Genomic DNA, 72,089 nt, shown 5'->3' on the forward strand with positions numbered 1-72,089 from the left:
GCAAGAAAAACCAATAACCCAAACCCTGATGTAAGCTGTTTTTGTCACAATCTTGAGACTCCTGCTTGAAGCAGATGCCTTATTAGCCATTTAATTCTCAGCTTCATGGCAAGGCACTGAAATGAGAGGAAATAAAAAATCAACAAGGCAGCTGCAAACTAGCTTCATGTTCTCTCTCAAATTTAATAGAGATTCATGAGGCTTTACAGTAATGTGCTGAGAGAAAAGGATTACAGGCTTCTTGCAGCTTGCTTGGGTCTAAAGGAGGCGAATATCAGCAATCAGGGCGCAGATGATAAATATGTGGCAGAAGTTATTCCAAGATCCAACTGCATTAATATCAAACAAGGCACTTCAGCTCATATGGTGCATCCAGTTTTAAAACCATGAGTGCAGAGGTAAAGGAGCAGATCCACAACAGAAGACAGTGGTATCTGCTCTCTCCAGACCATGCAGGACCCAGGCTGGTTCTCATTCCACCATGAGGCTTTCAGCCCTGTGCTGGAAGGCTGTGCCTGTCCCCTGCACATCAGCACAGGACTCAGGGCAGTGTCCCCAGGGGCATGATCAGCCTCATGTTTCTTCCCCTTCCCTTTCCCCAGCACCCAGCTGATGGCTCCAGTTGTGCTCAAAAACCACAGACACAACTGATTTAACTGTGCCAGTACCACCCACTCACAGTCACCACTCGGTTCCCTTAACTCCATCTCTTGGGTATTTCATGCAAGACCAAAAGTAGCTGAGCATTAATCCTGTGGCTGCTGGACTGTGATACTGAGCCCTCCACCTTCCATGTGTCCTCCTCTTCTGCCCCTCTCTCCAAATGTGTTTTCTGCCTGGGCAGAGCAGGAGCAGCTTGGGGTGTGCTGGGCACATTAACAGGGTCTGGCTGCTGAACTGCAGGTCAGTGAGCTGTCAGTCCCAGCAGTGACACTCACAGCAGCAGATGTCCCAGCAGTGACACTCACAGCAGCAGATGAGAGCCCCCTCATGCTACAAAACACACCTTCTCTGGGAGGTGAAACCTCTGGAACAGGGTCCCCAGGTAAGTGGTCAAAGCACCAAGCCTCAGTTCAAGAAGCATTTGGACAATGTTCTCAGGCACATGGTGGGATTTTTGGGGTGTCCTGTGTAAGTCCAGGAGTAGGACACAATGATCCTGATGGGTCCCTTCCAACTCAGATATTCTCTGTGCTTTCCAATAGGAAAATTGACAACCTTTTTACTTCAAAATGCAGTGCACTCTGACGAAAATGAATGTACCTTAAGATAGAATGCCACCTTGCATTCTATCTGTAGTCTCAGTAAGTCATAAAACTTGCTGCTATATATTTTTTTTACCAGGCAGGGAGCCTTGGCTGCCATTCTGGAATGTGACTGGGATATAATGGGCCATTCAGCCCCAAATCAACTTGGATTGTACTCACTGGTACAAAAACAGCCCTGAAAGGGCTTGACTGAGACCAGACTGTACCACAGCAGTTACAGGACAGCTACTAAGAGAGAATCGTGACCCTAAAAACCTTCATCAGGCAGCAGGCAGGAGACAGGAGTTATTTTTACTCCTGTTTATTGGTGTGGAACCTGTTTGACAAAGGATGACATCAATTGCACAAACCTTGGGCTGAGCCAAGAGAGAAGCCTGAGGAATGATGCTGATTTACTGCCATACCTGTGATGCTCCAGCTGCAGTGTGAGTAGGTCAGGGCCACTGGCCATGCTGCAGGTGGGGACACTTGTTAAACATGGGGACATCTGTTACAGGAGCACACATCCAGAGCTGCTGTAAATAAAGCAGGACATTACACAGGAGTTAATCCAACGCTGTTTTGCTGATCATGTTGAAGATAGTGACCTGTTTATGCTCTGCACATCTCTTATTGAAAATAATGGAGCAGACTTCACCTCAGTGAGGGCTGGTCTACAGAGCCAGCCTCTGTGCCCTCAGTGAAGGATAATAGCTGCTGTGCCATTGTCATTCCCACGTAGTAAGGCAGGTTGGAACCTGTTCCCTCCTGTTTGTTCTCAACATGGATCATTGCTCCTTCCAGTGCTGCAGGAGCCAGACCAAAAGAAAAGTCAGTGGTTTCCCAGCACAAGTGTTTCGTAAATTTACCACTCTACCGTGAGGAGATGCAGGCACAAACTGGTGTGGAAGGTTCTCAAGGGCTCCAGGGCTTCCCATTGTTGGTGCAGAACAGATCCCCAGCAGGAAGACATCACCACAATTAGCAATAGGCAAGCACAGAACATTGAGCATGCTCAGCGCTAGCCAGGGCTGAGGGCACAATAAAAGCTTCTCTTCACTTCTCTGATTTATTAGAGAAAGAAGGGCTGCATTGTTGGTTTTGTACATCTGAGGTACTGTCAGCCTTAAGCCAACAAGATAAAATGCAAGAATTATTTTGAGCAATTCAAGGTTAGTTTTTGTTGCTTTTTTCTTTAACTTTCCAGCAACAATCCATTTTCATTTTGCACATGGATACATTCAATAGCGCAGGCACTGAGTGCTCTTAGGCAGAGCACAGGCAAGATTTCAGATAAAGCAAAAAAATAAATTAAAAAATCTGGGTTTTTGTCCAGTCCTTCAATTAGCTTTGTTGGCAATCTGTAACAAAGAATTCATAAAAATCTTGAGGCACTTTTTACAAGCAAGATGGAAAGTGGTTCATTTTTTTCCCATCTTGCAAGAAATTTCCTTTTCTTTCTCTGAAGCAAAAGAAATTACATCAATAAAGAATGAATTTCCCAAAACTTTCTTTGACTCACAGGCAACCTGAAATTATACAGCTTAATTCACTTCAAGCAGTCCTGGCTCAGCTGTGCAAGTGTGTCACTCCCAGAGGTAAGTGTTACTGGGGAGCCCAGCAGGGACTGCAGCCACACCATCACCAGCTTCCACTCTCCAAGCATTTCAGCCTCATGAAAACCTGCCAGCAATTTCAGTGAATCCTTGGAGTTCTGGAGGGGATTTTGTTACTGAGAAGGAGTCAGATGTCATCTCCTTTACAAGACAAGGAAGTGTCATAAAAAGGCACTTGAGCTGCTCAGGTTGCCTCCAGCAGCCCGGAATGTGACAGGTCACAGCAAGCAGCGAGAGGGGCACTGGTTTTCTCCTTGGCTTTGCTCAGACAGAAGCATTTGGAGAATGCTTAAACCACTGAATCAGGCTCCTGTCCTGGCACACTGCTCTCAATTCATCAGCCTATGTGCATTTACCAGCAGCTACAGAAGTGTTTGTACAGGGGAGTGGGTGCATTTCTCCATTGAATCACTCATCTGTTCTCTCTCCCATAAAAATAGTGTGTATTGCTTGAATTCTAGAGAGACACATTGAAAGAAGATGTGAGGGTCACCAGATCTGTTGTGAATATCACACACGTGTGGAGAGGAAGGTGGCAGCTGTTTGTCACTCACTGAAGGCTGTCAGGAGTGTGACAGAACAATGGGGTCCTGAGAACATCAGATGCTGAACACTGGCACCTACTGATAGCTTTTTCTGAAGGAGGAGTGGGAAAAACAAAGCTTTGCTTTGCACCTGATAAATGGATGTCCCTGAAGTGTTCCAATAAGATCTTCAAGAGCAAAATAAGCACAGACTCCTGGACTTACATGAATTATGTATATAAAGAGCTTTGTCAGAAAACAGTTAACTTCCAGAAGAGTAGGAATAGGCAGACAGTAAGCTTCTGAAGGTTGTAACAATGGTATAAAGTGCTATGGGGATAGTCATAGTTGCCTTTATTTTCCCATTTATACATATCCACTCTTGCATCCATGAAAATTTATACAGGCTTCCCCCTAGCAATGCTTTTTTTCTCCTTGGGCTTTTCAGGTTTCCCTATTCCTGATCCCACTGTCACTGTAACTTTTCCTCATCATTGCATCCCTGTCTGTGTTCCCTGTTACAAATTCTTCCCTCCTTTTGATCTCTTTCCCTGTCTACTCTGGGCTATCTTGGCAAGTGTAGGATTTTTCCTTCAAGAAGATTGTAGAATTGGTACCTTCTTAGTGCTACTTGATCAACAAAATTCAAACTGAGTAGCCAAGAACAGATCTGGGACACTCAAATTCATTGCTCGAAAGGTGTCTCAAGCACAGCACCACCTCTTTCTATCACTGCTTAGGGCCAGCACCACCCAGTATCAGCTTTCTGGATGTTAACAGGCTTATTTTGACTTAAGAGTCTGCAAAAACAGAGCACTGTTGCTCATGCTGACTTTCCTGCTGGCCCTGCAGCTTGGGGTACAAGCAGAGATATAGCGCTGATGTTCATAATAATGGCTAAACACTGAGCCATATTCCAACAACTCCACCACCAGCACTAACCAGTTTACTACCAAGGAAATAGAGATTCCATTTCCACACCATCCATATGCAGCTGTGTGTCTCCAGAGAAAGCCCAGGAAAAAGCTGTTGTGTTCCTCAGTGAGTAGCTCAGAATAAAAAGAAAACTGCATGTTTAAAACCCAGCACGATGATTATCAAATTCATTGCTGGTTTGAGAGAACATAAGTTGAACAGAATTAATGAGTTGTGCCAGCTGCAAAACTTCTTGCAGATGGAGTAGAAAAACAGCAGCCCAGGATGCTGGGAAGGATCTTTATCTCTTTTGGGGGAGATGTTTCTATAATAAATATATTTAGGTGACGAAAAAAAACTCTTGTGCAAAGACGATCTTGCTTTGTCTTCCATCTTTCTTTGAAGTAATTATTTCAAACACAGCAGCTCTTCAGAAGATCAAGAAGTAGGATTATAAAAATATCCCAGCATGAACCAATTGCTGCCAAATAAAGAATGATTACCAGGTTCAGCTTTCCCTTTTTTTTTTTTTTTGTATTGACATTATTTACAGCCCAGAAAACTCCATGTTTCAAGATCTGAGATGTCATTTTTAGCTATGCATTCATCTTTTTGGTTCACATCAACCACCATCATCTATTAAGCTGATAGTTATCTTCCCTACCTATCTCCGAGATGTCCTGAATGAACCCATCAGTCGAGGAAGCCTTCAGCACTCATGGTGTTGGGAAGAAAAGGCACAAAGAGATCAGAAGAAATCAGGCAGGAAAAGTTTCTTCATCCATTATCACTGAGCTTGTTTTGTTAAACAAAGTATAAACTTATTTCTTTATCTACGTGAAGGCATTTAAGTTGCAGAGCCAAAGAAAATTGCGGTGCCATATTATCTGCATTTACTGTTCAGATTTCAACAGCCAAGAATTGAATCTATTTAAAAATAAGTCCAAGGGCAATTTTAGTGGTAGGATACATCTGAAAATTGGGTAAGATGAGCTCTAGAAAAGGTGAGAGAAGTCTTATACAGAATCTCTGGCACTGGGAAACCTCAGTCCACATCTGCACTACAGGAAGTGCATTTCTTATCAAATGTTGTGTATACAGAATGTTGTGATCACACAACAGGGGTGCAGACACCTCAGTGTAGGATTGTACCTGCATTCCAGTGCACTCTACGGTTTTTAAACTCATTGCACATTAAATCAAATATATGGTCTCAGAGTTGAGAGTAGCAATCTGCAACCATACATTACACCCCAGCATCACACTCTACTATCTCTCTTGGTCTCAGTATAAGCTTTTCTTTCTTGTCACCTCTGAGCTATGCTCAAAGGTCTCAGAAACAACACATTGCCCTTAAGCCCTTGGTTCTGCACTGCTGAACAAAACAAAGAAATGAAATTACCTTGATTTTTTTCTTACACAGAACCAAAGTGATCCATACATCACATAAGAGATGAGATCTGAAGATGCTCTCACCCAGAGCCAGCCCAGTGCTCTGGCTATGCCATGGTTCTGCTTCACTTCTAGAGTTCCAAAATCTTCAGATTCATTTTTCCCTCTTTCAGTTGTCCTGTTTGGCAGGTTAATAGATTTATATAAGGAATAACACTTGCGGTGAGGAGACCTCCTGGTGAGGAAACATGCAGTCTGATAGGACAGTGACAGATGACAAGCACATTTTCTGAATGGTTGCTAATTATCACAGCCTTTTAGTAATATTTATCCAAGTAAACTAACAGGTAGAAAGTTCAGTGCAATTAGCAGAAGTGCCCAAGGCCTGATGCTGTACACTTGGACAGAGTTTAATCAGTGAAACAGCAACATTTTTGTACAAATCTTGACAAGGCCAGGAGTTAATAACATTTACAATGCTAGGCTAAACTGTGCCCAGATAAAAATTGTAATGAATATAAATTAAAACTTAAGCTATAACACAGATTTCCAAAGGCACTTGCAAATCTCTGACCAGCAGCATTTGGGGACAGCAGAGCTGTGTACTGACAGAGTTCAGGTTATATTTTGGTTATGGGAGGATTGCTTTGTTATTTTTCTTTTTGCTTTAACTCAAAAAAGCTGAAATACTTCTAAATTTTGCAGCAGCCAACACAGGAACAACAGTACACCAGTACACAACCCTTCTTCATGCTTTTACTTGTAATTTCTGCACTCCTGTTTTTGCCTGTGGCCTTACAAGAATCCTTCCAGCCAGGAGCAGCACATCCACAAGAACACACGGACTGCATGTCCTCCTTCATCCACGGAGAATGTAGGCTGAAGGGCACAGCTGAACTGCTCTCCCTGCAAGCCAGCAAGGCCAACATCCTGCAGGAAGGGGAGGAAGCACTCACGGGACTCTTCAGTCCTCGATGGCAGCAACTCCCTTGAACCTGCAGGTGGGAACTTGTGTCCCCCCTCCAATCAAGCTTTTGTTATGAACATGGTTCAATAAAGATAACAGTACATTCTGAAAACTGGAGCTCGTCAGCTGCACAAAATTTTGTTACTAAAACTCCAAACAACATAATTTAAAATATTCCATAGAAAAGGCAAATCCCTCTACGTTTTCTGCAGCAGCAGAGAGCTTTTGCCTTCCCTTTGATGAAGGTAAGCATTTCTGCAGAACATCTTTCAGTGCTGCTCCAAGGGAATGAGATTACTATTATTTTTGCTGACAGCACCAGCCCCTCTCCCTGTTTCTCACTCCATGCAGCATGTAATGAGCTTCACATGTAAAAATAAAAAAGAACATTTTACAGTGAGAAATTAGCCTGTTATGGTTTCTGTTGGTAGGGAGAATCGAAAGGGCAGACTGGCATCATGCTACAAATTAGCTGCTTAATATATTAGTTTTCTCCCTTTTGAGTTTTCGTGAGCACTTCTAGACACTGCAGAGACTCATCCTTCAGACAGCCCAATTAAAAAGAAAGTTAGTTTCAGTGATTCAGTGTTTCAATACAGCACTGTTTACAGCATTTTTCCTTGTTATTTCAGGACATCAGTAGTTGATAGAATAAAACTCAATCAATTTGATTTGCTGGTCATGGGGCTCACTTTCTCTCCATTTGCAGGCTGCTTTTTTGAGACAAAAATTTTATATCGCAGTATGTTTCATTTTCTTCATAAAACCAGGGTTCCAGGTAGCTGTGGTTACAGTCACACTTGAACCAGGCCTACACAGTTTAAGGTTTAACCCATAGCTGTCCCTCCTCTCTTAGAAGAATTGAAGTCTCCTGAATTCTTCAGTTGTCATCGCTGCTTTCTGAAATTATTTGTCCCATGAGTCAGTAAGAGCTCAGCGCCAGAGTGAAGAGCAGATGTGCCAGAGCAGTGCAGCAAACAGAGGCAAGATCTTGTACAATTTATTTTTACAGTGGGACAGCACCACGTCCTCTCCTCCTCAGCCCTGTGAATGGGGCAGGCAGTGAATGGCTTCATCCCCAGCGGGCACTACTCAACCTTTATTTTCATACTGCTTTGACTGTTAAATAAGGAACACTTCCCTCTTTTCCTACCATTGTCTAAAGCCATGACTAACAAACTCACATACAGAACTCAAATTACAGTTGCCTTCCAACAAGCAGCCACCTCTACACAGTATCATTTGACACTTCGAGTGATCATCCGGAATGCTTTCCAAAGAGTTCAGCTAAGTGCTGAACACAGAAATACTCCTCTAAGAAGGTGGAGAAAAGGAAGTGTGATTCACATGTCATTATTATTTATTAGCAGATCATTCACAGTCCTGGGCTCTGGGAAATGGACAGGAGGATATGAAGGCTTTTTTGGAAGAGCCCATTCTGCAAAGATCAGGCATTTTCAATGAGCTTCTGCACAACCTCCTCACTGTTAATTTCTGTCAAGGCAATAGGCAGTGTACGGAGAGATTTTTATAACAGAGTGAACAAGATTTTGGCTGAACTCAAACTATGTGATATGGGTAGAAAAAGTAGCTATGTAGGAACAAGTAATGGGAAGCTGTTTCTTAAGGTAACAGGTCATTTATAGAAGACTGTTGAGGAGATGCTTTTGTGCTGCTGACAATGCCCAAATGAAATCAGAGACTCTTCCGTGACTTTACAGAAACTGCAGACAGAACCTACTTTGCTGAAGCTTTTGTTAGGGTGTAAATCTCATTACTAGCAAAGGGCAAAAAGCTATAAAACTTTTGTCTTGAAAGTTCTAGTGTTCAGATGATGGAAGACCTTGAAGAACTGCATTTCGAATGAGCTGTCGAGGCTTGGGGTTAGAACTGAGCTTTGAGGTACTCATTAGAAACACAGAAATTCAGGATAGGGTACTACTTTAAATGGATCAAGCTGGACCAGTCATAAGTGAGTCAGTAGCCAAGGAGAATGCACATACCACAAATAAAAAAATATTTAGAAGCTTCTGGGGACTTGCTGCTTTCATCCAGCAGAGCTGCACTCACAAACAAAACAAAAAATGAGAGACTGTATGGAGATAACTCAGCCAGCAGCGTGTTAAAGGACCAAGATTGTATTTCCTTCAGCATCAAATCAATTGGTGGCTGCCGAAACTTGTTGCCTTTTCCAGACTTGGCAGGATGTTTTTGAGAATCTTCAGCGAGGTGAAATGTGAAGGGACAACTTCAAAGCATGAAAAGCAGCAGCCAAGTGAATTACCTTGAGGCACAGACACAGAACACTGGCAAACAGGACCCCTGCAGACAGGCCACTTATGGAGGAAATTTTCCACAACATAAATCTTATTTATGGATAAATAGTAGTATTTACTGTATGCATATTCTTAAACCATAAAGGCAAAGGATATTCTGACTTTATAAAAGAGTTAATATCTTGTGTTTGCTTGTGGCTTGAGTAAGACCACCACATTAGTGCTCTTCTGTACTGTCACAAGGGAATTAGCAAGGTTAGCAAGATGTGAAGCCTAAATCTCAGTTCACTGGAGGCAGTTAAGAGAGTGAGTTGAACCTGTACAGCTGGGGAATCTAAGTATTGCCCTGTCACCTGGTGAGCAGCCAGCCCAGAGAGCAGAGGTCTTTCACCGATGCACATCCTCAACAGCTGTTTCTATTTCTGTCTGTGAGGTCACCACTTAACCATAGCAAGACTAAACTGCTTCTCCCTTCAAATAGAGACACAGACAATTAAACCAACCCCCTGCCTACTAAATAGCATTCAAATGATTTGCCCTTGCCGAAAAAGGATCTACCTAACTCAGAGAAAGCATATTCCTAGCTTTCCTGAATCAGAACCTCTGTCTTAGGCTAGGAGGATTGTCCAAAAGAGGAAGCAAGTGCAATGAGTCTGAAGGACAATGGTTCTATCATTTCTGTAAAGAAAGTCTGATTGCGAAGTGCCTGTTATCCACAGCTCCATGTAAAATAGTCAATATCCTGGGATGAAAACACAGAATTGCTTCTGCCTCTGAAGATATGACTTCATTTGTTGGCAAAGTTTCACTGGCCTTAAAATCCAGCAAATTTTCACTGTCACAGTATGAGAACAGCATTTCAGCACCCCTTATTGTGCCCAAGCTCAAAAAACTATCACGGTGTCATCAAAACCATTAGGTTGTCAGACATGAGTGAATGACTTTTTGCCAGTGAAGAAACACTGGACAATCACTATCACATCTGCCAGCACAGCCTACTCATTTTTACTGTATTCTCTTAAATTCAACACATAGTATCACTCTTTGTTCACTTTGTCTCCTATCCACAATGCTTTAAAGCAGAAATAGCTTTAGGAAAGGATGAAAGATGTGTTTAATCTTTGCCAAATGTGATACCACTAAAGTCATTAGCCAATATTAGTTCCAACGGGAGATTATGAACAGCTGGAATTTAAAGTGCTCTTTCTGCAGCATTAATAGATACGTGTCTCAGTGTTTCTGTACACAGTGACAGCTTGAGGCTGTCAATTTATACCATTTCCTGATTAAAAAACATCAGGCAACTTTACACCTATTTCAGAAGTACAAATAGAAGATGCAACTGAAGACAAATTGTTACGTGATGTACAAAGGTTTAAAGCAAAAGAAATTTTTGGCAAAGGGATGCAGGGATTCAGGGAGTGTTTTAATTGGATCACAAAGATGCAGAAGTTCAGCTAAGAGATTTCCCAGATTACATTGGATATTATTTTTAAAGATAACTTTATGAAGGATGATGAGTTCACTGAAAGCTGCTTAAGTTTACTGGTTTTTGTCCAGAAAATTTCTATTGCCTACTGTGGTGAAGGCACAGGGCACTCAGCCTGGGACTTTACATATCCCCACAAAGCTAGTCCAAAGACATGCGGACAGCTTCACCGAGGATACGCAAGTGGAGGCAAACAGACTCTCTGTGGAAAATGACAGCAGCCAGTGAATTAGACTCCAGCAACAAGGGTCACGGAGCATGAGATCCCTGGAGGAGGGAGCTGGGAGCTCAGCACAGCAATGGAGGTGGCAGGGCAGGGACCTCTCCAGCCTGAACACAACCCTGTGAACCCAGGAATGGCACCTGGGATCAGTGGGTGAAGGTCCCACAGAGCCTGCTCAGGACCATTAAGGTCTGTTCCTGCATCCAGGGCCCTGGCAGAGAGAACACAGATGAGCTGGAAATATCTCCCCACTGATAAACAGCAGCACAACTCTCAGGGCCAGTGTGAATCCAAAGAGAAGGCAGCCACACAAGATCCTCTATTGCTTGCAATGGCAATTCCAAGGAAGCCATTAACTTACAAACTCACAGGCTTTCACAAGTCATGATTACACTGAGCAAAACTGGTGGCTTCTTATTATGCAAATTAAGTGTTCTGTTCTGGGAATACAAAACAATACACAGGGGCATCTAAAGGACCTTTATTCCTCTGTCCTTATCACACCATTACACTTATATCCTGCACATTATACCGTAAGAATCCAAGGGAATAATAGGTTTACAGCTAGAACTGTATCTCTGGAGTAGCTGTCTTTTCACTCTGTGTTGAGTATCCACAGTGAGAAGGTTCCAGGTGAGGTTAAGGTGATAAATCTCTCTAATTTCTCTTGAAGCACTGGAATCTTACTGAAAAAGGACTGCAACAATACCATTGTAACACAGGCTTCACCAAGCCCACCATTTTTTTAAAGCAACGCCTTATTATCTTGAAAAAAATCTTTTAATCATCGCACTTGGTGATTTATAATCTTCACCGTGCATAGGCTAAAAAACTCAGACCTGCAGACAGCGTACTTTAGATGGCTTCAACAGCTTAAGGCTGAAATATCACTTCTCACTTGACACAAGGTAGAAAAATGCTCATCTTTACATCAGTCCTTAGAATATATTTTTTTCTTCCCATTTTATATTGGAAAATGAATTAGAGTTTCAGAAAGGAGGAGCTAAGGTTACAGATTTTGTTTCCTTTCTTGTTATAGCAAACCCTCTGACATATTTCTTGATCAGTTAAGGGTAGGTTTTTTCTAAGCTTTAGCATTTTTGCAGGAGTAAAACTGCTATAACAAGCCAGAGTAGTAATTTAACTGGAAGTGCCACAATCACCCCAGGTGCCATATCCTAATAAATAATGTTGCAGATACACATCTTTGGATTGCATTTTAATGAGAAACCCCAAATCCTCCTACGTTTCAATAGAGGAGATATGAACATATATGGAACTTCTCCCTGGAAAAATACATCCTTAAAATTTATTTTACATGAAACAGGAAAAGAAACATCTGAGATAACACCAGTTTCCCTGCAGTGAGGCATCATATCTGTCACTGCGCAGTCTGGGGAAATCAACACCTGCCCTCCTCCAGCCCTGTGTACTGGGATTGCTTTCACCCAAGCAGGCAGCCATATCTGTAACACTGTCAAGTATCAACAAGAATTCATCTTACTTCCAATGCAGAGATCATCAGTTTAACACTCAATGTAAAGAGAAAAATGAGTTTGTCAGCAGGCAACCACTGCATGTGGAGCCATATTGTCCTTATCAGAGAAAAGTCCTAGCACGCCTCCCAAGGAAAGTGTGGCAGTGAGCCAGAGACAGCAGATTATCACCATCACTTTTAAAATGGTCTGGCAGAGCTTTGTATAATGTTTGTCATGCTGCATGTTCAGGATTAATTGTTGCCAAGAGATTATCATCTTCATCCAAATTAAAGATATTAAATTAACACCAGGGAAGTTTTAAGTACCCTGAAATGTAAAAGTGGATGTTATAAATGCTCACATCATGCTTTAAGATTTCAAAAAATGCAGTAGGGTGAATACGGCTCCTGTGTAACCCAGAGCAGGGAAAATTTAGGCAAAAAGCAAAGACATGCTTTGCATCAAGATTTATTAGGAATCCTTTGAAAGTTCAAACAAAGTAATGACAGCTGCTACCAGAAAGACCAAAAGCTCATCAGCGTGCAGGCAGACTTCAGTTTCCAACCAAATGCTCCAATAAAGCCTTTCCTTTTACAAGTAATACTTCACTGAACTACACTTCTGTGCTGAAAGGATCTCTCTAAAAGCAAAACAAGATACTCAGAACATATTTGTATTAAATTCACAAATGGAAAAATGAAGTAACACTGAACTTCTAAGATCTGCAATTATTAGAATTTCAAACAAACTTTCATGTTAGAGCCAAGTTATTTTCATCTTGTAAATTAACAATGTTAAATTAGTGCAATGCTGTATTTCATGCTTTCAGATTGTAATGGTAAAAGGAAAACTAGCAATGAAGATGCCTTAGTAGTTTACTAACCTTTTATTTCTTTGCCTAATATAATTAATTTCTGGGTAGGGGTGGGAGAAGAGAAATAGATGATAAATGCAACTTAATTAAGTAGCAATTTAATTAAAGAGAATTTCCTAATCAAATGTCTTCACGAAAGATAAGTCATTGCCTTAAATCCAAGAAAACCTTAATTCTAAATATCATCATTTGTTGCCCCACTGAAAAATGAAGAATATAATTTTGATGTTTCTAATGTGTGAAGTTTACAAATGAGAACATACATACTCCAAAATAATTGATGTCAAACACCAAAAATGTTGTGATACAAAGAATTAAAAATGTCAATAGATAGGAAATCATGAATAATACCAATACACCTCAATGACTGTCAGCTGCTTGACAGAGCCAAACTGCTGAAAGCTGAACCATTAACAAGTGGAAGCTAGGTCTCCTGACCTATAGAAAAACAAAAAGTATATCCTGAGATTCCCAAATGAAGTTAACTGTTTTACTACTAACAGGTCACCCACCAGACTGAAGAGACAGGTAGAAGGTTGTTGAGCACTTCTAATTAGTTCAAATTACAGCAACTTTAATAAAAATTGTTCTGAATTCACCTCTTGAGCTATCAAGACTGGAGCAGGGTGTGCAGATTAGGCAAAGCTGTGGAAGCCTGTACTGAGAAATCTGCTCTGAAGGAAACTGTTAACAGGGATTGGTGGACAGATGTATGCAAACACCTAAGCCTCACCTATTTCACAGCTTTTTCACAAAGAAAGGTGAAGAACCTAAGGCTACACACAACCTTTGCTTCAGCAATGCCTTTGTGTCATTATTTTTGTGACTTAAAGCTATCATCCATCCCTGAAAATGTCTGTAACATCTACAAATACGTCTGCAAATAACTTACTGATTCAAACAAATTTCAAGGACTTTTGATATCTTAGTTGAATGTGAATCTCCAGAGAAAAAAAACTGGTACCCCTTGGCAGCTCCTTCTGTCTGTCAGTGTTATTTCTTTGTTTTAAGAGGCTACTCTGCATCAATACAGAGCAAAAAGCTCTGTTACACAACCTGACAATTTTTTTAAGTTGTGCTTTTTTTTTAACCTTCAAGACTATGACCCTTCTAAGAGAAAGAGAAAAAACAGGCTAGCACATTACAGACAAAAGGGCCTTCCAAAGTTCTTTGGAAATCCAATATTAACATTCCAAATCCTACTTTGTCACACTCATGCAGAGGAAATAAAGTACCCACAGCTCAAGAGTTGCCTGAATTAATGCACTGCACCGCATTTAAAGCAAATCAACCCCACAATATGTAGATTTCACACAACTGAGAAATTTGGAAAACCAAACTAGCTGCTGACAACTCAAGAGCTGCCACAGTGCTTTCCTCATGGCTACTCAGAGCCTGCTTTCCTCTAACTGATGTGCTGATTTTTTAAATCCCTGTTCCAGCAATCATGTATTTCTCACCAGAACAAAAAGATTCTGGCAATACAGCCAGGTGATTCAGGGCCTTTTAAAGCCAGTTGACACATGGAAACATGGCAAGAAATTGAATACAGCCAGTTTTGTGGATGGGAAGTGGGCTGTGAGGTGCCATCTGATCCAGAATCGGACCCATGGTCCCAGATGGTTAGACTGTGCTGCAAATTTATACCTGGAAAACAAACATCTGAAAACTTCCCAATTCAAAGTTTTTAAGACCCTTTCCTGACACTGGTCACACATTCTCCTGATATACCAGACACCTGAAATTGCCCTCACTGTATCACAAGCTCCATGCTGTATTTACAAGTAGTTACAACACAGCTGGTGCCTGTAAAGAGACCAAAAAAAAGCAGCACTGATTTCCAAATGTGCAATTATTCTGGTAAAGCAGGTCAAGGCCTGCTAAAAATGTCCATTCTGGCTGGAAAGAGAAAAAAAATAGCATAATGAAAACACTACTACTTTTTAGAGAATACAGCTCCCCATGAGAGAGTGATAATTGCAAACAAACCCCAGTTAAAAAATAAAGACTGTCTAAAAATGCAGTTTAATCTCAATTTTTCTGAAGCTAAACACCCCATCTCCCTACATATCACAGAAAGGAGTAAGGAAAAGAAAAAAGAGACGACTGGAAGACTTGCTCATAGGAAGAGAAAGTATTTTAAGAAGTCATTAAAGCAACTTTCCCAATGAGAATACATCTGCAAAGCAACCGCCAAACAAGCTGCCCAGCCTATTTTATCAAAGAGCTGGGGTTTCTTCCTATTACTTGACAACAACTGGCATCCAAGCTGCCAATTATTTAACCATGTTGGGACATTTAACTCCATTTACGGGAAAAACAATATAGCTGCTGTAAATTCCAATGCTGCACAACAATCTACAACAGCTGTTTTGAAATCTACCTTGTGTCCTTTTTTTTCTGTCTCTACTAGTACTATGTCACCACTGGTGCAGAGGAAATGGTGCCTCTGATGCTGGTCGAAAGCTTTTAGTCCTAGCCAAAACACTGCAAATAACTTTGAAATAATTAGGTAAGTGGTGCAGAACATCATTCTACATGACCATTTAAATGGCTCTGTTTCATCAGAGGTTATGTGCACAATGAAATTTCTTTGCTTCAGACCCAGTGTTTTATATTGTTTGTATTAGCGTGAATTCTGCTAATTATTAACCAAAAACTGAAAAGAAACCTGATCAGTTGCCACTTCCAATGGCTGAAATACTGTGCTTGCATTCCAAAGGAGCAAGTGGCATGCCAGGGACCATTTTGACTATCATGTTACTTGAAGTTTAAATTATATCAAGTATGTTTCTGCTCCCCTTGCTTTGAACTAGAAGATTTTTGCATTGGGGTTGTTTGTGTGTGTCATTCTATGGAAATAATTTACCAACTGGTCTATGAGGAAGTGTGAACTTTAATTTCTCTAATCCATTTCCAACCTCCACCTACTTTTATTAAAAACTGAGACAATCAGGACTATGAGTCACTAGACCACAATCTTTCTGACTATGGATCACAGACTTTCTCAGGGATCAGTAAAAGCCATGATCCATTCTTTATGGAATTAGGTAACTGCCAATAAGGGCACCTTTTGAATACAACCAAGCATTATAACATCATCTAATTGTTAAAGCAGGTTTTTGTACTCACTTTAAGAGCATTTAAAGTAAAACATTAAAATAGTCTCACTGTGGAACAAAGAATGCATAATAAACAAATGTGCAATTTTGCAAAGGCCACAAACCTTCTGAAAAAAGTTAATAGCCTATGTCATGAAAACACAAATTAGTAAATATCTTTTACAACTGTATGAAAGATGTTAAATCATACAATTGCTAAATTTCTATACAGGATGCCTGATGAAATGTCCAAAAATATCCTCTTTTCTGTACCTAAGTAGAGAGAACAAGGTACACTAAGATAATGGGGCTACTGACCATTAGTTATTGACTTCAAAGGGTCAACTCCTCACACAGAGGCTCTGACATCTTTCTAACTCATGAACAGAAAACCACATCCCTTGTTCAAAAACTGTCCACTACTGACATCCAAGTAAACAAGCATTCTTCTGAGATCATCCTGTGCATGAAGGAAGATAAACAGAATTTCTCAGCTTAAGGTGGTCAGCAGGCAAGACAGCTGTCAAATTAAAAAGCAGAAAATAATAAACCAAAAAAAACATTAATTTGTAACAAAACCAAACCACAAACAATTAAGGACTCCACAAAAACTCTAGCTAATGAAAGATGTTTCCTTCTTTATTATTGTGTAATACTTTTCACAGAAACATAGTATTTACATATATACACAAACAGACTGCTGATCATAAAATGTTATTGAAGAATTAGTCAAAAAAATCAATTTACAAAACCCAAAATCTTTCAAAGATATTCTGGCTGAAAAAATTTAATGAAATTTCAAGGAGATGCTTCTGTACAGAAAGATAGGTCTTAGCTTTTTGAGTTCTGGTAAATTAGTTGAGTTGTGAACCAAGTGAGCCAAGCTCAGCCATATATTTGAGATGAGGCAGCTCCTTCTGAATTGTTCTTTTCACACAATTTCTTGATGGCCAGTTCCAACAGGTCTCAGGAGGCACTGGTTTGGATGTTTTTGGAAGCTGCAAGCATTGCTCTCACTTTGGCCATAAGATCCTGTAGAAAATAAAAGGAAAATGATGAGACATGTCTGAGCTTTGAATAGAGTTAAAACACACGACTGCAAAAACCTGCATGAAAGGGTTAGTGTGTATTCCAGTCACATGGGATACTTGAGTCATGACCATCAAATGTTGAATTCCTAGGCTAAATGAGTCAAATAATTTGGAGAAAGTTCCTGTAAGCAGAAGTCTGGTTTTACCAAAATGCAAAAAGGTGCTCTGCATAAATATTTCAAACTGTTTCTATACAACAAAGCACAGAAATCACATCAATTGAAATGGAAAAACTATGCCCTTATCTTCAAAGAAACCCTGTAATGAACACACAATTACTAACCACTGGAGGTTAAAAATAGGAAAAAGGAAAGAGAAAAAAATGAGAAGAGAAAGAATGTAACAATTACTCTAAAACAGAAAGGGGTTTTTTCTTGCTTTGTAAATCTGAACCAAACATTTACACAGCAGAGGCATTTTCTCATATGACAGAGTGACTGTGAAACCAGACTTTCAGTCTTGTCTGATCATCCAGTTGGAAAAGCATTACAAAAAGAAATGAAATTTCATGTAAACAGAATTGAATAACTGGGTTGCAAAAAATGATGACAAAAAGTATCAGTAATGTATCAAAAGTGTATCAGTAATGAGTCAGAGTTACTTAAACATTTGTTCGCATATGCAATAGAAATAAATTCTATAATACTTTTAAAGCAATTTGTATCTGAAGTTCTCAAAACACCCCAGAGGGGAATTTAGCATCATTATGCTTTCTGGTTTACAGATGGAAGGATCTGAATGTGAAAAAATACTGACTTGGTTAGGGTCAGCACACTAATCTAATAATTAGTTAAATTCCATTTTTTTGAGCCCTTAATGATAAAGAGATGCTAATCTCATCTTGAAGATTCACATAAGTTTAATTCCTATTTTTTTTTTACTTTTTCCAAACAGCAACCAAGAATTGTATTTTGACACAGTAATCATTCTTCCTCTTACAGCTGCACCTCAAACAAACAGTCTAAGATTAAACTAGGAAATCCTACACCATAAGCAACATTTAACCCAAAAATGCATAAAGCAATGACCTTTGAAGGGTATATGTGTATTTAAAGTGTGGGATGTTTACTCTCTGTTGAAGACCATGCTGTAGTTTGTATCTCATTTCCCATACTGGGAATTCCCATGCACTTGTTTGGCAGCCCAAGAAGTGCTGTGACATTAACACTCCTTTTTCTCTCTGCTGCCTATATTTGCTATTTTTCCTGAATAATCTTGTTTAGGGTTTCTCTTAAGAAATTTTGTATGTAAGGTATTAGACCACTAGACTACTAGTGGTAGTCCCAACTACCACTATTGCCATAGCAGAAATAAATTTTTGAACAATATTTATTTCTTTAAAGAAAAACTTATCCACTGAAAAAACATCAGAATATAAAAAGCAGCTCTGATTTTCTACTGTAAATTTTTCAAAGCATAATTAAGACAATTTTTCCTTTAAAGTTGGCATATCCAATTGAAAAAAAGTTAAAATATTTCTTTCTTCCATGAAACTTATTGAGAGCTGTACATGGTCAGATGCGCTGTTGATAAAGGGAGTATTGCAGCATAATACAGACTTTAACATTCTTACAGTGGATACAACTGCAGCCTAGTGGATTTATTTTGGTCTTCAGAGGCTTGATTAAAATTGAAAAGACAGTACCTAGAGAAACAACAAAATTGTTGCTCCCATAAGCAAACAGATTAAGAAAGACAATGAACATGTCTCTACATCATATGTGAAGTTCAGAATTGCCCAAGGTGGTAAGAGAAAACAATACACTGGACATAATTAGGCAACATACTCTGAATTTGCCTGTTTGTACCTGAGTGATTTTACTCTGCACTGACGACACAATTGCTGAAGAGATTTGGCCATCTTTTTCCTGAGAAACTCCCCTAAAAAACAAAATCAGAAATTTGTAGCAAAAGTTTTGAAAATGCATTTCATTCACCATCTTGATTTCGGTTTTACTGTACATGTCTCTCACATGTCAGTCAGTTCTCTCAACTGGAGGATGCAAGTCAGGGTCAGAAAAATCACTTGTACAACTGTTCAGACAAATCTGAACACCAGCCTGAGAATTTTTAACAGGACTGTTTCATATTCTAGAAATAATTTAATCATTAATCTTGACACACATTACAATTCAAACCACTCTATTAAAGTTCTACTTCAAAGAGTTATCCCATTTAATGAAAGCTTCCAATTTCCAACTGAGAAATAGGCTGCAGAATTTTCTGAACCAGTTTTCCTGTAGGAGTAGGTCAAGATATTTACTCCAGAAAGCAACAGAGATCCAACACGTTCATCAGACTAATGCAGATAGTGCTGTGCTCTATCCAGTGAATTTTGATAAGCCCACACACAGTTCCTCACCCTACGACAGTCAAGAGACAGCAGCACTGCAGTATGACAGTAAGAGAGCACAGTACCTGGAGCGTTCCTGGCTGGATTCCCTGCTCTCCACAGGAGAGACACTAGCTGAATGTACAGAATTTTTGTGTGTGGATGGTTTGCCTGGTGACGTGGATGGTGAGGGAGACCTAGCTCTGGATTTGGTTTGTGATCTAGACCGCCTCTTCTTCTTCTTTTCATGGGGACTTCTGTGAGAAGAAAATATTTTATTGAAGAATATTTAAAGCAATATCACACTAGCTAAGCTAGTGCAGTTACTTTTCACACCTCTGAAAGCTCATGTACCCTCTTCCACAGGATGTTTCTCTTGCATTTAGCAAGCATTAGTCTTACCCAATATCGCACATTTATGGTTGCATGAAATATCAGAAGCTCTCTTTAAAATGTTACATTAAGCAACTACTGCCTTCTGAGGTTCTCACTGGGAATGCTGCTTCATGGGTGCACAGCAATTCCTGGCCAGTGTTTGACCTTTGCAGGACAACAACAAAAAGCCTTTTATTTGAGATTTGCAGAATAACTTTGGTGGAGGAAATTCCTTCCCAAACATCAGACACTTAGAATGTAGTAAGAAATGCAAGAATTTATACCCCTTACAATTTTCCTAGCTCATAAAATTAAACAAAAACAACAACATGGAATTATGGCTATGTGAAATATCTACAAGGCAAATAAAATTTGTTTGGTTTTAAAAAGAAAATAACCCTTTCATTGTGATCCAACTTGCAATGCAACAAACCACAGGATGAAAATTTTAAATGAGCTGCTGTATTGCACTCAGACTAATCCAGCAGTATGCCTAAGTGCAAACAGTTTGTGACCTGGAAATTAGATCCACAAATGTTTGTAAGTATGAAAGCTGAAACAAAGGACTCCTGGGTACCTGGTGTGTTTATTGTGCCAGAAGGGAACAGAGATAGTCACCTCATAGGCAATATTAACCTCAAAGAGAATTTAATTAGTAATATATTAAAAATGAAACTATCACATTTTTTTACTTGGTTATGAACTTATGTCTGTATGATTTACATACTAGTATTGATATTACTATAATTAGAAGAACTAGAGTGATGCCCTAATTAGAGGTTGGCAATACCTTACTGTAGGCATCTCTCTCTATTATTCCCTATTAGATGTCTATTCAGAAGAATGTTGTTGAAGCTTCTGGAACATCTTAAAACACTAAAACTTTTAGACACCTTTTAAATATCGCATTATTCATTCCTTTACTTTGATTTTTTGTGGGAATTTTCTACTTTGAAAGGTGCTATGCTATAACACATTGAACCTCCATACAAATACGTTACAACTCCAATGTTTCGACTTTACCCCACAATTTTTTCTACAGAATTTAACATTCAAGACATGAAATTGCAAAACCTCCTTACACTTTTCTTGCATAAATGATTAAGTGGCAGACAAAAAACCTCACAACCTCTAGCGTTTTCATGACTACACAAAACCATCAGCTACAAAGTCAGTTATTCCTTGATTACCTATGTATTTTAGTTGCTTAGTTTCTTAAAATATTATCATGCAATCAAGCTGTGAACAGATTTCATATTTAAATATTGAAAATCTTGGCAAACGTTTGTCATGCAAGAAACATTTTGCTATAAGCTTTTTTGGTGTTTTTCATCTCAGATTATGATGAACAAATAGAACAGCTGAATGATGAAGAAACTGTTCCATAAGTGAACACAGAAACTGGCCCATCACATTTTTACCTGAAAACTTAACATGCCAGGGTTGAAACAGCTTTTGATTTAATTTCTGTGTTTAACTACAAGACTCCTTCAGTCTACATCTTCTGTACTTACTGCCATATTTTATGGTGTCACTTTCTGGTTTCCTGTTCAAGGCCTAACAAAAGTTTAAAATTTTGACCTATATAAGCAATAGAATTCACAGAGGAATGTAGTTCGTTTCAAAATTGTCATTGTAGCTTACAACTTGGAGCACACAATTCTAAAAATACTTTATAGTTTAAAATGCTGAATGATCAAGCAGCAGACACACCAACAGAGCATTGCAAACAGCATGGGGATGTGAAAAACTATTCTTTTGTGCATTTACAGGAAAACAAACATTTTAAGCTTCCATATCTGTTCCACTTAACCAAATCTGCATGAATTCCACAGGAGTCTCTATTATCTTCATTTGATGAATGTTAAAAACTAAATCAGTTGAAGTATGCTTAGGAAGTTCTCAATTATACCTACCACACATCAATTAATTACAAGCTATCAAGAGATGTTGACTTAAGAAACAATATAATTTTTTAAATGAAGATGAAAGTGATCTCCTTCCTATTCCACAAGACATATGGAAAAAGAAGTTGAAGACTAAATGCCATTTTGATTAGAACAGTTTAAGAGAGACTATATGCATGGTGCTCTCAAAATGACACCTTGATTCATACTTCACATTCCACACTGCCAGTAAAACAACTGCAAACTGTTTGCTACATCAGTTACCCTTATTTATGCAGATATGATGTGATGTCAAGAAAGCTGACATCATAGTTGTGCGATGACCTGCGCAGAGGTCACACAACTTGCACAACCAGAGCATGAGAAAATGACCCAACAAGAGGGAAATATGAAATGCCCAGTAAAAGCTGAACTCTCATGGCCAGCAGACAGCAGCATATTCACATCCACTAATTTGACTGGACAGCTGCTGTTCAAACATATGCAAGAACAGGGAAGAACAACAAGTGCATCTGTTATTACTGTTTTTCTGTGAAAAAGTATTTTTCTATCAAAATAAATCTCCAGAACATACAAATGTTAAGTTCCAGCTAAGGAGCCTACAAGGCATCAGGCATTAAGTCTGTCTGGATGCCAGGACCAGGAGCCCTTACTTGGAGCGGGGCCGTTTCCTGCTGTTCCCAGGACTATTGCTGATGCGATAAGCTGTGGGAACGCTCCTCTCATCTCTCCGCCGTTCTGGGCTGTGAGCCCTTCTCCGGGGTGACCTTGATCGTGACCTGAGCAGAGAAAAAAAACATTCCAAAGTTTGCTTTTTCTTACTTATTTCAAACTTTTACTTCAGGGGAATTGTGCTTCACCAAATGCAAATACACCACCATCTTTCAAACACCTATGTTATACCAACATGGCACATTTAGGCTCCAAGTCTTGTCAGCTACATAAAAATCTCTTGCCTATCCAAGACATTTGAGATGAAGTTATCCATTGCTTTTCACTCCCAACAGATGGCTAAAAAAAGGAAATATTTTTTGGTCTTGTCTGCTATGACACTTCTGTATTATTTGGTGGAAAATTTTTCTTTTAGTCCAGCCACCTTTTGTGGCAACATAGTTCACTAAAATTGGTACGCAGAAATCCAATCTGCATGAAGGCTGGGATTGGCAAGCCTGGCCTTGTCTTCCCAAATTAGTGGTGCGTTTTTAGAACTGCTGTCTCACAGAGATAAATACTTGTTCTTGATGTAGTGCTTATCTAACACCGACAAGTCCAGGACATGTCCTGGATGCTGCAGAATAATCCTAGCACAGCCAATTTTTTCACCAGTGTAAGTGACCAACAACCCATTATCAGCGGTGTTTGGAGCTAGCACCTTGACTTGAAATATTTTTCCTAGAAAAGTGAGGAGTAGATCAAGAAGGGAAAATAGAGAGCATGCCTAGTTAAGAACAGCGATCTTCAAGTTCACACAATACTGGTAATATATACACACCTACAAAGCCCTGAGCCATTTCTATTACACTTACAATGAAAAAGCAAAACTGAAAAGAAACTATCACAATGGCAGATAACTGCTGCAAATTAACTTCTTTGACACTTAAAAATCTGATCTTTACTAAGCCATTCAGAAGGATTTAAAAACAAGGAAAAAAATCAACAGATCATAAAACTTAGGTTTAGTCAGACACCTTGACATTTTACCACGATATCCCTCAAAAGAGCTCCAGCAGACAAATCTTTTCATTGCCCAAGTTGCCTGATAATTTTTCCACTCTGTTGCTGCTCCTACTGATGAGCTGCTCAGCCTCAGCTCCATACTCAGTGTCGCTGTGGATGCTGAGAGTCTGTGATATGGAGGCACACACTTCACATTCAGACTAAAATGTCCTAGTTTTGGTATTAACTAGAATCCTGAAAAGGCTTAGTCCCTTAACCAAAAGCTGAACCTTAGTGAAACACGCCTGTATGGATCAGCCAAAAAAAAGTCCAATCAGAAAGAAAAAGACATTAGCCTCATTTTTATGACTAACATTTGTGGTTCTACAGCATTCTTCCAATCACCAAATATTAAGAACTCTGACCATTTGCTTCAAACAGTAAAAAACCAGCTAATCAGTTATACTACAATATATAAATTATATCTTTCATTAGACTGCAATTCCAGAAGGCACTTTATTCCTTTATGACTTATGCTTAGAAGGGTCCCAAAAGTTCAAAGGGTTATGAAGCTTGGCATGTCTCATTACAAAACTGGAATTAAAATTACGTGACTAGACACTGCCTCAGCAACAAGAAAATCACTTTGGGAGGAGAAAAGAAACCCACCCCCAATCTATCTTTTTTAGCAAAGAACAGCTACTTCCAAGTCTACTAAATTCCTAATAATGAGGCAAGAACTCTCACACAAACTCCCACACAGGTGCACCCTATCCAAACTTACTCCAAAGTAACCTGTTAATAAAGTAGACCACTAATTACTGCCAATAATTAATTAATTAACTGGATATATAACGCGCCTTAGTACAACTCTATTACTAAACAGTATCAAGTAAAGCAGCAATACTGAAAAGATGCTTAAATTTTCCATCCCTAGTTCAAAATGAATATCCCAATTTCACCCAATGAAATCACTAAATCATTTGGTACATAACAAGGGCTTCTGCTTCCCTTCGTCTCCTCTCACACTCCCAAACCAGTGGATTTATCTACAGGTAGGAAATAAAAGACTGAGGTGAACATCACTGTTCTTTCCAGTTACACACATGAGCTGGAAGAGCCCACTGCACAAGCCAGGTCTGACACCCAACACCACTGCCAGGAACAGCTCAGACCCAATTCTTTAGTAGTGCTTTGAAGTCCATGAGAACTATAAACTGATTCAGCATTTACTACATTTACTACTAAGAAACCAAAAACTTTGACAGGACAGATTTAATAAATTTGCCCCATCTTTGATATCAAGTACTTACTTGTAATAACTAATTATCTCTCTGGGACTTACAGGTCTGTTCTGCAGTACCTTGCAGAACTTTGGGACACTGTTTACTGTGTATGTGGCTTGTTTAATCTGTCGTGTAGGTCTAGAATTAAAATTGTATGATACCAGGAGCTTTATAGGACTAATTTCGCTCCAAAAAATAACATGCATTTATACAGAGAATTGCTGTTAGCACACTACATGCCATGATTAAGCCAAAATTATCTGGCTTCTCTACATAGCTATGATTTTTTTAAACTTCTTTCTCTAAAATAGGTTTGGTTGATAATCAGAGAAATTAATATGCAGAACATGCTCTGAATCAACTTCATGTTACTGGAACAGAATTTTTCAACTTTATTACTGCTGAAGATGCAGAAGAAAATATAAAAAATGCAACAGTATCAAAATTGCATCTTATCACCATAGACTTATTCTTAAACGTGGCAGAACCTCTAAACCTCTAATAATGCAAAAATAAATGATAAGCAAGTGATGTAAAATGGTATACAGAGAAGTATACTGCAAAGTTCACTTGGGGGATTTCTAAACACAGTATGCATTTTGGAAAAAAAGAATAATATGACAAAAAAGGAAGAGCTTGCAAAGTATCCTGAACATTCCTTGAATAAAGAGCAAAGAATGTTACCACAAATTTCCATGTTTAACTACACTTCCCACATTTCATTCCCCATTAATTTGTCACAATAACTTATATGGTAAAGGTGATTTTTAATCTACATTTTGAACAGATTAAAATTAGGCAACAATACACCATTAGACTGGGGCATTCAAACAGCAGACAGCTACTCAAAATAGTGCTATTCCAAAGTAACTTAGCATCACTGTCCACACAGTAATGAGTGCCTCTAAGTGCCATCCACTTAATACAAGATGAACACATTAACATCCAGGAACAGTTTACACTTTATTCCAAGAGGGTATGGCTCTTTAAGTAACTAATTCATTCAGGTGGAAGCTCTAATATCCAGTGCTTTGGGAAGCTAGGAAAAAACACTGTTCTAGGTGAAGCTCAAGAATACTGTTCTAGGGAAAACTGAGGAGCAAAGAGATGTGAAACATGCCAAGCTTTGAATGAAGCAACACAATGCACTGAAATGATTTTATCTGAAACAACACTAAAATAAAAATAAATAACAATAATAATTTTTAAAAAAGACAAAACCCAATAATATCTTCTAGCTAGGCAACAACGCTTGTCTTTTTTTGGCTATTACTAAGACAAGGTACTACTTTGACCTAAACATTTGAGAATCAAACTGCATCAGTATCTGACAGTGTTATGAATCAGCCTCTTGATTATTCTACAGTTTTTCTGTTTCAGGAGCAAGAGCCCTACCTTTGGAAACACAGTATGTTAAGGCACAACAACTTCAAAGAAGCACACCTTCAAATCATCACCATTTCTTGTACAAGGCCTTTCCTGTTCATCTCTAACTTTTGTGAATATAAAACATCCAAAATGTTTTCAGTGCAAAATCTGGTGCTATTTTTCTGCGTAATTTTAAAATGCAGCCAGCCAGCATCAAGCTCATTGGACTTCTGAGGTTTTAGAATTTAACAGCTCAACAAAGAAATATCTAACCAGATTTAATCAGATGTTGTGGCCAGTCAGGATTTTCATGCTGTTATGTGCTTGTCATTTGATTTGTGCCAGGAGGCAAACTCAAGACAGCAAATACAGATTAGCTCCTGTAATTACCTATTCTTGATGACTTCTGATCATGACACAGCATGTCATGACAACTTATTGTTAAAGGTCATCAAATAAACAGCGTGTCAGACTGATCATTTCAGTCCAAGCTGTGCTTATTTAATTCCTGGTATCTCTGAATAGCAGAGATTTCTGCAGCAAAGTATTGTTCTTAAACTCAAAAATCAAATATAAACCAGTAAGTTGTAACATGCTAACACTCCTGTCAGTGCAGTTGAGACACTTCATTAAACAAAAAAGCATAAGAAAACTAAAAGTAGTTTTGGCACATTGTCATCAGGGGCTAGAAGCTTTTTTCAGGCATGAATGAGCTGTAGGCAGAGACACAAAGAGGAAGCAGTGTATGGTTTCACACACATCACACACTTATACAGCTGTGGCAGTATTTATATGCACAATTTGTCTGAACTACAAGCTACTTAAGTAGCTACACTGTTCCACAGCCGATCCACAGAATGAAGATATCCAAGCCCTTCCTACTGACCACAGGAAGTCCACTGCAGCAGTGCATACAGATACAACAAACTTTACAGACAGTAAACTTTGAAGGTGCCTAGACCCAAATACCTTTGACTGAATTAACAGTATCAGTAAAACACAATATACATCATCTTGTAGCTGGATAATTGGCATAGTGTATTTAATCTTATTAATGATTAAGTACAGAGTTAACAGCACTGGGCTACATTCTTCTGTGGTCTCTCACTTTCAGCTGTTTTCACTCTTCTTGGATTGATGTCATTATCACTCCTGCAATTCATCCATCCTATTTTTTCACTTGTCATTCAACTGCATTGTTTTCTTCTAAGCTTTGCTGCTCAACCACCTAGTTCTCTACCTCTATTTCTTATCTGAATATTGTCAGTAACAGCCACAGATTCATTAGCAAGTTCTCTTCCTGCTATCATCACATTCCTACATATTATCACCAGGTATTTCAAAGAACATCAGGAAAAAGCATTTACTGGTAAAAGTTCTGCACTGTGTAATTAGAAATTAATAATGCATTATTTCACTGAAATCATTTTCAAGAGACCTGCCCCACTGGATCTGTATGTGCCACATATTGCCTTCAAGGTGACTGTAACCCTTGCAATGGGTATAAAAACACCTATGTAATGGAGAAAGGGCAAAGATGTTTTATGTGTTAACCCACACAGAATGCTAAAGAACATCTTTGGTTTCCAAACCCACCTTGAATGCCTGACAGTCCTATAGGCAGTGGGAAGTGAGTGTTTTGCTTTTGAATGTGATCTAGACCTGGACTTAGATGATGAATGATATTTGAATGGTGATCGAGATCTTGACCGAGATCTTTTCTTGTGTTTTTTCCTCTTCTTTTCCTTCTCTTCATCCCTAGGAGGATCTCTGCTTCTGCTTGAAGGTCTTTCTGCTTGTTTAACTTCTAAGGTGGGTAAAGCTCTGACTGCAGGCACAGGACATGGTATACTACCGACACTCTGAAATCAAAGACAAACAATAGTGTTCAGTTTCCAAAGTCAGTCAAAGTTAGTTAGTGCTGCACTGGGAATATGTAAAGCACAGAGAAGTAAGGCTGACATCTTCAAGCACATGCATGCAGCAAACTTTAATGGAGGCCTGTACAGTTCCCCAAAGACAGCATGCATATACCAACTTGCATGTGTAAGACAACTTAAGCAGGACATAGTTCTCAAGTTTTCATCTTCAGTTTTCAGAAGAAATGTGTTCTAAAAAAATGGGCTCTATCAGGCATCTTTTAGTCTATTTATATATTTTACTTTAAACAGGATATACCTGGAAATACATAAAGTTTTAGTGTCGCTTTTATTCAGAAACTGTGCTGTTTGGATGACAACTTCAAGAAAAACAGCAAAATGAACTGATGCTGAAATTATATTTGACCTTTGCAAAATAAACATTTTAAATGTAAAGGATTGGGAAGATTGCGAAATTTATTAATCTCAAAGACACAACAGGTCCATGCACAGTTAATGTTCAGTGAATAATTCTGGCTGAAGAGTACGCAAAATCATACCACAATATTTTCAAACTATCAGCTTGAACCCCAGAGAATTCTGCTCAATGCCTTCTTTAGAACAACTCCAGACAGGCACTATAGATACGCTCCTCATTTCAAAGCCTGTCATTCTCCCAGCTGCCATTTCAAGGCAACTGAAGAAATTAGTTTCCCTGTCATAATTTCTGCTCCACCTCATTTGACACTTTCACTGTTTGATACAAGGACACTTACCACAACTGGAATAAAAACTAATACATTAAAACCTGAAATAACCAGATTAGAAACAGGTGATCTCTTCCTTTCTTTTTACCCTTCTCCCACCATGAATACATAAAGACAGCAGCTGATTACATCTGAATAATCAAAAAGGCAGCTTTGCCTCAAGTTAGAGACATGACACTTTTTCATGCTTTAACTGGAAACTGCTATCACAATATTTACAAAACCAGCAACAAAGCAGCACTAATGTAGCTTGTTTCAATTATAAACATTTTACAGCATGATCATTTAAGTGACTGGTTTACCAGGGACCTATTTGCAATTTCACCAACTCCATGTGTAACTGCAGACACCTCACAGATACCTCATCTCCAGTTTCCCAAGAGGCCACCAGAGCTGACTTTCATTCCTTTGACAACATTATTCATCTCTTTATACACTTTGAACACTACTGAATATGGAATAGCCCAGTCTGCCTTGAAGTAGACACTTCTTATAGCCTGAAACAAAAAAGCTGTAGGCAAAATAGTGTTAAAAAGAAAACAAGAGAGAGGAGAAAAACCCAATGGTTTTCACTGCTGAGGTTCATTTGGCCACATAAAACACAAGCTCTCCTATCACTGCCAAGAAGGAAGTTAATAAATGAATGACACATTTACTTTCAGCTCACATGCAGAGATTCTCTCAGCCACCTGAACAAAGAACCACACAATGCTAAGCCAAATTATGTTTCTACCAAAAGCACCCACTGCTGGCACTGGGCTCTCCTTGACTTTCAGGAGTGACACTAAGGAGTGACAGCCCAGCTCTCTCTGGGAAGCACAGATGCAGGCTGGCTGCCTGCTGGATTGAAACACCACTGCTTCAGGCTACTGACGAATCACATCTCGAGAGCCACACAGAAGTAACTTTAGCTCCCACAGATGCAATACGCAGGTTCTTCAGTGAAATACAACAGGTAACACACAGGGAGAAGTCACCCACCCGTCCACCACTGTGCCCAGGTGCTCTGGTGACAGATGTCATGTCCTTATGACAATCACCCAAAACAAATGGACCACTTCCCTTGGTGGCAACTCCAGTTGCCCTTAAGAAAAACTGAACTAGCAAAATGACTTGATTCACCACCAGAGCAGAACACAAGAGCTCAGCGAAAACAGTCAGCAAATTGCTAGGCCACAAATAAAATTTCTAGGTGTATAAATATTTGGAACCAAATAAACTATCTTGGAAAATAAGGTAATGGGAACTGAAACTGGAGGCATGAATGCAGAAAATAATAAAAACAATTATAAAAATTTTTATAAAAATTATTATAAAAATAATAAATACAATTAAAAAAATCACAGTAATCACAGAACTGGGAGATTACAAAGCTGTCTGCTTCAACTGATCAGGCTCTGCCAATATGCAGGCCTGTAGAACAGTTTCAGAAAGCATGGAAACAAACCTGTCACCTGACAAATTTTATTATGCATCTCAAGGGATGAGAGATTTAAATTGTCTGAGAGCTCTTCTAAGAAGTTAAACTGCAAACATTCAGATAACATTCACTGAATCTCACTTCTTTGTTTTGGGTAACAGCACATTTTTTGGCCTTTGCTAAATGCTAAACTATCAGACAAATTCTATGGCAGAGCTGTTCTTCAGCATTTCATTTGCATGACTAAAGCAAATCTGACAAAAGTAGTGCCAAAACATGATTCAACAACTCTTGTTTAGCAGGAGTGGATAAGGGAAGAGCTCTGTAAATAGGGAGAATTTATAGCCATATGAGAACAGAAATGAGTACTTCAGCTCATTTGCATATTTGCAGTATTCATAAGCCTGGAATACACATTAGTTATTCTGGGGTTACACTACTTAATCAATACACAAAGTCAAAATTAGAAATGAACCAGAATGTGCTTATTGCAACAGAACAAAACAGTAGCACTGTGTCTGGCACAAACAAAATCAACTGGCAAAGGACATTATCAATAATATTACAAACAACTTATACTTCCTTCACAGCAATTGGAATCCTATGTTAGATAAAAATTGCAAACAGTGAAGAACATCAGAAATGTAAAGAGTTAATCAACAATTCTTTCACTTCACTAAAATCCAAAAAATACTCCAGATTCTTTTCTACCACTGCATCACTTTTATTCCAGGCTCCCCAAAGCTTATGGTGAAGTATTCCCTGACTGAGAATAAGCAATAAGAATAAGCACTGTCTACCAGCAATAGAAGTGCATTATTTGTGTGTTCATCGCTCTGTGGAACAAAGCAAGCAGTTACTTCTATTTAAAAATCTGTCAGTCCTAGTACTCAGAAACTAGCCTAAAATATTAATTTGAAGTGATAAAGGTATTTCCTGTAGATCAAGTTCCTACAGGATGTGTCCTATAGGAACTCAAAGATTCAACAATTTCATCAGGGTTACTCTGCTGCACTAAAAAGTAGCTGCAGTACACTGACCATGGTAAAGTCTTCAAAAACAGACAAAATTTTGACAGAGCCAACTGCAAAGAAACTAGTGGCTGTGAATCTGTTTGCTGTGTGGATCAATATGCCTTTTTATTTTGAGCACCTTGAAGACTACAAATCAAGCATAAACATTCTTACCTCTTCACCTATCTCAATTAACATGGCAGTTCCTGGTATTTGCCTTTTTTTCCCTCTAATATATAATGACTGAAATATTTATCCTATAAGGAATTACAACTCTCATGTAGTTTTTGATAGTAGGGTTATTGCAATAAAAAAAAAGTTCCAAATGCCAGCAAGTTATCCACCCCCTAAATGCCACATTAGTATGTGACATTTATGTTTTTCCTTTATCTTGCTTTTTCAAAAGGACAGATAAATTTACATGCAAACCCAACCCCCCACCCCATGCTAACCAGAAGATGTAGACACCTATAGTCTGGGGGGGGGGGGGGGGGGGGGGAAGTCAATGGTTCCAAAATATTCTAAAGAATGTTTTTCTTTAAATACTTATGGGATGGTTTTTATTAGACAATTACATTTTGCTCAAAAATTAACAAAGAAAATGCACAAACATAAAATTATATTATACATTATTATTCTTCCAAGAGGCATGCAGAAATATCTACAGTCCATTGCTAAAAATGTAGGATAAACTACAGCAGTGTGAAAGACATACACTATCTACAGCTGTTGATAACTTTGTTACGCTTGACAAAACTAGAAGAGCTTCTCATTTTTAAAACACAGCACACTTCTATTTCACTTGTAAATAAGACTACTTTTTGACAAGAAAAAAATATTTATTACATTCAGGACAAAAGTAAGGACAATACATCTAAAGAAACAAACGCTAAAACAGGGCTTCAAAACCTGGGAAGATAAAAGAGCCAAAAGAAGCAAAGTTTTGCTTTGTGCCTCAGAATCTTTAAATTCAGAGGCATAACAGCAGATGACATTTGGGACAAGCATCACTTTCAAATCATGTGCTTGTCTGGTTTTGCAACATAATGACTCTGGATTTCTCTTCTGCTTAAATCAGATACTAAGGTTCATACAGGTAACAGTTTGGGTATAACCTTGGTTTGGCTTTTACGTGCCTATCAAAGCAGTGTCATCACTAAACCTTTCCTGACGTAGAGTAAAATATGACATTTGCAGAATAATCCATGCCAAGTCCCACTACCAAGGAAATATAATGTTATTTTTAAAATTTTGAATTAATTTTCATAATTTTGGAATGAGATTTGCATTTCAGATCATGAAACACCTTACTTTATTTGTTCTAAAGTAAAAAAGGCAGTTCAGTGAAGTATTCCACATAGCCTGGCGTATTCCAGCCCAGAATGGAAGAACTGCAGTTGTTAAAACTACAAGCTGTTTGCTGTTTCAGGACAAGGAATCCACATTCACTGCAGAATGAAGGCAAGTTCTCTGTGACACTGAAAGATATGCCAAGGAGTCTATATAAAGTCTATAGGTACCAAGAGTCTATATGAACTCTACATGTTAACACAAGAAGGGAAACGTCATCAAGTTACGGTCTGTTCACGTCCTGAACAAGGGCATACACGTCACTGGCCCAGCATTGCTGGAAGCTCATCGGTTTTGAAAACTCAGATAAGCTCCATATTTTCCAAGTGCTGGTTTGAGGAAATATGCATAACCGTACTCTTCTAATACATGCAAGAATGGTAAGGAGCCATTTGTGAAAAGCTGCGCTGCTTCACTGCTAAAGCTTTTTCAGCCTTTTGTTTCTCTTCCTTGATTTCACTTTAAAGAAAAACATGAAGCCATATAAAAGAAATAATCCAGCTATGGAAAAGACAGAACTGACTATTTTTAAGATCCAGCTGAAGCCAAAACAGCTTAGAAATGCTCTGTTCTGTGGTACTGACTGTCCTTTACCTGCAGTTAGCAGAATCTATTTCATTCAAAGATGTAATGTACACTCAGTACCAGTGATCTTTTCAAGAAATACAAGGTATCAGGAAAATCTGACAAGAGGTCACAAAAGCTTTGTGCTTTTAATGTATTTCTGCACATTGTGATAAACAGGTTTTCAGCACAAATGTATGCTGTATGTACACAAACAGCATTACTGTCTTTTATACACTTATTAGGCTGGGGCAATGTAACGGAGATGATGCATCTCCCATAGATATTCTTAACTCGTCTTCATGCTTTACTATACAACTCAGTCATTACTCCATTTTTGAGACAAATTTTAAGCTACAAAAATCATGCCACTACATTTAACTCTGACCAGCATATACGAGCTTTGGTTTCCTGGACTCCTCATTGGATGCTCCTACCCTCAAAACAAGAAATTAAATACATTTAGTGACATTTTTGGTGGACACAAATATTTCCTTTGTTTTCTGATTTAATGGCCCCAATTAGTTCCATTGACCAAACCACAAAATTAGCATTATGTATCTTTCTCTCTAAACTTTTTAACATTCTTTTTATTACTAGCCACTGTAGTTATCGCCTTTACTTCTGCAATCAGTATTTTTAAATGATGCATCTTTAGTCTGAAACATGACTGGAAGTCTGAAACACTACTGAAGAAGCTTAAAAAAAGAAAACCCAGTGTTACATCTCCATTTACAAGCTTATTCTGACATCATAATGCAGCATACTGGTTCTCAGGGTATACAGAACAGAGGTTAACAAATCTGCAATATGATTTCACTCATCTTTCTCCAATACAATGTCTTGACTCAAATGGGCTGTTACAAATAGGCAAAACAGGCAAGGAGAGTAAAAGGCAGACTATTTAGAATGAATGGAAATTGATGCTTTTTTGAATATGGCAAATGGAACACAGCTTGAAAAACATTAGTGTTTCAAAATAAGCTTTTATCTGCAAAAGTCTATATGCATGTATCTATATAAGTGTGTCACTAAGCACACCACTCGTAGCAGGAATATTACATCCAAGGATATTATGGCACTTTTGACTGTTCCTCAAAACAGTACAAGCACTCCCAGTACAATAACCAATTTTATTTTTAAAAAGTCAGGTCACATCAGAAAACATTTAAATATACATTTGAAATCCTAAATAAACCCTTTAATAATGAAAGCACCTCCAAACTATTTCTATTGGTATGAAACAGTGAAAATGGTTACTTTAAAGTTCTCAAATACACTGGAACTCTCTGTGTAAGAAAAAAAAAATTGATGCCTTGTCTCAAACTATACTTCTGTGGAAGAAGAAAAAGAAGTTTCTAGAAAATCAGTTTACTGAGAAGTAGGGTAGGGTGTGGTTTTTTTGTTGAGAAGTTCACTAGCAAGTTCAGCTTAGAACTTTAGTAAGTTCAGATGTGAGCAAGAACATTCATCTGCTCTTCTGAAAAAGAGTCAGCTGTCACTGGTTATTTCAGGCATTCTCTTAAAGAAAAATATCAAAGGAACCTTAGCTTAGAAATATCTGTGTCCTTGACAAATTCCCTTGAGAAAAAGAGCAGAACTGCAAATGTGGGGAGTCTGGCATTATCACTGTCTCTTTGCATTCACTCTTCAATATATAACTGTAGAGAAAACTACTGAACACTTGTGTCAGGGGAAATTTGTTAGCAGTAGCAATGAAAAACCCAAACAGGATCTCTTTTGGGACATGACCACATTTATCTTACATACCTGCTACTCTCTGCTGACATGGATCACCTACACTGCAGGAAAGTTTCTTTCAACTGTTTTCTTCAAAGTGTTTTAGGGGTAATCCATGATTTACTTGGGAAAAATCTAGAACTGGGCAATGAACTACTTGCTAGGTACTGGAATTCTTTCTGAGGGAAAGGAAACAATGGAAAGCCAGGCCATTCTTTCTTGTAGCCAGTCTGTCACAATCGGCATCTTAAATTTTTCACCAGTAGTCAGAGATTACATTTCGCTTGACTAGTGTGAACAAGAGTGATTTTACTGGCTTTTCTGAAAGCAATGCAATTGCAAACCTAGGAAACAGATTCTACCTCCCAATACAATTTGTATTTGTAATGTACAGCAAAACCATCAACATATACATCAAATAAGAAAGTCTCACAGCTTCAGTAAGCCAACCCAATGCTCTTGCAAGGTGAGTGTTCCAGCACGTGGATCACTAGTACAGAGTTAAAACATGGAAGCTCATTTTTCTTTCTGTACCTGTCTAACTGACCTAGGAATTGTGCAGCCTACTTCTCAACTAGTTCTTTAACGACAGATGAGAGAGAATATGCAAGATAATGGAAAAAGATTAACAGTGTTTAAAATTCAAATTTCTCCCCATTTAGAAAAGCTTCTCTCTCTTCAGTCAAGTTCATAAACTGTCAGATTCACATTCTAGAGGTAAGTTTTCTGCCAGCTTTATGGGAAAGAAATTTATTTCTTGCTTACCTCACTACTGAAGGAATTTTCTTCAATTTTCTCGGTTTCTGCCTCTGCCAGAGGGTTTTTCAGGGTCTGCAAGAACAAGGCAGCCTTCCTTTTGCGTTCTGCTTGTAGCTGCTTCTCCTTTGATTCTTTGGAGGCCTGTGCAAGCTTCTCCCTTGCTGCAGCTGCTAATCTATCCTCTAATTTCTGCTTTGCTAAGGAAGACAATTAAGCGTTAAGTTTAGGGTCAGTCATGCTTGGTGAACTCAGGCTTCCTTAAAAACAAACACCCCTCCTCATCACAAACAAGCAAACAGCCCCACCCAGCCATTCTCAAGCCTTTCCAAAATACCCATTCAATGACACGATAAGGACATCAGTATGAAATGAAGAAATTCCAAGCATCCTAATTCATAGATACATCATTTGCTTAATGTAAAGCAGTGCAGGTGAAGTAAAAACTTCTAACTTAAAATGACAAGAAAATCCAATCCTTATTACTCAGGATACTTGTCCTTTTCTATTTATAAAAGCTACCTAAAGAAAGTAGCTGTGTAAATTCAGAAGCTTTTTCTTTTAAGTCTTAAAGTGATGCAAACTCTCCAGTTTGCCCTTTCCACTGATCTGATCTTCACAGTTTTCAGCCCTATTTAAACATATGTTAATATCAAGAGATGCTCCAGAAATTTTCAGAAACTGTTTCATTGTTACAACCAGCAGATTTTGTTGTGTGTGATTACATGTTGTAAGTGATTACATAAAGAGAATAAGCCAATTGATTTAACTATGCACCTAACAGCTACTTTGTATAATGTTTTTCAGCTTACACTTTTATTTTTGTGTTCTGCATATGTATAAACCAACCGGATTTTTTTGTTCAGTTCCACAGGTTTTTCAACACACAGCTTTTTCTAAGTGTGTTTTACACTTCATTTTTATTATTACACAAAATACTTCATATTTGTTTTAGATATGTAACACCATCGCATACTTTGTGCTACTGCAGTTCACAAAGCAACTGCTACTTAGAAGCAAAAGCCACCATTCTGAAAATGAAAAACTAAATTCCTGTGGCATACCCATAGTTGTGAGAAATACTGAGTTTTAAGCTGGTAAATACTGACAGAACATCCACTTCAATAAGCACATTCTGCTTCAAAACAGCCTTGGGGAGGAATGGGTGAAACTGAATTCTTCTAAAACATAATTTCATTCAAGTTCACTCAGCATGCCCTTCTGCCCTTATGCTCACTGACAGAGCAAAGTGAAAACACCATACAAAGATTTAATGGCATTGCATTATAAGAGCAACAAAACATCAACAAGGCAATATGAGTCTATATGGGAGTGTGATTTAAATGAAAAACAGCTTGAAGCAATTCACTGTTCAATAAAGAAAATGACAAACAGGTATGTCTTTGCTAGGCTTTGTTAATGCAATCTGGAAACTAGAAAGTCAGTGCTTTACTAGAAGGTTGTAATGGAAAACCAAAATAAAATCCAGAAAGTTCAGGCGTTAGGACAAAGCATTCAGCCACATCAGTGTGTTACAAGTTTGATTTTGTCTGAGCAACAGTGAAGAGTTCATTCTTAAAAATAAGGAAGAAACTGTGGGAAAAGAATTCTGATTCTTGTTAACATGACACAGAAAATATCCAAAACACCTAAAATGGCATGCATGAAGGTTTTGCAGTTTGGGAGAAGGACTCAATCTTTCATTTTGTTTACAGTGCCAGATGGAATACCTTGTTTAGCTTCCAACTCCTCCTGTGTAAGTTGAGGCTTTTTCTCTTCAGGAGCAGTACAAGGAGTGATAATTGCTGGAGTATGGTTTGATGCACTGTTAGCACTCTCTTGGCCTTCCTTTCCCTCCTCTTCCTCCTCATCACTGTCATCATCTAATTTAACACGGTTTTTCTCCAAAGGAAGAAGGTCATTTTCTTTGGCCTTGATTGCAAAGCTTATTGGAGCAAAGGATGCTGTGAATGAATGGGTAAGATTTCACACATCATTAGACCACAGAAGGCAGGTTCAATTTCTTGACTTCACCCATTACTCCTGTAGACCACACCACAAAAAAGGGAACTTGTATCCTCCTACTATGCCAATTATTTTGGTGAAAAGATCAACATAATCCTTTTCTTCTCTCTTTCTGTGTTTTTTAATAAATATTGGAAACTTCAAAGATCGGGAAAAAAAACTGAACACAAAAAAACAAAAACAAAACAAAACAAAAGAAAAAAAAAACAAACCAACCAAACAAAAAAAACCCCCAGCATTCATCTCCAACCCATTTATCCAAAATGACACTTCTAATAAAAAAGAATGAAGGAACGGAATTTCCCACTACCTAGTACCATATGGTCTGCTGTGATACTTACCTTCTTCAGGATGCCTTTTGCATATATGTCTATGAGATTGCAATTAAGGAAACTTAAATACAGTAATTAAATTACATACAAAGGTTTATAGAAGATAAGATTTGATTCTGTTAATCCTGGGGTAACAATACATGCTCAGAAACAAAGAACTCCAGAATTCCAAGATAAGAGATAACAGTGATTTCCAACTTTTTCATGGGATAGAACAAATCCTAAAATGGGATTTTATTCCCTCAGAGGTAGAAGAAAAATCTAGTATGGATGCTGTGAGTGTCTTGGAGACAAGTACTGTATTTAGGTTATGATAAAGTGGGATTTGTACTATATGAAAGGAAATGAAAATAAATTTATAGAGATCAGATTGATGTGAAATGACTAATTGGTTATATTCCATTATGTAAATTGAGCAGATTACTACTATTAAAGTACAGGCTCCAGTTTGCCACTTAATAATAGCAGAACAGAAACAATGTATATTTCTTGGTGTATATTGCATCTGTTAATAAGGCATCTTTGAAGGCAGGGAAGATTGTTCCTTCCCCAGGGAAGCTACTCAGGCTGCCAAGTGAAGAAACTGCAGAGCCTGGAGTCAGCCACAGCAAAGAGCCCAGTGTTTGCTGGGCATGGAGGAAACGGGATCGCAGTGAGAAGCAGAAAGAGAGAATTCAAGGAACCACAGGGATTAGATAAACTTATTAGTAATTAAGCCACTAAGGTGGTAGGAAGGAAGTTTCCATCCATGGAAGCCCAGCTAAAGAGTACTTTTTATGTTTTGGTTTTTTTGAGTGGCTTTCAGTTCTAGTTAACAGATGCACATCTTTATGTTTTACTGAAAATAAGAATTTGTGATATATCTTTTCCTGACAGTAATTTTTAATAAATCAGCTCCCAGATGTAAACAATCATTTCTCCAACTCAGGACACTAATACTGTGCTAGCTGGCTTTGAGTGGCTTCCAGAGAGATCCTCCCATTCTGTCTCTCTGCTGCTATGAGTGCAAGAGTAAAAACATTTCATTTAGACATGAAAGGGGTCATTTCTTCTAGCATGTCTAATGTCCAACACAGGAACAATGAGCAACAAGCCTAGAGTACTTCCTCCACATGTATCCTTTCAAATAAGGTCACTGCTTTTCTTCAGAATTAAAAACTTCTCTCTTGCACAAAGCTTGTAACTGTCAAGTCGAAAATGACAAAAATAAGATTTTACTGGCATCACTGATGAAAGCCTTCAACTTTGCACAAAACTGAAGTAAAACAATTTATTTTGTGTCAGACCATCAATACCTGATAGTCTGATAAGAAACACGAAAGCAATTAAATTACTTATTGCAGCTATTTTTTGATGCTTCAGTGAAAATATATTTCCGCATGATTAAATTATTTTCTCTACTTTCCGCTGCTTTTTCTTTATGCATATGTTACCAAATATTTTCATGCCAAATAAATCATGTTACCATACCTTTCACCAGTTTACCATCACTGACAGCTTTAGGAGGAGGAACATCCTTTTTAGCTCCCAGAACTCCCTTAGCACTTGGCTCAGATGCATCGTCAGGTGCATGTTCATCTGCAAATTGAGCCTCACTCAGTGTATCATTGGCGGTGTCTGCTGGAACATCTTCAGAGGAAGATACTCCCTTTTCAAAAGAAATGAGCAGAATTACTAACGGGATACTTATGAAATCATTAAAGCAATGTCTGTAGAGCTGCAATTTTGTCAGCCATTTGAAAAATCACATTATTGGCTAATCACACAACAGCTAATTTTTATATCACTCAGCACTAATAGCTGTAATTCTGCCTCATGTAAACCCACAGACCTACATTAAGAACATGCTGCTATTTTACAGCGAAGAAAATGTTCTTCAGCTGACACGCTTTTGCCAAAAACTGCTTTAAAATTATATTTTTTAAATTAAAAGCATGTAGTTTATTTGTATATATTTTGGGTCTTGATTTCAAGGGTCCCAAACTATATCCATAAAGGTAATTCCTAGGGGGAGGTTGAAAGCTTATGACACCTTTTCCTCATGTACAACTGCATGTAAATTCTTCGAAGAATCACATTTCACAGGAATCAACACAGGTTAATGTTTGATTTGTTTCAACATTCTGCCAAAGAACACAGGGCCTAGCAATGTTTTTTGATACAACAGATGTGCTGAGATTTTCAAGGAAGTAAAGAATTACTGTTTCTACCATGACATGACTAAACCATTCAGCATGATCTCTGAACTCACAGCAAAAAAATTCAAGAAGGATATTACAGAACCTTCAAAGCATTTACATGGTGAGTTGTATGATAACATTAAGTGATTTAACATAGTCAACTAAGGGTTTGGTTGCTCTGGCTGCTGCTAAGCATATGTGACGTTGAAACTGAGGCATTGAGAATATCTTCCCAGCAGCCATTCCCTGACCAACAGAACTAATTTCTGAAAGTCCTCAAAGGGGAAAAGCACAGTGAAATCACTTCATCCTGTATTTACTTAAGTCAGTAGTACAGTTTCTTATTAATTTTAATAGCCAAAAGGAAAAGCATCAGTTCCATTAGTTGCCTATACATATATTCCTAGAGCATAAAGATAATGTCAAAATCAGTATTTTAAAAACTGAAGAGAATGGCATTATCTACAAAGCCGTGCAGTACAAAAATATGCATTGCTATACTTGATCTCAAGGGACTTAAACCAGTTTCAGTTCCTTTTTAGCTGTACTCATTTGAACATTTAAAATGAATCCTTTATTATTATGCTCCAGTTAGTGTATGATTTCCCCCCAACTACATGTTAACAAGTCCTTATTAATTATGTAAGTATTATGAATACAGCCCACTGGTTTGCAAATAACGCATTCTAGAACAAGTCAGCATTGTGGCACAGGACAATTTTGTTTGTAATTTATCAGCTGAATAAGATCATATTTACCACAGCTTATCTTTAAAAATAGTGTTTTCAAAACATTTTTTCACTATTAAAACAAAACATCAGACACAAGTGTTCCAAACAGCAACCATTATTGAATTTCTTCATTTTCCATAAAGCAATTCCGAGGAGTTTACCCATAGGCCTACCTTCTTCAGTTTAAGGCTCCCCAATCTAAGCCTTGAGATGACAAATGACATAGGGCCTAAAAAAAAAATAGCTCTTTCCCATGAAAAGTTAACATCAGATAATGTAGCTCTGATATTATTTGCAATTTTCTTTTCAGTAAGAGAACAATCTAATTAGCTAACTATTAACTATGAGAATAGTTAAAAACATGGACGCCAAGTCTGGCTACCACCTCCTAATAATACGGACTAAAAGAAGCAAAGCAAGTAGGAAACTGCTGTGAGATTCTGAAGCTCCAGTATTGTTGCAGTCATGAGTGGACTCTAACAAAACCTCCCTCTGAAAAAAGCCACATCAGAAAGCTCCTCCAGCCTCTGTGCTACTGCTGTACAAAGAAAGACGAGGCATACGGGAAGGTATGGGTGTTAAAAGCCATAGCTAACCTTTCTGACAGCAGAACACTAATCACAATCCTACAATGCTCTAAACCTACACAAAAGCATAGACTCCCTCATAAAGAAAGCCAGAAGATTTTCAGACTGTCATTTTATACTACAGCCACAGTGGAGTGGCTTATAGTAGAAAGCAAAAACTAAATACCACACCATCTCACAGATCCTTAGCTTAATGCTGTACAAAACTAAAAAACAACAAAAAAAGCATTCACACCCTTTGCTGATCAATTTCTCCCTAATTCAGTGTTCCATTTTTAAAATGTCTCATGGTAATACAACAAACTTTTTATCACATTTACTGCATTTTTAATAGAAGTATATACAGACATACATGTACCTGGGAGTTGTCACTGCTCTCTTTTTGCAGGAAGAACTGTTTTTTAAATTCATAATAAGCATTATACTGGTGCCATGGTTGCAGAAATTCAAACCTGTTAAAAGAAAACTGAATATATGAAGATGCACATGAACACAGCTAATACTAACAATGCCGTATCATCTAGGCCTCTCTAGCAAATGGAATGCTATTTGATGTTTGGAAGCACTCTTACTGAAGAATACACACTCAGAGCATGCTTACTAGAGACATTTTTGACAGGTTGGTTGTTTTGAAAATTTGAGCCATAATGCTTTCCCACTGCCATTAAGTAAGCCCCTAAATTTCAATTAAACAAACAAACAATAGTACTTCTCTTCTCAAAACCTGCATGTCCTGTAACTTAATATCTTAAAAAATTAAATCCTTAACTTTTGAAATAGCAGTTTAAATAATGTTTTCTCTCACCTGAGATCATTCTTGGCACGAACACTAGTTTCAAATTTAACCCCATTCCTAGCAACATACTCAGCTAGCTTGTCAATGACAGGTTGGATATCTGGAGGTGGTGGTATAATGGCAACCACTGGAGCAATTGTGCTGAAAACATCAAGAGTAAATGGTTTATGAAACAGAACATAAAAATATTTCCGACTATTGCTTTGACAAAAAAACCCAAAAAAACAACAAAAAAAAAAAACCCAAAAACAAAACAAAAAAAACCCAAAAAACCCAAAAATCAAACAAACAAATAAAAAACCAAAAAACCCAAACAAACAAAAAAAACCACAAAAAACCAAAAAAACAAACAAAGAAAACAAACAAACAAAAACCCAAACCAAAACCCCAAAAACAAGTAGATAAACAAAAAATACAGTCAGGTTTGTCCTCTGTGCTCACCAGGCAGTTAAAACAGCTTGATTAAATAACAGAAACCTTACTAAACACTCCCTATAGAAGTGCAGGAACAAGACTCCCCCAGTCAACAAGCAAATCTGTCTGAGGTACCTTGTAGATGTTGTGGTGGAAGTCAACCCAGTGGTGCTGTCAGTTGTGTCCGGGGGAGGTGGGGGTGTAGTCCCAGGAGGCGGCGGGAGCGCTGCTCCACCCGCAGTGCTGGACACAGTCACCCCAGCGGGCAGGGCGCTGTAGTAGGCAGCGACGTCGATTCCCGGCGGGGGAGGCGCCAGGCAGTAGGTCCCGTCAGGGAGCATGTAGTAGCTGTAATACATGGCTGCCACAGTTGCTGCAAAAGACACGTATAAGAACAAACAAACTTCTAATTAGAAGAAAACCATCCAATGCAATACAATATTGTATCAATAGAAACACATTGAGAATCCAGATTCATATAACACACTAGGAAATGGCATCTCATTTCTCGTGTTAAAAAAAACCAACAAACCAAAAGCAATAGAGAAAAGGATCGTATTAACAGATTCAGGATGAATAAGAAATATGTAGATTAAGGGAAAGAATACAATCGTACTGAAGGTTGTAGGTGTGAATAAAGAAGCGAACTAGAGCAGACATATTTAAAAAGGAGCTAGTATAAACCACACTTCCTCATTCAATTCACCTCGGGCAATTTAACTCCGTTAAAACTATGTTTTCATTATGAAAGAAATGTGCATATATTCAAAATTAGCATTAACAAACCACTAGAATCACTACATACATATTAAACCCCTGTATTACTATATACAGACACACCTACTTACTTAAACCTCAGAAGGTAGACAGGTTTTGCAAATTAACAGCAACATAATGAACCATGCATTTGAACATGTTTTCCACACTAAAGGCTTCTCTGAGTCTAAATATTTCTTGAGAGTGTGCCAAGGCCTATTATGTCTTTCTAGCTTTCTTTAAGGACAGTATTTTATAATGTTCCAATTAGCTTAATAAATTTACAAGAAGTATCCACCACATAAATATAAGTGTTTTCTGCAGAAAGACTATGTACGAACAGAAAATATGAATGTAAAATATTTCAAATTAAGAGTTTGCTGTAAGAGTTTGCATTTCTGGAAGCAAGGTTTAATCAATGCATTAAATTACAATGAATTATTCTCTTAAAAGTTTCATAAACATTCCCATGTGGCAATATTTACTTTCTTCAAAGAATAAGTTGTCTGTAACAAGAACAGAACAAGTTAAGTTTTAAAAGCTGCCAGAAGAGTTGCAAACTGACCTTGTTTTGGCACTAAATTATAATCTCCCAGCTCCTATCACATACATTCAGGTTCAAACCTGACACAAAAGCAATCAAAAAACTTACTACCTCAATTTTATGGAGATACTCATTCTGATTTTAGTCTTTCTTGAAACAACCAGTAGTTTTCAACTGCTTCACAGAAATTTTGTATCGGTTTTATCAAGATTCCCTTATGGTACAGTTTTAAACACAAGTTACTTCCATGCATATTTCTGCCCACATATTACACTGACAACACCTGTAATCCTCTGGGGATTCTGAACCTATAATGCATAAAAATCAACTCAGATTATTATGGTGATAACTGATCTAGAGCAACATTACTGAAAAAAGCAAGAACTCAATCAGCACCACCTGGAAGTGACATTACTCATTACTTACAAATGTATAACATGAAACCATACTGTAGCGAAGGCTTCACTACAAATTTTCTTGTATCTCGGTAATATTACATGGTCAGTTCCATAAATGAAAGGGTAAATTGCATTTCTATATCTAAGGAATCAAGGACTTTCAGAATACTAAAAGCTGAAAAGAATTAAGTGGCACATAAACTCATTTAAGCTTGACTTTTTGAGTTGACCTTTTAGAGTATCAGAATTTACAAAATAATAGAAGAATTGGGGTATTGTGCTTAATTTACTCCCAGAGTGGAGACTTGGCCTCCTGCCCATCCACCCCCTCCACCCCATTCCTGGCTTTCCTAAGCAGCAATTCAACAGATATGCAGAAAGGACCTTCAAAGACTCCGGAGATTACACAAGAATAAACACACAGGATGAAGCATGAAGTCAACACATTCTCTACCCACCAGCATGCACACATAATTCATCAAAACACACCACCAGCTGCCTCCTCACAAAGCACTTACAATCAGAGGAATATTCTGCCTGTGATGTCTGCACAGCTGCCCCATCTGTTGACTGTGGTGTAGACGAATTATTATCTGATTGTGCTTTGCGCACCAGGGCTGCAAGGGGGTGATCAGGGTCTACAACCTTCAAGGGCTGAAAATATTTTGAAAATAGAAAAAAATAAATTAAAATTGGAAGAACATGTTTAAAGAACAGTTGCATCAACATACTTGGGAAAGCAAATTTATCTATGTTAATAGACATCAGTAATTCTGTGCAAACACTGAAGTTACTGTTTTTGTAGCTTTCACATCAGAATCTACGTATCTGAAAATAAGTGAAAAACAAGAAAAAAACACTTTCATGTAAATAGAAATGAATGACAAAAAAAAGTGGTTATTACTGTTAGCCAATTGACTGCCATGGCTGGGATAAGGCACAGAACCTGCCTTGTCTAAATATCAGACAGCACCACAGCCGTTCCTCTGAAAGCCTCAAATAAGTACAAATGTCTGTCTCTCCCATTATTCCATCACTGCCCAGTCTAAGAAAATAAAACAACTAACACATCTAGCAAAATTTACACTTAATGAGTAGCAAATTCTGGTGAAATATTATTTGCTGGAACTGTTATTTCATGTCAACATTTCACCTCCTAAAATTCAAGAACAAAAAAATTTCTCAGCTTATATAAAGAAGGCATTAAATACCTTAATCTCTTTGCTTCAACATAGGTTCTGTAAGATAAATCCTTGAATGCTGCCCTCAGTACCAGAAGGCATAAGAAATAGAAATATAATTCCTTGAAAATGAAAAAATGACAACTTGTGTACTACAGAAAAGGTAACTCAAAAGTTTACCAAAACACACTTAAATTACAGTCTGAACAAAATCCCAGACCAGTCAATAAAAGACCTGAGCACCTGCAGATTAGAATTTTTGTGCCCATTAATCAGGCGTTTTACAAGATAAAAAGGCAACGTTAATAGTATCAAGTACCTTCATGAGCTCTTCAAGCCTACTGCATTTTTTAGATGCAAAAAGACTTGGATGAAGATAATTCCCGTCATCGTCATCATCATCATCTTCTTCTTCCTCAGATTTGACTCTTGAGTCTAAATAAAAGCAATGTCTGAATTTTATCTGGGTTTGCTATGATTTTGATTTGGGAGAGAATGATGATACAGAACAAGCATGAATTCTTAGAAAAGCATCATTCATATAAATCAGCTTAATCACAAAAGCATAAACGCAAGATATTGCTCAATACCAATAAAACTTTGTGTGGACTTCGTAAACCCTGAATGGACAGGCCAACCTTCTGTTGGACTTGAGCTATATTGACTGTTTCTAAAACTTCCACATCATAGCAGCTCCTGTTCCATTTCCACTTTCATAGCTGCAGAAAGTTTCCACGAACAATTAAAAAAGAAACATCTCAAATTAAGTAAAATTTTGCATCATCGCATCAATCTCAGCCACAGCAGAATCCCAGAAAAATGTGGCTATTTTAACACTAAGACCAGCATCTGTTTGATTCCCATCCTGAAGCCACCATTTGCCAAGGAACCACTCACGTTTTTTCTCGTCAGCTTTACTTTCCGAGGGAGCCGCATAGCGTCCTTCTTTCATGGCCTTCTGGATGAACTTGTAGTAGGGATTGAGGTAGTGATCAAACCGCAAGAAGTCAAACTGGGAGTTGCGTGCTTGCTTGGCTTTCAGCATGATCTCAAACTGGGCTCCCTGCTTGCACACAAAGTTTGCAGTTCGCTCAATGATCGCATGCATTTTTGCCGTCGGTGGCTGTGAGAGTAAAATAACAGGTATTTGTATTTTCATAAGCAGCTTGTACAGCATGCTAGAACTCCAAAGCGAATCAGAAAAAACAGGAGCTCCCTGTCCTTCTTGGCTTTCTTTAGCAACTTAAGTTTCATAATCACTTAAAATTACTGGAAGCACATCAGCCCTAAAAAATAACCACAACAGTCCCAATCTTCCTCGGCTGCTTATTCAGTTCCTTTTGCAAGATCCTCTTCTACCAGAACAGGTATTTCTGCATTGAACACCAAAATGAAAAGCGCAACAGATCCTGGATGACCTTGGAGTTACAATATCTCAAGGTGCTCTGAAGACTCAACATGTATGGTTTCCTTCCCAAAAGCTGTCCTTAATTTGTTATCTCTGAATGCACAAATATTGTTCCCTAACTAGAAATTTCTTCCTTTGTATTTGCTTGAGAATAACACATTGCGTCTCAAGACCAATATACAAACTACAATTCCCATGTCCATTTCCTTGAAGAGTCACTGAACACTTCAGCCACAAAGCAAAAGATAAAATTAATGAAGTTCAACAGCATCTATGCATTTTCACTCCAGAAATCCCTAGGGAGCAATACAATATCAAACCCAAGACATGAAGAGAACAAGAATACAGTTAAAGAGTGAATTGACTTCATTATTCACTGCTTTTAATTTCATACTCAGCTGTTTTGTCTTGTGCTCAGTACACTATAAAAACGTATGATCTGTGTGTCTATAAAGACCAAAGTGTCACATTAATGATTTGGTTTAGCTTTGCATTTTTACTGCATAGATACACAGCTATATTGCAAACCTCAAAAACATGTTTCTCAAAAATTTGGAAGCACTTGAGACAGTGGTGCTCCACATAGGGAAAAAGTCTGAATATTATCAAACAGCCCAATTTTAAAAGCTGTTTTCTGCCGATTGGATCCTTTACCAGGACATGTTGGCTATGGAAAATAACTAGTTGTTTCAAGTTTTATTTGTCCTTCTAAAACCCCTGCGAAGATTATTTTAATGAGAGACAATGAGGTTCTTAACAAACTGATAACATTTTGTGCATTATCAGTTTCACATCATGTATCAAAATTTTCTATCTATCCTCACAAGTTATTAAGAGAAAATTTCCTCTAACAGCCACAGACTTCTTAAAGAGCCCTGGTGAAGAGCAATCATCTTTGCCCATAATCAGTTTTAAGCAGTGGAAGATCTTTGGCCTGCTTGTCACAGTACTTCTATCCTAAGTTCCCGAAAGATTACTGTTGCAACTGGAGCTGCCATACACTGAACTCTCCATAGTTCTGGATGTTGGTGGGTTTTTTTTCTGCTGCCTGACTTGTCTTCATCGAATATTTCCACTTTGCACTGATCTGTATTACAGGAAATATAAAATGTCTTTATTGAACTGCGCCTTGCAGACTAGGAGTAAAGTCTCCATGTTAGCAAGCTGATTCTCAAATTTCTTAAATTAAAACAGAGTAAATATCTTCCATAAAGTAATAAAGTAAAGCTGAATGACTTTTAATAAAACAGCAACAACAAACCGTGGTTTACATAAAAACCTCTCACAGTTCCCAATCCAAGGTTAAGTATCCATTGGTTTCAAATACACCTACATTTGGTTTCTGTTCATGTGAATATACTGGAATTCAACAGCTGACTGGTAAATTACTTCAGTAAGCCCCACACTGCACTATGCAACATACATACGGAATATAGCCTAAATTTCAGAACAAAACTCAAGCCAAGCAGCTATCTTAAACCAAGGCTCTTTCACCAGCAGTAACCTTTGGCAACAGTATCAAAACACAAAATAACAAGCTTTTTTCTAAAAACTCAAGGTCCTTGAAAAAAAAGCTAATGAAGAAGAAAAACAGTTACACAAATACTCTGTGCTCACTTATTTATTTACTTATTAATTACTTATTTTAGCCCAGTGTTCTGAATCTTCAAGGTTATCAAGTTGAGAATATCAAGTTGAGCCCACATATAAATTAACACTTTCATGACCACAGTTATAGAAGAAAGAATATAATCTGATTTTCCAGCATCTTTTATGGAACTTGAAATACATTGAAAATCCTTATAGTCAGACCTGTAGTCAAGGTAGTGTCTATTCAGCTCCCTTGAAGTCAAATTAAACCTACAGAACACTTAGCAAATACTAGCAACATCACACAAGGAGCTTCTATGTACTAATACTTTCAAGGTATTTCAGACTTTGTTAGAAATAAATTATTGTTTTTCTCCTTGAACATGCTAGTTTTATATACAGCATTAACACCTGATCAGTTCCTATCCCCTTCAGATTGAGACTCAATTAAAAAAATTCTAGAAAAGAATTCTTGAACAGAAGCAAACTTTTGGTTTAATGGTCCTTTATGTTTGGAATGTTGAACCTAACATCTCAGCATGTATCCATTACAAGAAAAACTGCCTTTTCCTTGCGTTAGCTAAAATAATATCACGAGTGATACCAAAAGCACTTAGCATACACACTGAAATAATTTCAGTGTGAAAAAGAAGATTTAAGGGTGTTCATAGAACTCAAGAGTTCAAGGCAGAACATTTGAAATTAAGTTACTATTTTAGAATAATTTAAAATGTACCAGACTAAAGTTAATGGAAAAAAACCTAACCCAATCACCAAACAGAATACTTTCAACTGCTCAAAAGCTGAGAGAAGCGTAGGCTGCATTACATGCATACGCACCAGTTCCACATCAGAAGGTACATTCAGTCCTGGAGGGGCAACAAAAGGTTCTTCATTTTCCTCTGTATTTTCTGTCTGAGCTGTTTCTACAAGAAATGACAGATTGAAGTATTTAGGAAAAAAATAAAGTACACAAATGTTAAAAAAAAATTAAAGTATTTGTAAAAGGATGTGTAATCAAGGAGTTTATCAAATGCAGCTATATAAACAGCATTTCTACTGAAGACATTTAAATATGGCTAAAAAGAATAATTTGTATTACATTCCATTATTTGCTATAGCAGAAATAAATGTTCCTCTGAAAATACTTTGCTTTACAGATTTTTATAATAACTGAAGTAAAAAATTTACTTTTTAAAGTAACTTACAGCATTATCTATTCTACTAGCCTTAAGAGAAATTGTGTTCCCTTTTCCCCAGACAGATTAGATGGCACCAAGTGCAGGAACACCTGACCATGGGAGCTGTGGAAACAGCAGAACAACCTCACTACGAATGAGATGTTTCAGTGATTACTGAGGACAAACCATGCAACAAAGGAAATTCACTTGTTTGGTTACTTTCTGGTGGGTTGGTTTTTGCTGGTTTTGGGGTTTTTTTTAATGAACTCAAATAGTTTAACTCCACGAAGATACAGAGAAATTTTAGCAGCAAAGAAAGAAGGAAAGAGCAGCAGATGAAGAATACACTGTTTCTTTTGGCAGCAGCTCCAGCTAACAGTATTTGGTTATAGAGTCTTAAACTAATGAATTAAACCCCAGAATAGACAATCAATTCCTTACACAATCTCTCAGATGCAGCAAAAAACACTAGGTAAATTTTAGCACCTAGTTTTAGCACCTAAAATGATCTTGCATTCCAACACAACAACTTTGGGGAAAAAAAAGCACATTTCATACCACAGTAACCCACCAAGATGTAGTTAGGCAACCCAAAGGTTAATTGAATGATCCTCACTTTACTAAGACACAGTTCAACAAACATTTGAAACCTTATTTAAGAATGTATGATAAAAATACACAAGTTATTGGAACTATAGATGAGAGCATGATAACAGAACTCCGTATTTTTTAGGTCACGGGGCAGGGCTCACTATGCTGAAGAAAGACTCTTTTATAACAATTAAGATAACAAAATCTAAACTTAAAAATGCACATTTTTATTAATTACTATTTTATTTTTACAATTATATTTTCCATCTTGACTGAGAAACACAGTGTTAACAGACAGCCAATGTAAGGAATTACTATTTTTTTCTGAATAAGAGCCTGCATGACAGCAGAATTAAATTCCCTGACTACTGCAGTACTGACTGTGCCATAGCAAGAAAACATTTTTAAGCTCATCAAGAACAATGTCCGCAAAAACTCAGTGACAAGAGTCCCATAAAGACTCTGATTAAATGCTTTTTTAACTGCATTTTAATAGCACATATATTTTAAATGCTCAACTGCAAGACAGAGAAATGCTATGTCCTCCCTCTCAATTAACCCTTGTTATTTTTACCCCTTACCTCTTTGTTTTGCAGGTTGATGCTCCTCCTCTTCAGTGGGTTCTGAAGGGTCATAATAATCACTACCATAATGGAATCCCACTGCATTATAGGTACCATCCTCTGCCAAAGCTTCACTGAGTCTTTTATATTCCTCCTCTTGAACAAAAAATGCAATTACCAGCATTAGAACGTATTCAGAAGCTAATTTCTTTAAAAAGAAGAATATTTCTTACTTTAGTTTTTAAATAAGTAGTTTTCTCCTGATCATTTTAGTTTTCATTAAAAACTGAACAGAAAATCCCAGCATGTACACACTGACCATTTATTTCTTCTTGAAGAGATACAAGCTGTGGATTAAGATACTCTAATGCACTTATGTGTTTAAAAGCACAAAATTTCCTTTAAACAACACTAGAAATGAAGCAGAATGTGTTTATTTTGGGGGGTCTGAAATCCCAGTCTGCCCCCAGAATCTGGGCAATTTCTGTGTGGATCTACAGTTAAACTATCCTGAGGTCCTCTCACATACGCAAGGACTCCCGCTTTTCGAATCCACTGGGTACTGTCAAGATAACATCAGAAAAAGAGAGTATAAAATTAGGAGTAAATTTAGTTTCACAATAATTTATTTAAACGTGCTTTTTAAATAACCATGTTATTCCTTGAGTAATACCTTGCCTTGCCTCCTCCTCAAGCAAGTCCGTATGCAAGGCTAAATACCTCTCTTCATCACAGAGGGCTTCTATTCTAGCCTCCTCTTCAGACAGTTGATAATCTCTGTTCCAGGTGGAATATTCAGCATCATACTCAGAAAGGTCATGCAGGTGACCACGCCCATCATACCTGCAGGATGAAACAGCTGGTCAATGCAAAGAACTTAGGGCTTGGGTTTATGTGACTAGTTAAATACTTACCCAATAAAAATGAAAAAAAATACTTATATGTTAATGCATACTCCCTTTTAGAAGTTACAATTAATTTTGCTAATCATTTGTCACCAACTATCGAAAATTTGTTTAATAGACTAAATTCCTCTCAAAGAAACTAATAAATTATTACAATTAAAGGCAAAGGTATCCTTTAATAGTTTAAGTGGGATCCATTTCCTTAACAGCTCTTACCGTACGTGCTTCAACCAACCAATCAATGTCACTTGCAAAATACGTTTTTCTGGAAAGTCAAATAGCTTACATTCACACAAACCCGAGTACATAAATACCTATCCGTAAGAACCAAACGGTCGAAATTTCCTCGCTTCTTTCTGCTAGTCCCGAACTCTCAGGAGAAATCTTCACCATAGAAACTTGCGTCCATTGGAGGTAAAATCATGGCTAGGCTCGGCCCCTAGCCATTTGGCTGAGGAAATAAGTTCTGGGTTATGTGATAGAGAGACACACATACATAGGAACAGTAACATAAACATGCAATTTAAGGAGGTTCACCGCAAAATCGGCAAAGATCAATGATGTGCAGTGCCTTTCTACTAAGAAATCACTTTATTTGCAGGAAAAGCACTGCATTGGGACAATGTTTATGCATCAGTAAGAGAAACCGATTGGAAAGTAAAGTGACAGTAAACTCGACTCCGCTGAGGTGTCTTCCCACACACAACTCTTGACTTGTGCCAACTTGCTAGACCAAAAACAAAGAAATTAAATATTCTCATAGCAAAAAGCAAATGAAACATAGGTCTGGTTAATCAAGCTCTGTCCACAGGCAAACTTGAACCCAAGTCTTCTCATAGCAATGTGCTTTTCTCAAAATGGTGAAAATGAAGACTTCCTGCTGCTGGAGATAAAAGGAATCTATGCTTTCAAAGGAGTTCATAAGATTAGCAATTGCAAGCTGCCTTAACTCACAAATGTACATTATTTTGTATTTCAGTATGTGTGTACAAACATACACATACTTAGTGTTTGCTCCCTACAATTTCTGTAACACCTGTGAATGGGGTTCTGCTGCACAGTACCCCAAAAACAGCCTCTACCTACAAATGAGATCAGTCATAGAAATTATTTGAAGTGTGCAACACAGCACTTCCACTGTTGTGTAATTAAGAAATTAAACACAGCTACAAATATTTATGGTTGGTCTGTCCTGACTTCATGTCTATTTCAATTTAACAAATTTATTTCAATGATAACCATCATTAATAGCGTAAGTACCAAAAGAGGGCAAGGGCATTTCTTTTTCCTCCAGTCCTATGGAAGAAAATCAAAAGACCTTCCCTTACTGAAACTTTTCCAAGACAAATACAGCTTTTAAGTCAAAATAAGAAAATCCTGTCCAGCACCAAAGCAGTGATGAAACTGAGGGAACAAGTATCTATACTATGTTATGTGACCCTTTTCAAACCAAAATCCTTCCATCTTTCCCACAGAGGTTTTCAGGGTCAGCCAGAACTCTTAAGTTATTCTTTCAGTGCTCCACTCAAACATAACCAACCTGATGTCTCATCTTCCCTCTGTCCAACAAAATACTCAGGCAACCCTTTCTGAAATAATTTATTTCCAAATCCCACCCTGCAGTGCCGAAACAACTCAAGAGACCAGAAGGAACATCAAAGCAGAATCTGTTACTCTCTGGCCACACACCTGGACCTATGGCACAACAACCAAACGAAGTCAACCCTGACATAAAATTTCAAGAGCAAGCACCCAAAATCAACCCCATTCTGTCTAATAATGCAAATGGCACCCGGAAAAGTAAAGAGGCCAAGAACAAACAAGTAAAGGCCCAAGAATTTTGGGGTGTCCCATCAACAGCCTGCAGGCAGATTATGTAGGAGAAATAGGAAATCCCCCTTTCTTTCTAGGTGGATAAACACCTTTGCACTCCCCACACTGCCCCCTTCTCACCTACAGAACATACAATATGCCTAATAAGTACTCCCACACAATCAGGCTCCCTTGGATACCAAGCAAAAAAAGCGAATGTTTGTGGTTTGCACTGAAAAGATTCCCACTCTCCAGCCTGCCGACCCTGCCTTGACAAGTGGAGCAGAAAGACCCATCACACTCACTGCCAGGAGGAGAGGAACCTCCCGGCGCTGCCAGAGCGGGAAACCCCAAGTTCCCGCAGACGGGGGGAGGCCCTGCAGCGTTACCAGAGCAGCCTCGGAGCGCTGTGCCGGGACGAGCTGCCTCCAGCCCCGCCACGGAAAGTCCCGACGCGCCTGCCAGAGCGAGCCCTCTGCTCAACCCCCGCCCTCACTGCCCACAGCACAAGGGGGGGGAAAACAGAAAGAGGCTATCACAGGAGATCTCGCAGCACAGTCTGGGGGTTGTGTTACACCGACCTATCGATCATGATCTTGGGGTCTCCCATCCAAGGAATAAGGTGTCGCCCCTGCTCCTGGTACTGAGCCTTCTCATCATCCCGAAACAGCTTGCAGGCATAGCCGAACACCAGCAGCTCCACACGGCTACTCCCGCCTCCACCTCCACCTCCTCCGGGTGGCCCAGGCACCGTTCCCCCGCCTGACAACAACATTAGGGGCGGCGGGCCTGCTTCTTCTGCAGTCCGTCGAGACCCTCCGAGCCCTCCGTACATCACCGGGGGGCGCAGCGAGGCGGAGGCAGCTCGCAGGAGCACCGACTGTCCGAGCAGCGAGTCCCCGCACGGCCAGGCCCGCGCTAAAGCCCCCGGCCCCAGAGCACCACAGCCGCCATCACCCGAAACAAAATGGCGACGCTTCCGGTTCCGCTGGCGGCGCAGGTGCCGGGACGGGCTGTCTTTTGGCGACCGCAGATTCGAGTCCGGTTCCGGCAGCTCCAGGGTTAACTCCGAGCATAACGCGACTCCGCGGTACCGGCGAGGACACAGCGCATTCGGTGACAACGGCTGAGGCCCAGCGGGGCGGTGGAGCCACGGGCGCGGCCGTGACGAAAGTGCGGTAGAGGGGCGGGTGGAGCGGTGTCGCTGGGCGCTCTGAGGGGCCTGAGGTGGAGCGGGGAGCAGCCTGAGCCCGAGAGCCTTGAAAACAAAACCGACACGTGGAGCCGCGTATCCCGGTGTGCGCCACGCTGTCTTGGAGCCCCCAGGGCAGGGGGAGGCTGAGGGGCTCGAGGCAGTGCAGGGAGGGGCGGCACAAAGCCGGGATCAACCTCAGGCTGCACCCGCGAAGCTACAGGACAAGGCCTGGAAGCCAGGGTGGGAATCACCGAATCAGTTCGGTTGGGAAAAAGAAAAAACCTCTGAGACCATCGAGTCCAATCTATGACCCAACACCACCTCATCAACCAGACCAGGCCACCGACTGCAACGCCCAGTCTTTCCTTGCATTGGGAAGGGGGGGACTTGGGGCACTGAGGAAGAATTCTTGAACAATGTTTATAAACAAGATAATTTTTTGCTTAAATTGTGTTATCTGGGCTGAGATTTTCAATGTTGCGTACTTTGGGGATATTGGGTTATCCTTCCAACAGGATCCATTCTGTGATTCTGTGATGAAGGCATTCACACATGGAGCTGGTGCTCATGCCTTGGGACCTGACCTCATGCAAATGCTGCTGAAAGTGGCCCTGTCTATCCAGTGGTCTACAGTAATCTACCCCCTTCTCTCTATGGGAACCTGCAGGACAAAATATTGCTCTTAAAAGTACTTTTAATGTTCTCTTACTCACCCTGGGTGTTTGTTACTGCAAAAGTGGAATAATCAGTAGTTATATTGCAACTACTCTGTCTCTGGATAGCTTTGAATATATGAAATTGAAATTTTCCTTGAAATTTCCAGCAGTGTTTTCCTCTGCCAGAGGGGTAAGTGCTGCCAAGCAGCACCATCCCTGTCATGATCTGTAGAGATCCAGGCAGGACCTGGTCAGTCAGACACTCCCCACTTAGTGCTCTTTAATCTCCAATCACAAGATTACCTGCTGAAGGGTTTCTGTGAGTGCTGCCAGACATCAGTTGGAAACTTGTTGTTTGAGGGAATTAAAGCAGAACAAAACATACTTGCATAATCCCAGTTTGGATCAGAAGTATAGTTTGGAAATGTGCACAGCCAGGATTGTAAGCATAGCAAGAAATGGGCTGAGTTTTTTGATTTTTAGTGTATGTACTTATTAAAAATATTGAAAGAAGTTTCGATTGCAATGAAGCAGTGTTTTCATGGAAAAAGAAGCATTGTGTCCTAAACAGTATCTTTGTAAGGATCAGCAGATGGAAACTGAAGCAAGACATATGGCAGTTTAGAAAGACTGAATATACATAACAACTGTTGCAATAAATCTGTATTTCTATGGTCTGAAATGCCTTTGAGTTAAGCTTAAGTATCTTTTTGGAAGATTAACTTTGGCAAAGTATGTGTTAAGCTCTGGTCAAATGTAAATAATTGCGCTAAGTCGAAGAGTGATACTTGTCCATTAAGCCATTTGATTAGCCCTGCTGGGTAGCTGGCTCAGGAAGGAGCACGTATGCCTTCAGGAGGGCTGGAGGGGTGTCATGCAGCTGCACGATTCTGACAGGAAAGCATGTTTGGTGTTACATTTGAGTAAAGTGTGAGTGGAAAGTGTGATGGGCCCCAAGACAATATTGTGTGTACGGAAGAAGCTAATCAATGAGCATTTTGGGGAGGCTGAGCAATGTACATATTGCATGCCATGCAGAAATAGGGTGAGCACAGCTACCAGGCTAATAACCTGCTGTGAAAACATCTTGAAGATGATGGGAACATTGCAGCTTCACACTTCTGTAAGCTAATGCAGTCTCCAAAGCAGGATGCTTCATCATCAGCCGTTAATGGCGAAGAGGAACAGTACTGTTCCAGAGACTCCTTTCCCCTTTAAGAGTGGCACTAATTGAATAACAATTTTTCATTTGTTTTATTTGTTCATCTCTTAACTTCTGCTGGCATTGTTTTCAGGCTGACTCAGAGTATACAGACAACTCACCTTTGAAGTAAGGTGTAGCTCTGCTACCTGCTCAGAACCTTTGACTTGGCTTTAATGCCCATGGATCCAAACACATCAAATATATCACTGAATGCCATTCACTGATTATTTATTTGGCTGCATTCTCAAAGCTGTACTCAAGAAGCCAACAGCTTAAATATAACAGATCTTCAGCTGTCCACTGGGGCAATCCACATGCTTCCATCCTCACACAGAGCAGATAAGGTGCTGTGCCAACACCAACACAAATGGTTTCATTTTTATAAAAATGTATTTTTCTGCTCTGAGCTACACTTTATTGTCTTCAGTGGTGATAGCACAGGAAAAGAATGGCACATTTCCTATAAATTGGTACATGGTGCTGGCTTTCTGTTAAGAGATATATTGTTTATTAGAGGAATAGTTGGCCACACTTACTGGGAACTTTTCACGTCTATTTAAGTGATAGACAGAAGCAGCCTTACTGCATGTACAGATGCATCTGTGGTTGCGTGCTGTTTTGTTCTTCATGTAGGAATAATGTATCATTTGAGTCACTTACAAATGTGCTGTGGCCATCTACAAACCCCAGATTTCCCAATAGCTGAAGCATATAGTTCTTTTTATGTTTGTTTTGTTGATACTGCACAACTTGTGGAAATTAGGCCCTTCTAAAAATGTACTGATGACTTCTACAGAGAAGACTGATTGTACCATGAAAATACAAGGCAAATGTATTATTTTGGATAACTCCTACCTTCTTTGTAGGAGAAGATAAAGGGCAGGGTGTAACAAGAATAAGGGGGAATTTTGTTGCCTTCCTTGGTCAGATGATTATGTTCAGTAATGCATGAAGTGTGTAGTAAAACCACAGAGGAGTTACAGATTTTAAGCCCTAGTCTAGTCTTTTGAGCCCAGGCACAAATTTCTAAGCTATTTAAAGCTAGCTGTCCCTTTGTAAACTCCACATAAAGGTTTTACCTTAGGAAAAAATTGGAACTACACTGGAGATACGTTGATTACTACTAAGTTTACAAATATGTCAAACACATTCTTCAGAATTTTCTGAAGAAAGACCACAAAGTATTAATGTAACTGTGAGCTGAAGCTGAGTGATAAAACTTGGCTCCTGGTCAAGGTTAAATTATACAAAAATACTCCGTGATCATTTTATCTTGATCCTTTTTGCAGTGAAAATCTAATGTCACATGAAAAGGGGAGTTTTCTTGACACCTAGAATTTAATTTGCGTGTCAGCACTGACGTATCAAATTATCTCCTATTTACTGTACTGCTTCAGCTAAAACACAAACACAAAACCTGCTCTTGACTGCAGCAGTGTAGTGTCATAAGAAAAAAAAAGCACAGAAATTTGCATCAAACCAGAATAAAATTTTGCTAAAATGAGATTTAGAAAAAAGGAGGAAGTTTATTATTCTTTCACCCAGCAGCTGCTGTGATTGTTAATTAGGGAAAGAAATTAAAAGGTGTCAGTTCATTTTGGCAGTTTGTTTCTAATGCACCAGCAAAGGAGCAGACACACCAGAGCTTGTGAGAGATTTTTCATTTGAACTTCAAAGAGCAGGGGAGTTCTCAACTGAACAAGGTAATGATGTTTCTAATAACAGGTGTGAACCATACAAATCTATTGAGAACCTGCTAATTTCTTAATTATCTAGTTTTAGGATAACAAAACAAATAAATCTAAAAGCTAATCTACTCAGTCTAGGCTCCTTCATTCTTGCAACACATGCTTGTGAGCATGAGGCATGCCTGGCATTATTGTGAGCTTACTTGAAATGAAGCACACATCAGTGGTTTGTGGGACTGTGTTTACAAGGCTCTTCTGATGAACAGAGCAATAACGTCTGTAGCCAGAAATACAAGCACAGACACCCACTCCCATTAGTCTGTACTGCTATGGAGCTCTATAGATGCTTGCATGGTCAATAAAAGGATAGCCTGACCTGTGACTAAATCACAGGGCTGGAGGTCAGAATCTAGTGCCATCACTGCTGTTTGTAACTGTGCCTTGCTGTACATCTGCCAATCAGTCCATGGCTGAGTGAGACCAGCTTCACAGGCTTGTGTGAGAACCTCTGGCTGTGCAGGGTTTCAGCAGAGGCCAAAATTCTTGAGCTATGGGAAACAGAATTAACTGAGGAAGTTAGTGTGATCTGCATCAGCCACACAGAACTCTTGGAAACAGGAGCTTGAGAGTCTGCTGGCTGGTGGAATCTTTTCAGGAAAAGAAGCTATTATTGGACATACTAGCTATGGATTTTTTTCTTTAAAATGATGCTTTATTTGTGCCTCTTTTGTAATCTTCCAGCCAAATTATGATCATGTCAAACTCTCAATCATAAGCATTATAGAAATAGAGGAGTAGAAGAAATTTGCATAATTGCTTTATGCAGTGGATCATGAAGATATTTCATTATTTAAAGTGCCAGTTGAGGTACAGAATTTTATGCCATCTTAGAGAAAAGCTTTTGCAATAGATATAACCTGTTTCTGTGTATACATTATACATTCATATAACAGTGACATTTCTTACGCATGAATTGCCTGAAAATATGCTGGTTATAGCAGTGTGTTTGCCTGCAAGAGTATTGCTCTATGTCTGTGGGTTACATATTAAATGACTTTAATTAGAGAAAATGGATTAATCTGGAAACTCATGCAGATTTACACCACAGCAGAGGTGACACAATGTTTACGTGTTGTGGTGCTGCTGTCACCCTCTTCCTCAATTCTAATCTCTCTCTCTCTCTGTTGCTGCTTTTACACCTCCAGCCTATTTATTGTGTTTGCAATTCTACAACAGGAGCAGAAGACAGTGATAATTCATGCCAGCATTTTTGAGTAGTTTGAAGCTAACTGAGCTATATATAGTAGGAACAAAATCCTGATTTCATTAAAGTTGATGGCAAAATTCTCATTGAATAGAGTAGGACCTGAATTTTGATTCCAAGCAGGAAATGAGTTGTCCTCAGTGGGCATATTATAAGCACCTCTGGATAACTCAGCACAGAATTACAAATAAAACACCTCTTTAATATCTCTCAAAAATAATTTGAATAATATACTTTCTAAATAGCATCAGTTGATAACCTCTCTTTCTGAAGTGAAAGGGTTGTTTTTTGACTTGTACTGTATATTAGGTTGAATAACCTTGATGTGATAACAGTCCAATCACAATCCCTTCCAAATAAATGGCTTGAAAATACAAAGTGTATTTAATTGCATTAAGGGTAGCCACATGCAAAAAAAAAAAATACATATCATTCTTTCTAATGAAGCTGTCAGTGATGTCATATGGAGGGTGAATACTGCAAATCAATGCAAGTTGTTCCTGTCAGCATTCAGGAAACAAAAATATTAAAATCTGGCAGTGAAATCTTAAAATATAGACAGACATTAATTGAATACTTAAACTATTAATTTCTCTGTCTTATATTAACTTGATTTAGCCAGATTTGTACTAAGCCTATTACTAACTGCAGAGGAGAGAGTTACTGAACAGGCACACAGAGCGTCACAGACCAACACAAATAGGAGCAAACCTGAAATTTCATTAAGGCACTTGAACTTCACAGCTCCCCACTTCTTTGCTGCAGTGTTTGTAGCAGAATTCCTGTGAACAAAATATACAGACAAGTTCCAATTAATGCCAAGAGGAGAGATGAGGACGTGTTGTGACTCTGTACACTGACACCTACACAAACTTACAAATGGGTAGAACAGACTTGGAAAAAGCACTGCCCTCATCACTGCTAGATGGGTTAATCTTTCACAGGCTTTGTGCTCTGTACCAGCCTGCTTTCTTCCTGAGGATTTGCAAAACACTTTGTGCACTTTGGTGCACAAATATGGTGGTGATGACTTTGATATCAAACTGCTTGACAGCTGCTCAGCTGCTATTAGCAGTACTATAAAAGTGCTGTGTAGCAGCTAGCACAGCTGCTTATACACAGAGGAAAATTGGGCGGATAAATAGCAGATAATGCTTAATTAGAAATTTGAGATCTTGTTAGAATGCAGTTGTACATTATGATGAACTTAAGTGTATGAGGAGTTGCATGTAAATATTATATCTTTTCACGGAATGCTTGGCTTGAAAGATCTACTACTTTTTGAACTAATTTAAGATCTTTAATGGGCATCTCAAATATCCCATTCAATAGGAAACAGCATCATTAGCACAGCATGCAGAAACATGCAGACAACCAGTGAGTCAACAGTTTCAGAAAGTGCTTTGCATGTCCTAGAGGAGTCTCCTACTCACTCAGTGGTATTGTCTAACTGCTCTGTGGGGTGGTCTGAGTGATTTGTTATCCTCAGCAGCAGGCTGCACAGTTTAGACAGGTTGGTTTCTGACTTTTGGAGAGGATTCTGCCTGTCAGTTTCTATAGCTTTTAAAATGACCACATTTGTAGCCAGGCAATTATCATTTTGTTATTGTTGTTAAATGGAAAAGAGCACTGAATTCAAATGACAGCACCAAGTATATTTCAGTATTGCTGAACCTAAACAACATGCTTTTCATCCCGTATCCATATCCATATCCATCTGTAGTCTTCCCTTCTCTCCCCTGTTGCTAGAGCAACACCACAGGGCAGCTGCTTGCTCAGATGTGGAGATCATAGTTTAAGTCATCTAACTTGTATTCAAATCAGGAGATGATGTGCTCCTTAGAAAGCGAAGGGTTCCTTGGGCTGAAGGTTTGTCTTCAGGCTCTCATGTGACTGGAGACAGCAATGCAACAATAGTAAACTTAAATTGGATTTCTTTTTTGATTTGTCATTTTAACTTGTGCCTTGTGTATTCTTAGATGGCAGAATAGCTGAATAAAACCACACCATCAACTAATCATGATCCTTTACAAAACTAGGAGACTTGCAAGAATGCATGTAGCAGCTAAAGGACTTTCCTCAAATGGACCAGGTTAAACTAGAAATGCTTTGTCCCCGCTGTGATTTGAATTGTCACAACTCTGACCTCAGAGAGCACTGATCAAACTGCAACAACAGAGGTTTTGTACCTGTTCTAACCACAGTTTAGTCGATATCCAGTAAAAATACTGTTGGAATAACTCCGGGCAGCAACTTGCAGTGGTGCATGTGCTATCTGCATCTGCTGTGGCGCTTGCCTGGAATATCTGGACAGCAGTTGCACCATCCCAAGGGTGTTTGAGCAGGTGCTCATGGCTGTTCCTTCTCAGGGAAGACCCAGGGACCTTCCACCCCATAGCCCTCCTTACTCAGTCTTACTCTCAGTGCTTGCAAGTAGAGTTACTCACTAGTGCTTGCATGTCTGAAGGTTGTGTGGATGGCACAGGGATGCTGGAGGACTGCTTCAGAGCAATAGCACAAAATCTGCTGCTTTTGGGTGTGTAAGTCCTGCTGTGAGCCCCCTATTGCCACCTACTAACGCCGTGCTGACGGGTTTGGGAGTCAGAGGAATGTTTGTGCCTGCTGCTGCTCCGGACTGTGCAGGCTGGTTTCTTAGTTGCAAAACAAGCCAGGGGTGGCCCTCAGAGGAACAGAGGTTTTTAACTAAATCTCTGAGTAGCAAATAAATTTTAAATTTAGTAAAATAATTCTCATTTATCCTCATTTTTAGGAGCAGCTGGAGTGACACAGGCAGTGAGTTGTTAGCCCTGCTTTTGACACTTTGGCTTTTATCAAGTTCTCTTGGAATGTAATAACTATGGGGAGGCAGAATTTATTAAAGCCAACGATGGTTGTAAATGCATTCCCAGAGGTGTGAGGTATGTGTAAATTAATTTCCTGCTGTGTGTATCTCTTTTCTAATTCTTTTGAATCAGCAAAATATAGAAGCTCTAAGAATTATATGCTTTCATGGTCACCAAGGAGGTTAGAAAGAAACTACTTCTCCTGTTATGTGTAATCACTTCAAATGAGAAACCCAGTCACTTCAAAATTGACCCCTTAAATAGTGGGTGTGGAAGAGAGATAGGAAATATGCTTTTTTTGTGGGCATGGGAAAAGGGGATTGAGGGTTTATGAGCCTGTATTGAATTAGAGCCAGGATGCTGAACTGCACCTTCACCTGCATGGGGAGAAAGCAGATTTCTGTGTAGCGTTCTCGCTAGATCCCATTGACAGATGCAGTCCATAAAAATAAAAAAAAAAAATTAAAAAAGGTTTTTTGAACTTTTTAATTGTTTAGACCTTTAGATTAATATTGTTTTCAATAGCAGAGGGAATGGAAGGCGAGGCACTAAAACTGAGTACAGCAGCTCAGCATGGACTAACTTGGATCAAGGAGTGTACAACCCTTCAGCCCACATCAGTTATGACTTTGCTTTTTGTTCTCTGAGATATGAACCAGTTTTGTCTCAAAAACCACTATACTAAGTTTCCCTAAACACTCTGATTCCTGCTCATTTTATATTTGTAAATAAAACTCTCATAATGCTGGAACTATGTAGTTGAAGGGCCCTTAGTGAATGCCAAGTATATTTGTTTCAGCTGCCTTGGACGGGACATCAGACCAGTTTGTGGTCTAGCTGTAACACCACCAAGGCTCAGTCCTGTCCTGTGAGGGTTAAAGCCTTCCTTCCTTTCCTCTTCCCCACTCAAGGGCAATCCCATCCCTGTTTCTGTCCTGTCCTAGGCAGCTGGGAGAGCTTGGGATGGACCCAGATTTCCTAATGCCAAATGTGGTGTTCTCCCTGCTGTGCTGCATTTTGCCTAGAATGTGGGAACAGGCCCTTGGTTTACTCCACACAGTTGTTTACTTTGCAGTCAGCTCAGGGAGGGGAACACGCTTGCTGAATTTGTGTATATGCTTTTTTCAGTCTTCTGTAGATATGTCTGTTTAATGAAAGCTCAATAAAACTTTAATGGTTAAAAAAAACTTCCAGACAGCAAACCAACCCTTTCATCATTATCTCATTGCAGGCAGGTCACGCCAAGGTGTCACCAGCCCAGAATCTAAACAGCATCTAACCAGCAGAAGTCATTCTTCAAACACGAATCACAGAACGAGCCACAGCATTATGTAACATTTATGAATTATTCATTAGCTCTGGTTTAGCATTCATCCTGCCACTTAAGCTAAAGGCAGCCCTGCATTTGCAGGTAAAACATAACAGTTTTCATTACAGTGGATAATAATGCAAATTGTTACTTTATTCTTAGCTGGCAATATTGTTACCATGATAAAGCTACATCCAGATAGAAATTGTATCACTTCATACTTAGAAGTCCTCTGACACCCAACATCCATTCCTGTAAAGTTATTTTAGGTATGTACATGTGTGTGTGGTTTTGTATGTATTTACACAGTCATACACAGCAGAAACTCTACCTTTGGAATTTGAGTTATACCAGAGAGGCAAAATAAAAGGACTGTGCAAATAACAATATATTCAAGTAGTCAGTATCACATTATACTTCGGGCTGTGTGCTAAGCAATCCTTCATGTCTGTTTGCTTTTCTTTCTCCATTCATTTTTCAGCATTACTTCCTTTTGCAGTAAACACAATGCATTCAACATCTCCTTTTTTCAGCTGCAAATGTTACAAATTATATTCTTTGACTTTTCCCTTTGTTTGTGCACAGCAGTTGATACATTGATTCCCAAGGATAATAACCTACAGCGGTTGGCTTTTTCTGGACTACTGACTGTATAAATCAATATAATTGACTGGTGATATTAATTATTTCAGCAAATTTTTGAGCCCAATGTTGCAGCTTTCATGCAATTACATATTATTTAGTCCCCAATAGTTACGTAAGACAGCAGGAACATGGGTTATGTAACCTAAAGGACAAGTTCTTTTTACTTTAGAAGTAATTACAGTTTTCTTCCTGCAGTGGAAGGGTCAAATCCTCCTCCCCAGGCCCACTTGGCTGACTACAGAAGGCATGAAAGATTGGGCTGCAGTTGGATGGCAGCTCTCTGAACGTTGGTCCCCTGACTTGAGCAGAGATTTCCCAGTTTTGGTGTGTTTCATCAGCCTATGGGACCAAAGGACAATAAAATTAACTCTCTGCAGTTTGCCCATCTGGCCTGTGTAGTCTCCATGTCCCTGGCCTCAGACCTCCAGAAAACTTTTTAAAGTCCTTGAATAAAGGTCTGAGAGCAGGCCTGAGGGACCAGCTCCCTTAGAGCCCAGGTCTGGATATCCCTAGGATGTCTGCAGGCTATCCAAATCCATGTCCAGGATTTCTGAAGAGAGCTGGAAAATGGTGAAGATCAGACTGTGTCATGCATGCATGAGATGTAAAATTTAACATTAAAGAGCCTTGATCTGTGAAACAGCAGGAACATCCTTTCATGAAAATTCAGCTCTGTGCTGTTCATTTTGAAGTACCTGCCACTACTGCTTATATACTGTTCATATCCAGTGATTAATTGTTTTCATTCTCTCCACAATGTCTTATGCCTTTCTCTTACCTTTTTTTTTTAATTTATTTTTAACATTTTCTTGATCCTTTCTCATTGTGCTAAGCCAAACATTAACTTGGGAAAACTAGAGAGAAGTCACAGATGTATTACAGTAAATTTAGTCCTGTACTTGGCACTTGAGATTAAATCTGTGGCACTAAGGGCACTGCAGATGAAGTTCCTGTCCTGGAGGACTGGATGTTACTGTATAGGACATGAGCAGGGGGTTGTGATGGGGCATTTGGGTTGATACCAGGCTGTTATTTGTTGTCACAGCCCTGGGTTAATTGTGCAGCTCTTGAAGATACCATATATCTTCAGTGCTTTCAACAAAGTGGAAAAAATCTTCCTGACATTTTTCACTATGTTATTCTATGCAATTGCTCATTGTGGTAGGAATATAACTCTTGCTAATTAAAATGGGTACTAGTGATTAAATTAATGTCTTAAGATGCCCAGCTTCACATATTACTCAATAATGGCTGTTTCTGCAGGAAATAGTTTTTCAGAAGATGATTATTACATCATTTCCTTTTTTCCAGAGCAACAAATTCTTCAAGGGCTTGACCAGAACCTCAGCCTCCTAATGAGAAGAAGCAGAAGAGGAGAAGGGAAAGAAAGAGTCAGCAAGCTGAAGAGCTTGGAAAATGAAACTAAGATCACATCTTCAAATTATTGATAACCACCCAATGTCAGTTTTTATTAAGCCCATTTGATCGATGACTCAAGGATATATGGAGCATTTTTATTGATTGCAGCACTTTATTGTTCATAAAATAAGCAAAGATTTTCTCCGTTATTTCTCAGGTATGAAGTGAGTTATAAAACGACAGAACATTAGATAATGAGTGTAGCAGTATATTAAGAAGTGCTGTAATAATTTTTATGTTATTTCTGATTACTATCCATACGGGTACCTGCTGCTGAAACATATTTTAACTGTCAAACTTAAAGTCTATGCAAGTACTCACTGCAGAAGAGAATACATATTCCAAGAAAATTTTGGTGTCCCCTTCTCAGTTGTTTCAGGAGTGGCCCAAAAAAAAAAGTGTTTTTCAAGTACTGAATAAAATTGCTTTTCTCTCACATCTTCAAAACACAAAAGGAAGTACAGCGCTATATGTAAAATAAATTTTGCTTGAAAGCTCAGCTTACAGATGAACCATCTGTATCTATAATTTTCTTTTTTTGATTGCCTGTCTTCCAACATTAAGACTAGGCAGTCACAGTGGACTACCTGCTCCAGGTGTCTAACAGTGACAGACAGTTCACTGGGAAAATTCTGCTCTTTAATCTCCTTGAATTTCTCACTAACTGCTGAATATGTAGATTTAGATTGACTTTTATGGTTTTATTTAAAGAATTCCATTAACACAGGAAACAAAACTGCAGTTTAAGCCAAGATCTCATCTGATTTTGTATGACTGTCAGTCATAGTTACAGGTCAGAAGATACTTTGACAAATCTGAACTGAATTTTTGAAAGATAAAAGGAAATTCAGGACAGTCCATTTCTTCAGTACAACTTTCTAGTCTAGACTACCATTATAAGATAGAGTGAAATTGCTTATTTCTGCACCTCCACGAACCAGACTGGAATTCTAAGTATAGAGACATGAGATTCACATCTGCATTTAGCTTCCATTTGTATTGTTTCCCCCTTCCTTTCCAATTGCATTTACTCTATAATGTGCTGTGTTGTGCCTTCCAGTTCATTGCCATGTGGAACTTACCCCTGGTTAAATTTTCCACATTGCTTTGGAAACAGAGCCAGATGCTGCTGCATCCACTGTGAACAACTTGGCACTTGGAAGGTTCAGCTGAAAGAAGCAGATATTTTGGATTTCTGTGGACTCCATTTTAAGATGTTTTTTATTGTTGTGGTGGTGGGTTTTTTTTATTTGTTTTGTTTTTGTTTGGTTTTTTTTGTGTTTTTTTTTGTTTTGGTTTGGTTTTTTTTGGTTCTTTTTTAAGTGGTACCACAAATGTGCACAGAGTAAAGAAGTTTATGCTAATATATGCAGTTATAACCTTCTGGGACTTAGTATTTCTTTCTCTGTAGACCTGTCCTGAAAGACAACTGTTCAGCTGGAGCCTCCACTCTTCCTGTTAATAGGTGGTTTCAGCTCCTGCTCTGAATGCTATTAAAAGAAGGAAAAGACAAAGCTGATTTTTAAAATTTTACTAGATTTATCTGACAGTGACCCCTCTCTTGATTTAGACCACACTGATGAATTCACAGACTTAGCAGCATTCTGCAGAGCTGCGCAGCAGAAAGTGGGTGTCACCTGAGGAAGTTGTTGAAAAGCAAAACCCATTCTTCTGAAGTGTCTTTGCTTATTGCAATTCGAGTTTTTTCTGACTGCTTTTTGTGCCTTCACTTGCCCAGATTTTCCTCCTCTGTGCTCACTTTTGTAGATTACATCACTAATGTAATCAAATGGATAACATTCATCAACTTCACAGAATGGTAATACCAGCCCAGGGAGCTGCTGTCACTCTGGGGTGCAGTGCACTCACGCAGCACCTGGGGCTGTGCTGAACTAAGCACTGGGCTCAGTCCCTTTAATCCCAGCTCTGTGGTGCTGGGAGAGAACCAGGCAGAGCTGTAAGACACACCAGCCTGGGATTTCTCATTTCATTTGCAGCTCCAGGGTGGGGAATGCCAAATGAATTGCAGTAGGGGCAGGTTTCTAGCAGCAGTAATCAGTAAGTGACTGATTTTGTGGCTGGCATCTTCTTGGCTGCTCTGTTTGTTCTACTTTGGCACAGTTGCTGGAGAGCTGTGAAGCTGTCTATAGGTGAGAGAGTGTGAATTTACTGTTACACCATACCATTCATTTTTTGGATATGTCTAATGTTCTATGCCACAAACACTTGCATCACTCTGTTTAGGAATGCTTTATGCTAAAAGTAGCCAATTCTTCCTCCACTTACAGTTATATTTTTATAAAAGTGCATTTATTATGCCATAAATGCCTCTAAGCTGCTGAAAATGGTACCTCTTTCATTGCATGGTGAGGGCTCATTACTGCGTATCTTGGAGATTGTTTTACTCTGTTTTGCTTCTGTTTTGTATCACCAGATGAGAACACAACTTCTCAAGGGGAAACATGGGTATTAACTCCATGCATTTGTGCCCTAAAATCCTGAGCAAGCAGCCAGTTGAAAGTTGTGTGTGCTGAGCAGGGAGTGTGGTGCTGCCTGGCAGGACAGGCATGGGGCACAGGTGTAGTTTTCTTGCCTTTAATGGAGGCTGTTGTTTGGGTCTTGCTCTGCTAGCTGCCAGGTTTTTTTAGACCTAGAGGCGCTCACTTAGAAGACTTTTCCTTCAACATTTTTGTTTGAAACCAGCCAACAGGTTTAGAAATGAGGTGGAAGGAATATTAACAGCAGATGAATAGGTAGATGGCACAACTGTTTATGTTTCATTTCCTGTGGGAAACCAGACACAGTTTTATGTTAGAAACTTGGAGCTGAAACATTTAATAGGAAGTTGTTTGAAGCACACCTCTGTAAATTGTAGGAACTTAAATGTGGTGTCCTAGTCTTTGTACATAGTTTAGTCTTGTGTGAATAATCACATACTGAAACCCCCCTATGAGTATCTCAAGTGACTCATATTTTCTTCTACTTATCATTTCCTCTGTGCTGGCATTCCCTGTCTGTGAAATGGGAATAGCACTACCTCTTACCTCCTCTCAGCACTGCAGATTGAACCTCATAAAAATCCTGGAAGAAGTGCTACTGAAAAGCTGACAAGGAAAGAGAATTTTGTTTTCAAACTATGATTTACCTATGATGCAGGAAGAAGGGCCAAATTCTCAGCAATAAAACAAAGATTCCCTGTGAATAAAACTGTCTGGTGCTGCCAGTATGTGTGTGAAAGAGGCTGCAGCCCTGGGGATAATTGGTGTGTAGTCCCACACCTCATGGCACTGCCATAATGCATTTGTACAGGATGGTTTAGGTAAGGTTGGACAAATAGGATTGTCTCTGGCATTTCCCAATGCCTGGCTTTTGTACTTCACTGACACCCTTATAAGGTCCTCAGCATGAATGGATGTATAGCAGTGGACTTCCTCCCCTGCAGAAGTGCCCCCTGAACAGGAAATACAGGGACATGCTCTGGTAATGAAGGAGGGCAATACAAACTATCTGGTTTTAACCCATCTGTGAAATGCCTACTCACCATAAAGCAGTTCCAAATCCAAAATTTCACTGGAACAGCCATGTATGAATCTCTGAAAAAGTACCAGGAGCACCAGCTGTCTTCTGCTTTCTTACATCAAACACACTAGAAGTAGAAGCTGTGAGCAGTTCTTTTAGATTTTATGGTTGAAAGTGGTTTGATACTGTGTTGATAGGGTAAAAAAATCTGAGGTACCACATGTCACACATATACAGCAGATTTCAGGAATTAATAACTCAGTATCCCACCTGTTTTCTTTTTGTCAACAGTTTGCTCAAATACCAAGACAAGTATTTCAAAATGTAGTGAAAAGATCAGTCTTTTGTAACATTCTTCTAACTGACTTTGACAAGTGGTGTGTCATCCTGAAAACATACTTGACAATTCCTCTGTGCATCAGGAGGCCTGCCAAATGTGTCTGCTCTTCTATGAGAGCTTAGATCTCGCTGGGGCCAGGAAGCCTCATAAACTTTTGAAATCTGACTTTTAGAGACCATTTTGAAATGAGAGGCATGATAAATAAGGTCTGACACAGGAAGGAACTCTTGTGTTCCTGTTCTCATTTGGCTGTCAACATGTGATGAGGATACCTTGAGAATGTAGGAAGCTCCTGCAAATCAAATAACTCACTTGTGGCTGGGACCTGGATGGATTACAGAGGAGAACATTAATGTCACTGTATGCCCATGAAAACATGTAAGAAAATTTTCTAGGTGTTATCTAGAACATGATAGTTCAAACCTTTCTCACTGATTCAATAGTCAGTTCTGAATTTTTAACTGCCAGTGTAGAAGTGTTCTTTGTTTACAGCCTTCATATGTGTTTTGCTGTGGTGCAACATCTGATATTGGATTGCTGATACCTTCTGGAAACAAAAAAATTAATGACTTCTATGCTGTCTTGGAAACCCTGTTTGGGTTTGTTGGTAGATTTGCTATTGGATGTCACTGTGCTCTCCTGTTTTCTTGCAAAGGCATTTAGCTCAAAAACAAAGCCAGAAAGAAAACTAGGAAAATTTAAAAAGGAGAATGTGGCAAAGCTGAAAACGTTTATTCATAGGAGCTTTCCAAAATTCATCACTGTTTATACACCTGAAAATATGACTGTTGTCTTGCCCTTGAAACAGCAGACAGGCTTACTTATTAACTAAAGCTTTTATTAATGGTAGAAAGAGGGAATGGAGACACCTTAAGAACTCTCTGTTCTCAGTACTGGAGTAGCGTGTCCTTTGTTTTTGAAATTGTTATTAGAGTAAGAGCTGCAGCTCCTTGATAAGAAGCAGTATCTAGTTAAAGATGCATCATCACTTCTGCCTTTCCAGGGAATTGTCTCAAATGAAGAGGCAATGTCTGTCAGCTTTCTGTGAGGAAAGGTCAGGCCATCAGCCACTTTGTTTATCTTGTGCCAGCCAAATGAATCAATAACAGGCTGCTGCTGCCTCACAAGTTCCTTGAACATTTTTCAGCTTCTTTTGTCAATGAGGAGCCCATAATAGGGCCCCCAAACTGCTGATTGCTCTTCACATGGGGCTGTATGTTACAACAGTTATTTTTCCCCTTCTGCTGATTCTCTGTCTATATGTCTGATGTGCTCCTTTCTTACATGCACTGAAGAAATACTTTGCAGAATGAAATTATCCTGCAGAATTCTGGGATGTGTTCAGGACCATTGTTTTGATTAAGTTGTACATCTAAAGAAACGTAGCAGTGTATTAGAAGCTTTTCCTTTTTTTTGGAAAGGTTGATTTGCACAATGTTCCTATCATCTGGAATGGGTTTTATCTCAATGTTATATTTGGAAACTAAGGAACAGAGGTGTGAGAGCATGAGCTGATTTCTTTAGGATCACAGAGATTACAACTCTCCCTAACTTGGACATGGTCCTTGGCTAAAGTGTCTAAATAACTTTTTTGTGCTGATTTCTGCAAGAAAAGAGAGAAAAGCTATGACTCTATGGTACTGCAGGAAGCAGAGCTGGTTGTCAGCATCACACCCAAGGGGCTTTCTTTTAGTAAGAGTGATCATGATGGGTTGCTGCTTGCATTATAACAAAATTAGAAGCTTAAATATCAGTTCAAATTACACTGTGGGACATTTGGCGTGAACACAGCAAAAGTTGGCTGCTTGTCCTAAAGGTCTCATGTACACAATCTAAAAAGAGAAGCAATGGCTTCCTCTTCCTAAGAGGCTTTACTGTGCAGTACCATGAGCTGCATCTTTGCTTGGATGTGGATTTTCACCAGGGTAGAGCTGTGAGGATTTGCCTGTTCAATCAGTTGTGTAATAATTTGTGATAGACAGAGCTCTCTTCAACCCCAGTGAAGAGAGGTCTGTGTGCCCTGTAGGGGCCTGGAACTCATTGCATTGTCATTTTCCTAGGGACACTAGCAGCTAGAGGAATGCCAAGTAATACACGGAATACACAGAGGTATTTAATATCAGACCTGCTGCTGCTTCTATGTTGTCTGATGACTCACCTGCTTGAGATAAATTATGCACAAAGAGAGGAGACTGTTAGTGTCCTTCATGGTACGTGAAGTAAAAAAATGCTCCAGTGAACTCCCAAAGTGTGAAAACTATTTTGTATTTCAGTAATTGCAGTAATTCCCATATTGAAAATTTTTCTTATGCCCCATGGTGAGGCATTTTGTTCCAGGGGATAAGATGCTGCCACTAACCTTGATGAGGTTCTATGCTGAATCCACCCCAAAGTGAGCCTGGGAAGATTAATTCTGTCTTTTTAAAA

General features: G+C 38.8%; 1 protein-coding gene across 5 annotated transcripts; it reads right to left on the reverse strand.

The window, feature by feature from the left end:
* Nucleotides 1–16,720: 16,720 nt before the first annotated feature.
* On the reverse strand, nucleotides 16,721–54,541 carry SFSWAP (splicing factor SWAP). Of its 5 annotated transcripts, XM_062504707.1 has the most exons (19): nucleotides 54,162–54,541; nucleotides 51,537–51,706; nucleotides 50,882–51,019; nucleotides 49,369–49,454; nucleotides 46,424–46,653; nucleotides 45,850–45,958; nucleotides 44,868–45,003; nucleotides 42,787–43,024; nucleotides 42,247–42,378; nucleotides 41,800–41,893; nucleotides 39,414–39,591; nucleotides 37,317–37,550; nucleotides 35,596–35,786; nucleotides 27,714–27,979; nucleotides 23,496–23,651; nucleotides 22,461–22,586; nucleotides 19,612–19,782; nucleotides 19,002–19,074; nucleotides 16,721–17,134 (listed from the first exon to the last, which is right to left on the reverse strand). In XM_062504707.1, exons 1-19 carry the CDS (start codon nucleotides 54,413–54,415, stop codon nucleotides 17,069–17,071), a joined length of 3,048 nt encoding a protein of 1,015 aa, XP_062360691.1. In that variant the 5' UTR covers nucleotides 54,416–54,541; the 3' UTR covers nucleotides 16,721–17,068. The 5 variants fall into 5 exon arrangements, with proteins under 5 accessions (XP_062360691.1, XP_062360693.1, XP_062360692.1 ...); XM_062504709.1 differs by lacking the exon at nucleotides 23,496–23,651; XM_062504708.1 differs by lacking the exon at nucleotides 23,496–23,651 and having other exon boundaries at nucleotides 45,850–45,965; nucleotides 46,428–46,653; nucleotides 54,162–54,531.
* Between the last annotated feature and the right edge of the window lie 17,548 nt (nucleotides 54,542–72,089).

Source organism: Cinclus cinclus, chromosome 17 (genome assembly GCF_963662255.1).
Source record: "Cinclus cinclus chromosome 17, bCinCin1.1, whole genome shotgun sequence".
Taxonomy (NCBI): domain Eukaryota; kingdom Metazoa; phylum Chordata; class Aves; order Passeriformes; family Cinclidae; genus Cinclus; species Cinclus cinclus.

Bases quoted from the DNA above. Each gene is read 5' to 3' on its own strand.
- SFSWAP (XM_062504707.1), bottom strand. From the start codon at position 54,415: ATGTACGGAGGGCTCGGAGGGTCTCGACGGACTGCAGAAGAAGCAGGC. The intron at 51,020-51,536 runs GTATTACTCAAG...TTTTTGTTCAAG, and splicing joins TGAGGAGGAGGCAAGGCAAG to AGGAGGAATATAAAAGACTC. The intron at 49,455-50,881 runs GTAAGGGGTAAA...CATTTCTTGTAG, and splicing joins TCAACCTGCAAAACAAAGAG to AAACAGCTCAGACAGAAAAT.